This window comes from Ischnura elegans, chromosome 1 (assembly GCF_921293095.1).
Source record: "Ischnura elegans chromosome 1, ioIscEleg1.1, whole genome shotgun sequence".
Lineage (NCBI taxonomy): Eukaryota > Metazoa > Arthropoda > Insecta > Odonata > Coenagrionidae > Ischnura > Ischnura elegans.
Window position 1 is genome coordinate 23,652,269 of NC_060246.1, and position 72,089 is coordinate 23,724,357.

Here is a 72,089-nt window from a genome sequence, read left to right on the forward strand (position 1 = left end):
GAGAATTGTATCTCCTATAAGTAGTAGTGAGTAAGGATTTGTAATTATTTATGCGGAGTATAAGACTGTGTGGCACACAGGTCATCAGGAAATTGCGAAATATATCCTAACATATTTTATAGAGAGCTATTTTGTTTGGCACATGGAACTTAAAATGCCAGATTCAATGCGGATGAGAAGAGCCTCACAACCAGTGCCTCTATTTTCCCCGGGGCCACCGAGCTCGAGATACTACTGTGCGTTGTCATATTCATGAGCTGATTTCCAGAAGGTCAAGCTACTGCTCACCTTCAAATCTCAAGCTTAGTTACACAAGGAGAGTAATTGAGTTTTAACATTTTTTTTGCGGTCTGGAATAACGAAAATAAATAATATCAAATCAAAAACTCGAATAAACAACGACAGAGGTTCTTTATGTTTAGTCATTAATCACTCACTTTTAATGTAGCTACTATCGACTCTTATGCATGTATCTCAAAGGAAGTATCAGGCGCATAGTATTATTTCTTTTACTCAGGAATTGTCAAATGCTATTTATTAGACTGAAAAACACACACGCCCTCATTAAAAATTACAAGATTGATGTATTTAAGAGGTAACCGGGTCGTACTATTTAAAATAAAGTGTGGAATAGAACAGAGTAATTTTATTTTACTCTATGATGAAGAAGTTCCAAAAAGTAACGCCGGAGACCGTGTCTTATATTAAGAGGCATTAAATTATAAGGCAAAATATTTTCTACAGTTAAAATGGACCTGCTTATATTATCGTAAATATTGCACGATAAAGGAGAGGAAATACAGGGTATTAGGATTTTAGCCAAGCGACCACTAAATTTTATCTTAGACATATAGAATTTCATGAGATAGTTGGGGAATGCTTTCGGAAATTTTTATTTCGCTCTCTCGAAATGTGAATTTCATTTTTTTTAATTAAGTAAAATATAGGAAAGGAATGACCCAAAAGTTTCCAAAACAAACGCCGGGTAAGTAGAAAAGCTATAGCGAATAATAGTCAAATAATTCCATCGCATTCGTGAAAAGCAAAACATTGGCCGATATGGAAAGAGAATAACACCTTCTCTGGATCGAGTTAAAGTGAGCAAATGTTTTCTCACGCATTTCATCTCTCTTTCCATTCTCGTATCCCAGAACACTGCTTGCGCCTCTTGTTGTCATAAGGGCCGCGAGAACAACCGGAACTTATATTTATAAATTCCAGCTTTACACGACCTCCATTTAGTTTCACCGCATCATTTCCATGTTGATGACAAGTCTCTCGTTAAAATAATATCAAAAAGCGGACTTTCTCCCATCCGTGGGAGATCCTCCCCAATGTCACCTCCTCCCCCTCCCCAACCACGAGGTTTCTTCCCAGCGGATCAAAACTCTCACGTAATACCGAACTCATGCCCTCCAGAATAAAGATTAAACCACTATTATCATATGCTTTACCAGTATGGTCGATGGCTGCAAAGTCACACCAGCTGCAAAATTCAACCCACAGACAGTTGGTAGATTCGAAATGAGGATTTACGCAAAGAAAACCACACCATTTCCATGCTAACAGAAATGAAAGCTAGTTTGCCCATTTTTTAAATATCTCTTCTGGCGACTGATAACCCCTAAATGATACTTTACGGGAGCATGAACCGACTGCAAACGAAACCTACCGATCCCCACAATCCGCCCTTTTACCCATTCATCTCCCCTCCCCTTAATTGCCCATATGCCTCACTGTGACTCAATGTGATCAATTAACCTGAAATGGCATTTATTGAAATGAACCGGAGACAGCCTTTGGCTGGGACCGGTGAAAGAGAAAAAGAAGTAATATTGCGGCGTGCCGCGGCACGAGGGGCGGGTCTCGGTCTCAATCCCACGCGATAGCTGCACCCCCCCCCCCTTACTCCCCAAACGGGGCACGACCACCGAGAGAGAAAAAATTCTTGATTATTAAATGATAAACAAATTCTAAATTACATAGACGATGATAGATAGATTTAGATAGATAGATTCTGTCTCTCGGTGGTCGTGAATGGGGCCGTGTGCTTCGCCAAATGGAGGGTGGGTCGTCCACTTGATGCTGTCTCGATGGGCGCCCCCGCGCGCAGTCACCATCGAAAAGAGCTCCAAAGGGTTGAGCAGAGATCTGGATCAGTCCAAGACATTGAGATTGTGGGCGTACCCAGCGGGGGGCAGGAGGGGGCAGCTGCCCCAGATTCGCAGATTGCAAAAGTCTTTAAGAAAAATCAGAACTGGATTGAAACGAAAGGTTTCAACAAATTTTCTTTTAACCCAAGAAAAAAAAATAATATTAGACATGTAAATGAAATATTTTTTCCAAGCAAATGATTTTATAAATTTAGCGCAGTCATAATTTTCTTAAAATGTTGGTGAAACTCACCTTATCCATGCAAAAATGTTAAGACTTCAACAACCATGGCTTGCCCCCCCCCCCCTCCTCTAGTTTTGATCCTGGGTACGCCCTTGATTGAGGTCACGTGGCAAGTGGAACCAGCGCACCTGAAGAGAAAACCGAAAACACCAGAATTTATTTATCCTCCAGCGGTTTGAAAATTGACTGATGCCCCCTTTACATGACTATTGTTCGCACGATTGTACAAATCATGCATTCATTCGCACTGAGATGATACTAACTGTGCTTCCGTAGTGTGCCCAACGCAAATGTTGAACCCAAGGGTACCACAGTGGAAACGAGCTGGATAGCAGCACGTTTCATAACTGCGTTGGTAGTCCCGTCATTTAGTAAATGTATTTTTAATATGTGATTCGCGGCAAAAAAAAATGATTCCGTAGTGGCCCTTTGTCTCAAGCTTCTGCCACTTTTCGCATTTCACTAGTCACTACCATTTCCGGCGTCGCAGTTCCCATCACCGTCAAGTGTTATGAACCACGTCTTGCAACAGTACAGACATGCATGCACACTAGGATTTCCGCTCGAGATCGTACGGGTGATCATGAGCACGAAAGTAATGTGAACGATGAATGTGGGCATTACTATTTCCATTCATTCCATTCATCAAACAATCTTCCTAAAAGTATCCAATTACTGGCCAGATAAAGCCTAAAATATTTCTGCCTCAGCCGGAATTTGAACGTGAGTCTTCCTCGCCAAAAACTCAGCTCGTATATCCCTTAATCTCACTGGCGACAGCAATATTTCTTATCAGAAGACAGGCAGTTAATTTTGGATCAATGCGCCGAAACTGCAAAAAGCTCCTCTCATTGTTAAACTGTGTGGATGCCAGGTGGAATGCATGCGGCTGTGAGGCCCTTGGCGAGTATCGATTGATGAGGTGGCGCCGAGGGGGGAGGGGAGGGGGGGAATGAAGGGGTGGGGGGGAAGGGCGAGGTGGCAGAGCGTGAGGAGACGCTCAGTGAATATAGGGCACGCGAGCCGACCCTTCACTATCTACACGATAGACAAACACCACGACGAACAATACATACTAGTACTAGGGAGGGAGACATCATACTAGGGTATGGTATGATATTTGAATCAAGGGACAGACAGCTGAAGGTCACTTGCACCACAGGGAAGGGTAAACGTGGAGATAAATCCGGCGTCGCGTCGGTATTAAGGCCGATTTATAGAAAAAGTTGCAATGGATGTAATATACGATTGACGGAGAAATTAGTGTCACAGCTTCGGGGCGCTCATAGAAAAAAATACTGCGGACCGCAGGCCATTTATCACTCTTCTGCGGAAGTATAACAGCAAGCTGCCACTCGTAAAGCGTTAAAATTGAGTTAGTTGTTTTTAAAATTGTTTCTTAACCGCATCGATTTCTTTTCTTGAGTTTACTTCTCAATTCCATATCATATCAACGTTATTTTTCATTCCGAATTGTCGTCACGGCTAGAATTAACAAAACACAGATGCAAAGCGTATGCTAAAATGAATGCAACACTGCGCAATCCATAGCTTGACGCTGATTTTCTCGCTAATTTCACTAGTTTCTGCGCTGTTTTTATCTGTGAAAGCCGCCATTGACGTATGGGTACTCGATTCACATGTTCCGTGTTTGTTATAAATAATTTAATGCAATTTTTTCCGCAAATCGGTCTTTAGATTATTCTTAACGAAATGCGCCGAGGGGAATACGGCTTAACGTCCCATCTGACGGCCGGTGTGGTGCACTTGAAGTGTTCTTCACATAATACCCAAGTAGGGAACGGGCAGCCTATAAAAATTCTCCGTAAACGCCGAAATTGGAACCCGGGACCACAGGGTATGAAGCCGAAACTCCAGCCACCGCACCAACCCAATCCCCGGGGGACAGCATCATTTAAATAAATAAATATCGTCATCATAATGTGTTCTCAGGATCAGAGTCTCACTGTGGGAAGGTAGTGACTTACTACGAGTCAGTGAAGTGCTGTTTAAGTTTAAGTGTCTAGGGTTGAAATACGAGCAAAGCATTTGAAAAATCTTCGCAGTTAAAGCATCTATCCAAGCTAGCCTTGGGGTTTCGATACCGAGGGTTTCGATCAGAAGTCCATGAGCCGCGGTTCACAACCACATGAGGCTCTTTGGTTCCTTGAGAGAGACCCCTCCACAAAACACCAATTGCGGGCGCGCGCGATGTATTTTTTAGAGACGACCACGCAGCGAACGTCTTTAAATCATATTGATGACGTTTCTAGCATATATCGAGGCGAGGGAAAATCGTAATCAAATAAATGGCAATGAGCCCTTATGCATATTTGGCTCTCAAAAGAAGAATCAATCGTTTTACTGTTGTATGCTGTTCTTTGACTCATGACTATGGCAACTGCTGCCCTACAAAAAAATGGAGATACATGAATTTCATGTGCTGTGCTCGTTTAATAAGCAAATCCTTTGCAATCAAAGGAAATGGCTATTATGGGCAATTAATTTCCACGATTTTCAATTATTATTCATCATTTCATTAGCATTTCTTTTATCCGGATTTCTATGAAAAAGGCTATCCGGTTTTTGGTGCTCTGAGGACAGCAGCTCAAATGTAACGCAAATTTTCAAGACTTTCCCCATGTAAGCAAATACATATTCATTCTTCCTTTAAGTCTTTAAGTGACGAAAACAGCAAATTTTTTCTTTACGACAATTTTTGGTGTGTATATAATTATTAAAGAATCTATCCATCAGGATATGCATTTTTATTAGCACCTAGGGTCCTCTACTGCATGGAATCTCACAACCAAACGAAGAGAAGTCCATGAAATATTAGCGTAAAAATGGTGCTACTGCATTACGAATGACAGAAACATGCCCATTTTCATTGAATGATATAAAATGAAAATTCTCTGATAATTTGCTGAAGATTTTAAGCAAGTGTTGTAATTAAAAAAAATATATTTCTAGTCTATTACATCGCAACATAGCTATCATGTTATCAAAGCACAACACTTCAAATTCTGCTGTCTCCATTTTTTGCGTGGGCAGTACATCTACATCTACATGATACCGAGCAGCACTAGGGTGTTTGGCAGAGGGTGACCTAGCACGCAGCAAGCATGAGGATCTCGACATGCACACCACACGGTCATAAAGATATTACGCTTTATAGCAAAAAATACATCCACAATCATTCAATCATACTAGCCGTTGGCAAAACTTGCCAACGGCTAGTAATTCTTACAGAAAGTAATAATAATAATGTTTATTGTTCCAAACAAATATAAATTTTAAGAAATACATGGCTACAGGAACATAGATCCCTTCGAGTAAATACTCTGTTTTGGGGTTACCGACACGTTCTTCAGCTGGAGTGCTTTTTTACATATTACACCCAAAAAAAAGTTGCCATGCTGGATCATTCGTATTGAGAAATAATAAGCTTCGTAGCATATGAAACATATAGAATATGTAAACATATATATAAATAAACATATAGAATATGAAATCACTAACTAACATAAAACAATCATTGCATCTCATTCCATTCATCACAATACCTCATTCATCTAAGCAAATGTGAACATCATTATGAGCAAACAATCACATCTTTACCCTTTTGGAATATCTGTATACATTCTTTTCGTCAGTTATGTATTTTGGTAACTCACAGTAAATTTACGGTCCCAAGAATAGGTAACTTTGTTTAAATAATTCTGTTCTTGGTCTGGGTATGTGAAAAGTATTACAATGTCGGAGATTATGTGATATTGGTAAGTTCTTTTAACCACCTCTAATATTAAAAAATCTAAGGACCTCATAAACAAATAAATACCTCAAAGGTAAGTTTTGAATAGGGGAAGGGAATGAGTTAAGTTTGATGCCCTCAGCATACCCTTATTACCTTTTTCTGAGATACCAGGAGTGGTTGCAAATTAGTCAAGTGTGCTCCACAAGGTTAGAACGCGACGATCCAAAATCCACGCAAGGTTAGAACAACACAAAAATGAAATCATAAAATGAGTAGTCCTGGTCATATATTCTGTCGTCAAGTGACGCCATTTATTTATTAATCAGGGCACCGTTGCGTGCGCCCTGGCAGTGCGATGAAAGAACGGCATTTTTAATCTATCTTTCTTTTGCAGTCTATTTCTTTTACAGTCGTCTCGTGATCCCGAATACCATAGTGCGACGATAAACGAAGCATAATTTTCGCGTGCGTGAAACGTCGTCAGTAGTTATTGTCGTAATCCGAGTTTGGGTGTGTCTTCATCTATCCCGATTGTATCATCCCGTATAGCATTCGTGATCACTTAGCCAGATATGGGAGTCGCAGTACGAGGTGATTTCGTCCGAGTCACGTCCCTCGCAGGTGTCACTTCTCTTTTCCCTCGAGCGACGGCCGTGCATTCTCACGCCTCATCGCGAGCACGGCAGTCCGCTCGCTCCTTGTTAGCACTCACGCCCTCTTCCCTAATCCTCACCACGTCTCTCCAGCTCCTTCAAGTGCGGCACTTTCAACCTCTCCATTCTCAACGACTCCCCTCCAAGATGCCAAACATTCGAGAATTTGCACATGAATCCACGGGCAAAGAGGAGAAAGGAGAGGTCTGAGTTCGACCATCGAAGTAACTCATAACTTCAAATATATTTTCTCTCTGGTACAATAATAAACTATTCTCAAAATCAGTCCCCAACAAATTCCTAGTAGATTTAGGATTAAAATACTAAACCCCAAAACTTTTCACTCGGTTATTCTATGAAAATCTGTCCATGAAAACCGCTTGGCTATGGAATTTCATGGAAATCATAATTCCTTCCGAGTTCATAAATTTGGAAACGCTCATGATCCGCATGATAGACAAAATTGATTACACTGGAGCTCTTGCGGGCATTTTCTAATCAAAAGATTTTAATTTTTATAGTTATTGTACAGAAAATAATGAAAAAAATTGAAGGGATATAAATATGTGCTCTCAGGTGTTTGAATTTTAAATTGTCTACAATCCATAATGATTATCTTGCAAGAAGTAGACGGTAAGTTAAATGATGTGAAAACTGAGAATAAAAACGAATTCGAAAAAATGAGAGAAACTATAATCTACAAAATAAGCGACAAATAAAGAGTTTCCTGCTGTAAACATAAATGCACGAAATACTTTTTCGCTCCATTGCCAGTCTATTCTTGCGATGGATATGGCTTCTAGTAACTAGAAGTTTACCGCACAATCGAACCCAAAATGACCCAGAATAATTCATTTTTTCAGCCACGACCTGAGGTCCCCCTACATTTTTTTTGCGCCATCCACCACCACGAAAGCCATTATAGTCCTCCTCTAAAGGCTTCTTTCATCCCTTGTCAACTTATTCCAGCAGCTAATCCAGACACGAAAGCTCCACGCAAAGCCCCGAACGAGTGAATGAGGATTGTGACTCCATAGAGTATCCTTACGCATCTCCCTCGTCGTCTTTCAGTCGGAGGATCACATGGACCAGTTCAGAATTCTCGAGCTCTGAATGCCCATTAATAACGCCCTCCCACAAACGCAGCTAGAATCCCCCGGGATGTCGCGAAAGTGAGATGTTTGGAGTCGCGGTGATTTTCCTGTCCGTCGGAGCATTCACACGACGTGGCACACAGGTTTCGAGGCACTGAAGGGGGAGGGGGCGTGAGTGTTGGGGGCGGATGGCAGCAACCCTCACTCCCCCGCCCTCCCTCGTCCCCGTCCAGCTTTCCTCCTGCAACATTCCTAGCCCCTCGAACGACTTCAGCGCTGCCACCGGGGAGAGCGCGAGCGAGCGAGAGGGTGGGAAGGGGTGGCCGAGGCAGACAGTGCGTCGCCGCACCTCAACGGCTTCACGTACTCTTGGCTCCATTTCGGCAGACTGCACTAGACTCCTCCCCGCTCTCCGCGGCGATTCTAGATACGATTCAAGATCCTTCGGTCCAAGTCGTTGCATCGGGTGGGAAGATGAGAGTATCAGCCAGGGTGCGATTATACACAGTAGGTAGTTCAGGAGAACGTGAGTAGAACCCCTGGAAAGGGAACTATTCTTTCTGAAAAAACTCCGTTGCTAATAATAACTGGTATGTGCAAGCAAAGTTGTTGAATTAGATAACCTTAGCAGGCTCGTTAGAGGGAGGTAAAATGTCTCTTGACCTTTTGAGAACGGGGAACTTAACTCATTCAAACTGCAAATCGTCAAAATGTCGTTAAATAGTGAGTGAGCTGATGGATTCACCACTTTTAGGCACATCTTCTTGCACCAGAAATTTTCCGAAGAAATGGACTTATCTAGGACTTTGCCCCACAAAACTCATAACGTAAAGCAACGTTTCTCCATTGAGACCACTTATGCCCCACTGGATGTTTCTGATGAATAGTTTTTCAACTGGTTCATCGGAGAGATAAGGTATTCCATAAGAATTTACTCACGCATATACAAATAAAGTTGCTTAGGGATAACATAAATAAATAATTCCAGAATAACCAATACATTTATCTCATTTATATAAGACTCGTTTCTCAAACACATTAAGGCGGCAGGCTCCGCATCCCTTACACTCTTGAATAAATGAATACTATTTAAAAGATAGACTAATCAGTTAATTGTTCATCAAAGAAGTTACGATCATGCATTAAAACTGAAAATAAATAATTTAACAACATCCGATTAGAGGGGAAAAGCAGTCAAAACTTCAAAGCAAAATGATTTTAAGGGGCCAAAGAGAAAAAAATAGAATTTGTGTTTTTTATGATATAGGGCATCACCCTTGGAGTATAATAAAATATACAATAATTGGCTAACCAAAAAGCTCATTAGGTAAATGAAATATAAAACAGAAATTGCTGTTGATGTAATACAAATATACATATATAGCAGCAAATAAAAAGATATAGCAGGATGATACAAAAATAATAGCAGGATAACAAAGAAACAGGGATTTACATTTTACAACATTCATAATATGTAGGCTTTGATTTATTAGGCACAGTAAGTTTAATTTTTCTCTGCGTTGAGTAGAGCCATGTTTGAATGCACGAATGGAGCCCTTGTGTTGTAAGTCTTCAGAGAGAGATTTCCAAATTTAGATGCTGCAATGGGACATGATATTTTGTAGGCAGTTGTACTCGGAATGGGATGACGCAAAGAGCAGTCCTTTGTCCGAGATGTCATCTTAATGGTTTCTGGCCTATTCTTAAATATTTCCCTGAGGTAATTTGAAATCCTCTCCGGGAAAATCTAAAAGAGAGGAGCTCCAAATAAATATTTCCTTCGATCACAACGATTTAGCTAGCTCAACTTGATTCAGTACTGTGGCACATGAACATCTCTTCTTGAATTATATGCTTATCTTATTATATGGATGTCATGAGTTTAGCTTCCTTTGTAACTTTTTATCCTGATCTTTAGGGCATGTCATTGTAAACAAGAGTGCGATGGAGGCCAAGGACGAGGAGGTGGCCTCGAGAATAAGGTGGGCCCAATGAGAGGAGCAAAATGTGATCTACAATTTCGAGTGATTTCAGTGGTGGTATTCGATATTCACGAGGAAATCACGCTTTGGAGCCACGCGAGCGTTTTAAAAAATCCATCCGCTATTGTGTCTGGCATACTTAACAATTTTCTTGTAAATGTGCCCGTATTCCTGGTTAATTTAGCCGTACAATTGTTGGCCAATGCATTTTAAGGATTTCACCATTTCATATTTTACCCTTGTCTAATTCCCTTTTGTCACTCGGTTTCAGAAATAGGGTATGTTGGTGAATTGTTTTACTTCAGAAATCGATGCCCCCCTTTTTTTAATCATCTTTTTCAAATTCTAAATGCTAAAACAAGGGAAGCGTTCCCAGACGTCTACGTGCAGCGAAGGAAGTAAAATACACCCCTTACTAACACAAAGTTATCTGTCGAAGGAAGGTAGAGAAACAGATCTGTCCCAGTGGATTCTTCAGTCCCTGCCATGTGCGCCCGGGTGCGAAACCTAGGCTAAAAATTGTTTTCCATTAACAGGCCTTATGCGAAAACAAATGCAAAAATCCATTATTCGCGATCAGATACCAAGATAATTTAACTAAAAAAATGAAATGCATAGCAAATAAATCGAGGGTATTCCCATTACGGAATAAATTATAGGTCAAACGTGATCATCCTTACTAAACTAATGAGCCAACATTAATAAACCTCGTGACTTTTACCAGACGTCATGGCGACGCAACGCGTAAACAATTACTCCGTTCGAGACAATTAGTTCCTATAAGGTAATACGCGGGTAATACATGCGTCTGGTACTGGTTCACGAAGTAAATGGAAGCTTTTTGCTAAAGAAGGAATACTCAAAATAAGAATTCGAATTTGTTAGTTAACCCAATCGATTGTTTATTTAGAGCTCCTGTATTTTTATCCATATTTGAGGAAAGTAGGAATCAACCGAATCTGAATTGCTAGCTTCGTATCGAGTATATTATCTCAATTTCCGTTTGCATGGAATCCAATAACGACACATTCACGGGGTATATTAAGAAAATTATTATCACTGTTTCCAAATATCTCGGAAATTGGTTTCCTAAGGAGCTTGCATTTTAAAGCACAGCTCTCGTAATCAAGCAGGGCCATGAATTTTCAAGTGAGATAATATAAGTATCTTCAATATCTCAAACGAAATTCTTGTAAATAACCGAATATCTTCAGGAAGATGGGAGCTAAATTTGCATACCACGTGGGTTAGGTATGAGCCATGAAATAGAACACAGCTCATAACGAGAAACGATCGTGAGAACTGCGCTTCCTTGAAAAAAAGTAGCATGTCAGTGGAACTTCATGCTTCAATTTTTTCATGCACTTCCACAAGCAGCTCATATTCACTCTCCCAAAAAAATATTTTTCGCTATTATCAACCAACAGCTTTCTCACAAAACACCTTCCCCTTCCTTCATATTATACAATTCGCTCGTTCATTCATCGTCTGCTCATCTATAAAGCTTATTTTACATGAGCACGAGCGGCATCATACGTTTCCTTACATACTAACATAGTATTGAAATCCTAAGAACGGTACAGTACATCCCTCCATTTCTCCCTATACCAAGCTAGTCCTTTTATCTCCCTGAGAATTCTCTTCCCGGAATCTTTCTTGATCTATACTAGGAGCTTGTCCCTTGGTATTGAGCTCCATAAATGTGATTATTTGATTGGAAATTACAATGACTCAAGGTAAACGAATAGCGAATATAGGTCCTCATATCAGAAGGGCGGGTCCACTCACTCATATTCGCCCCTGTAGGTGTAACCATTAGCAACTGTAAACAATGCTTTGATCCCAATTCAGTGCGTAACCTTGGTGATGAGATGCGATTTCATCTGTAAAGACACTTCAGGTAAATTTTTCGAATTCGAGACGCATGAAAATATTGAAAGGGGCATTTCTTATAAGCCCTGAAAATTTCTCGGTTGTAGGTTTAGTTATAAACGAGTGATACGTGACGAAAAAGACCGTTTGAGCAAGATTACTGCATCCCCTTTTGGAGCGAACCTTATTGTATTTAGTAAGCGAGTGTAATGGCCTTGCTAAGGAATGGGAAAAATTTAACGGTTTCCCTCAAAGCGATCCGGAATGTGGCTGCTTCAGTTCGGCGCAAGCTGCCCACGCAGCGGAAAATCCCGAACAAAGAAGAGAGATTACGGTGGCTCCCTCATCTTTGCTCCCTTGCGGATGTAAATCCCAAACGCTTCACGGTCAATTGGTCACTTTATCGTCGATAACCAGGAGGTGAAGCGAAAACAAAGGGAAAACAGCAAAGGAAACATCCGACAAATAACAGGCAGGCCGTTGCAAAATTTACTTTGACGCCGAAATCCTCGGCTCTTTCTCTCTCTCTCTCTCTCGAGGGAAATGCAAGCGGAGGGCGGGAGAGTATTTGACCGTTCATTGCATCCCAGGGCAAACATGCGAGGAATCGTATTTCAACGCACACACTGCCACGTTTGGTCTCCGTGACATTCGCATTAGCAACCACAAGCTCGGAAGCCCGCTGACAAGAGCCGAGAGAGTCGAGTGTTTACCCTGGAATGATGGGGGGCCGGGCGGGGAAGGGAGGGGGCGGTAGTCATGGTGTGAAGGCGACCTCAAAAGGCACACACACGCATTTCCATGGTGAGGGGCACAAAAGGCCATGCGTGGGACGAGGGGCAGAGCGCTGTTCACCACCCGCCGCCACACCCCCGTGTGTCACTATTTGACAAGAGGTGACGCTGTCATCGCGGAGGACGACGGACAAGTGTCGGGAGGGATTCCGGGTCCGCACGCCGCTGCTGCCCTCTTGAGCATGAACGCCGTGGGGTCGAGTGAAGCAGCGCGCCCAGCTGAATCCCATTCAACGCCAACGACGACAATGATCCCTTCGACGTCTCCGGGGTGACCGGCGGGTGGCAACAAGTGCTCATTGTTGCGGATTGAAATTCCTCCCGTCTCCCTCTCGTCAGCCCCCAACAATGAACATCTCGCGGAGGACCGACTTGGTCTCCCACTCCGCTCTCCCCGTGGCAACTTGGAGCGAACGACTCTCCGATGACTCGCGATATTACACAATGTCCCTCGAGAACAAGCGACGATCGCACTCACGCCCACGATTAGTATGCCATAGTTCTCACTGACGAGTGAGTCTTTACGCTGACAGGGAGATCGGATGTGACAAAGTGAGATCCAATTATTTTCATTCATATATAAATGCGATCCTAAGGTTGGTAGACTGCGGGCGTCCATCCCTCCCGTTCCCAATCCAGCGCCTTTAGTCTCCTGATGTTCTTTTTCCTCGTGTCCTCATTCATCTGCTCCAAGCACTTATCCCATGGCCTTCTTCGACGGGAATTTTCCTTCAATTTCATTTTTTGCGTAATTAGAGTGCTTTCAAAACGGCCTCTCTACCGGGTCCGCCCTTCTCTCCACAGTTCCCTTCCCTCCCCTTATTTCTCTTTCTCTTTGTGCATTTTACTTTCACAAAACGCCTTTCGCACCAGATCTCATTCCTTTTATGAGTAAAACCCGGTTCACAATTACTTAACTTGATTTAATATGGCGGGAGCCATCGATAGCATACTCCTCTAATCCTTGTTACTGGTAAATTTCAATAGAACTTTGAGTTCTTCTCAATTACTGGCTATGTTAAATCGAGATTAAGTTGTTGTGAACAACCAGAGGCTCTTTCAGATGTTTTGACTATCTACATATTTATGCCCAATTATAGTTATAGTAAGTTCTTGTGAACAAACCTATATACTTCTTTATAACTTTTGCCATCAAAACGTGTTCCTGCCGCATTCCTCGAAATAAAGACGACATCGAGATGTGAGTGAGGACGAGAACGGAGGGTGTAAAGCGGACGGATAGGAGAGGAAGGACGAAGCACTAGGCATGGTGGGCGAGGAGAGCCAACTTCCAGATGAGACACGGAGGAGATGAAGGGATTTGATGAAGGGAATTCTGAGCGGGGAGTAGATGTTGAAAACAGGGTTAGAGGGGAGAATGTGGAGTAAGCGGAGGAGGGAAAGGAATAGGATACGGTATATTAAGGGAGTGAAATGGAGTAGTCCGTATTGTGTATTGAAGAGGGAAGTCCGTAAAGGGGGATGAGACTGCCAGGTGACTGAAATGAGGAGAGAACCGCCCAGGGGTCACAAATCGCCACCGAAGCTAAGGAATCGTCTTGTTCGCGTGAGGGACAATCTCGGACTCAAAACTCTGGGAGAAGGTCGTATTCTGTGAGGATGCTGGGAGACTTACATAGGAGAGACTGACCGAACTATCAAAACAAGAGTGAAGGAATATAGGCCGTGCATTACGCTAGGCTATCCCGATATCCCGAAGTGCTATATATAGTGCTATCCCGAATAATCAGCCATCGTCGTGAACAGCCTAACGCGAGACCACCGTATCTGTTTTGACAATGCGGAATTGATCCACAGAGTGGAGGCCTATTGGAATAGATTGACAAGAGGAGCGATTGAGATCCAAATGGAGGAGAAGAGATTCAATAGATATTATGGGTAATCACTCAGCTAACCCACGAGGCCCATCTTACGGAAAATTATGGAAGCAAGGATGGAGAGGTACACCAGCCAATGAGGAGCAACCTCACTTGGAATTGTCAATCCGGAATCATATATGAATGCGAGAAAATCCAACCCGGCATCAATGCCGTAAGGACGATGGTGGAGTTAGCCAATGGGACGTCGCGTCGTCGGCAGCAGAAGACCTGACACGGTTGGAAGCCCGAGAAGTCTTTCATTAGTTCACCGGGAAAAAATTAAATCTCATACCAGCTGAAGAGAGAATTTGGGTTGGCTCCGCTAACTCCAAAAGCACTTCATGTAAACAAACACGTTGCGTACGGATGCATCCGTCGAAATGACGAGAATTCTCGCCATCCGGATGACGAGAATTCTCGTCATTTAGGCGCGTCAACCTAAACAATTTTAAAGCGTACAGTACGTATTCGTTAGTACGTTTTCAGATGTTGTTCGTTATTCATAATGAATTGATGCATCATAACGTTTGATTGGATAAAGTTATATTCTAAAAATTAGCTTTTTAACCATGTTTAAACCAAAGGCATTACGCCCTAATAGGCACATATTTCCAATCTCGGCGTTCCTAGGAATGTAAATACCCCGGTTGGCAACGTGTTAGCCGGTGGAAAACTTTAACAATAAAAGTACGTTCATCTTAAGCAGCAATTTCAATAGCAACAAATTCAATAGAGACGTTCATAATTTGTATCCTTCCAAAAATACAACGTATGTAAAATATCTTCTCCTAATTGGCATCACAAAAATTTATCATAAGCAAAATTCGGTAGAGCAACGAAACCATGGGTCATTGAACCGTATCACACACCTTCATAAACCCATGTCCATTTCTATGTTAAACTAGTTCCACTCAACGTCAACTTAACTCCTTGGCAACGGATGACCTAGCAACGCCCCATCCCTCTGCCCTCCCATCTCGCCGTTCACAATCTTGATGCATCCATATTTCCTTCCTCCATTTGTCGCTGTGGCTTTATGGCTTCCCCGTCTCCATCTCCTTGATCGCATTCCCTTTTTTAACGTTTGTTCCTCTTGGTATTTCCTTCGGCTCACTCCTCGTGTCAGTTACTGATGAGCATGGGTTTCCTTTGATGACACAAATGGAAGCCAATTTTATCCTTAGCAACATGACACCAAGTCCACCGCTCTTGCTCAACTTCTACGAACTAATATATGCAATCCACGGTTTATTTTTTAAATTCCAGGAAACGGAATAAAAATTCAGCGGCGTGGAAATATCCTCGCATGCAAAACCGAAGGTCGCGGGATCGAGTCCCACCTGGGTGGGACGCCCTACGCAGCCTATTGATGATTTTGATCGCACTTGGCTAATTGCTAGATTATTGATGTAAAAGATATCGAAAAAGTCGATTTCAGGCGTACTGGAAAGGTTTCTTTTAGTCAGACCTGAAATTACTATTCATCAAAATAATTGGGATATTTGAATGGAGAGTTGAGTAAAAAATTTTCCTCACTCGAAATCAGCAGTTTTCACGAAAGTTTCCAATGAGGTCGTTCATTCAGACCCGAAATGGCAATTTCATTTTTTTTTAAATTCGGTGGAATAATTTGCAAGATAATTTATAACGAAAAAAGTCTTCCTCGTTCAACCATTTTCTCATAACTTGAAAACGAAACAAATGCGATAGCTGCCGCCCACTTTTCATAAGACGTCATTAAAGATCAGGTTCATAAACTCGTTCAGAGATCCGATCCTCGACTTAAAAAATTGCTCATCAGAGTGTTTATGCCCACAAACCAGTGGCGTAGCCAGGGGAGGGTTCCGAGGGGTTCGGACCCCCCCCCCCCGAAATATAAAATCAAAAGTTTTTTCGATTATGATAAGTTTTAAAATTAGTTTAAAACGCATTGCTTAGTACCCTATTTTTCAAAAATTTTCCCCCCTATGTTTCTATGTTTGGTTGGACCCCCCCCCCGAACGAAATTCCTGGCTACACCACTGCCACAAACCACGAGAGGCCGATGTGTGTATGGCCGAGAAGCAGCGTAGAAGCGGTGAGCCGCGGGCAAAAATTTTATGAAATAAATCCTTAAGTAAATGATAAAAAACAAACTGGTACTTACCTAAAATTTACTAGAAAAGAAGCAATATTTTTGGAGAGACTTATAAAAGGGTGGTATAATTGAAGTACAGGAACATAAGTTGAGTAATTACCGCTGCAGTAGACCCCAGCCACTTACAATTAGTATTGATTGGATGAGGTATACCTACCCATCCAATGGCCAACCAGCAGTCGAAACTAGCATATTTATTATGCTTTTCATTTCCTAAGAATATCAGAGGTGCAGAAGTATTTTTGAACCAATGTGTTTCACTAAAAGTTAAATTTAAGCGTTTTATTGAATCGTTAAGTCGCTCAGGAATAATTTAATAACACATATTTAAATAATAATAATTATATTATTATTTTCTTATATTAGATGGACGGGGATAACCATGAGTTTTGTAAAGTGTAATGGTTGGGGGCCTCTAATAGCAATCGTGTCCAAAATTCCTGGACCCCATCTCCGCACTGGTGATACGTAAAATTTTGTAGGAGGGGACGGAATTCTTGGGGTCTCGTGAGTGGTGGGAGCAAAGAGTTCCCTCCATTAAGAGAGGTAGAGGTGCATGAGAATTCGTCATGAATATTTTGGGAAAAAATTACGTAAAAATGGGCCAAAACTGGCTATAAAATGAAAGTATACCTTTTGATTTTTAACACCTTATCATCGTAAATATATTCGCAGTTCTCAAAGCCTTCCCTCACTGGCTTAATTAGGGGAACTGTTAATTATTCAGTTGACAACTTGAGCGCGGCGATGCAATATTTTCTTTTTCTGGGAGAGGGGCAATTTTCCCCTCCCACTTTAATCTGCCCATTTTGGCAACCGATGAACAAGAATGAGGCACAGTTTCGGAAATATTTCCGCAGCCACTCACAACGTTGTGTGTGTGGGAGGTGCTCATCTGCTCCGCACGTCTCCCCGCTCATCTGTCCCAACCCCCTCGGAAAAAGCCTCTCCACGGGGGAGGGAAGAGTGGGGGAAGGGGTGAGTGAAAACCCCCAAAAACGCCACACCCTTGGAAACACTCCCGCGCCGCTAATGCCCTCGCCCCCCCCCTGGCTGCGCTCATCTTGACACCTCCTCTGCTCCGCGCATTTCCGGTACCGAGCGGAGACCGAGGGTTTAGGGGGGGGGCGAGGCCACCTTTCGTCCCCCCCTCAAACACCATGCTTTCCCCCTTCCCGTGCACGCGGGAAACACAAGCCCGGGAATTCTCCGAGATGAATGTATTTCCCAATGAAAGTGACCACATGGCGAGAATTGTTGTATCCTCAATGAGCCAACCATTGCTCAAAGCTAGGGATGATTCGGTCGAGAGTCACCGACACGCGCGATCGAGATCTTTTGTATGATCGATTGATGAACGGTATCGCTCCGACGGACGACAATCTTTTCACTCGTTCACGACCTAAGTCGTTCGTCGATCTAAGATCCCACGTAATCAGGCGCTTTAAATGAAATCAGTCGCGATTGACATTGGCAGTGTCTGACATTGGTCGTTATTGATATCAGTCGTGAATAACATAGGCTCACCGGCGATCGATCGTATTCGATTGACTCACTCGAAAGAATGATGAACAGTGAGTGATATCATTAAAACCATCGGTTAGGCCCATCACTGCTTACCCACAACGATGACTCGATGTAAATGAACCAGTCCCGTGGAAATGAGCACTCTACTCGCGTGAGCCATCAGTCGCGCTTTATTAGCGGTCACTCATTGAACATCCAAACAATACCCGCATTGGCTAGATATGTGACGTCAGCCGACTTTGATCCCATATCCTGAGATACAGAATATCTCCCCAGTTCGGTGGTCGTCCTACCGCGCTGTGGCGGTCTGAGCCTCGAAGGCCGTTCTACACGGGGCACGGAATTGCGCAGGCTAGAGCTGCATTAATATCTAAAATGGCGTGGAATTGCGCGAATGCATGAACGAAATTAGAACAGAGGCTATTTTGTCGTCTCGCATCCACGCATTCTCGCATATGTTCTAGCAATTCACCGCTTTACACGACGCAATTTTGAATGCGCCTTCGCACGTACGTCAGATTGCGCAATTCCGTGTACCTTGTAAAACGGCCTTAATATCGTCAAATGTAGCATGCTACCACAAAACGTTACACGCTATCGAGGGCTCCTCTTTGGCCATACATAATTGACGTCATCCTCACCAAACTGCGCGGTCACTCACAGAAACTTTATTTCCATTTGCTAAACTTGCAATCCTTTTAAAATCTATAGCAGTCATTTTCCGTATTCAAAACTGATCGAATGCATTAACTATTAATTCGCCTCCAAAATTCAAATAGTTATGGATAAAGATGTTCTTACTATAATCCTACAAAATTAATTATTGTCCGAATAAATTTTAAGGAAATGCGAAGTTCAGATCAAATTCATTCATGAAGAGAACGTCTTCCCAATTATCTGAGTCTATCTCTTTCTTCAGTTCTTCCCATCCAAACAATATGGTATTAACTCCTCCATCCCCTTCTCCGCTCATCCAATATGCTTCCCTCCATCACGGATTTCCAAATCCCATCATACCATATGAAAAGGTGCGCGCTATATCATGGCCATAGCGAGGGGGAAACCGGGGGTTCAAACCCCTCCGAAATGCTTGGGAGCCACAGTCCGGATGCCTATCCTCCCTAATTCAACCCCCGCCAAATAATTTTACACATAAATGTACTTCAAGTGAAGTCCGATTTTTTTCTGGCTACGTACTCACCCCTGTCCTCCAGGAATCTGATTCTTCTGATCCCTAAACTCACTTGGAGAACTACTTTAAAGTACTGCCCGTCAAACTTATTTATTTATTATTATCACGATGCTCCACAGGTTTCCTTAGATCGTGTTTTTATTTGATTATTGAACAATTTTCAACGTTTACATCGAAAAAGCCGTTGGTAAATACAAAGAAAAGGCGTCATGATTGATTATTCACGGAGACGAAATCAGCATTTTGCTATTTGTCGAAGACATCGCGTTCATAGCATAATCTGCGAAGGGTTTGAAGAAGAATCTGGTATATATGAGTCGAATGATGAGTTGAGATAGGCTGAAAGTAAGCACAAAGAGAAGTTAAATATTAGTCCGTAGTACATGAGAGGAAGTCAAGAGTAACGTTAAAATAGGGAAACTGAAGGAGGTATGGAAGAAGGTGGATGAATTCTGTTATTTAGGAAGAAGGATAAGTAGCGATGGGAGAAGCAACAAAGAAAGTGTCAGCAGTATAGTCGCGGCGAAGAGAACAGTCCACTAAAAAAAAGATCTACTCGAAGCAAGGAATTAAAGCATAGAAGAAAGGAAACATATCATCAGAACTTACATTTGGGGTATATTTCTCTTGGGAAGTGACTAATAATGATAATAATAATAATAAACGTCTTTATTGGGCGAGATTGGGACTAGAAAGTCCCATCTTCCATGTAACTCCTCGTCAAACATGAAATATATGCAGTCAAATACATTGTCAAGTTGCTCATGAAAAATAACAGCAGCCGTGAAATCGAGGGTGGAGGCATTCGAAATGCGGTGCAACAGAGGAACGATGAGGATAAAATAGATCGCCCGAGTATGTAAAGAGGAAGTCCTAAGGAGAGTAGGAGAGAAGAGAAGCCTCATGAAAATGTTGGTAAGAAAACGGAACAACCTTATCGGCCACATCTTGAGACTTGGTACACTGACGATTACAATCGTCGAGGGACAAGTACAAGGGCGTACCCAGGATCAAAACTAAGGGGGGGGGGGGGCAAGCCATGGTTGTTCAAGCCGTAGGTAAGATTTAAGCATGGAAAATGTGAATAAAATCAACATTTTATGGAAACTGTAACAGCTCTTTTTTAGTTTTTCAAATTATTTGCTTTGAAAAGTATTATTTTCCTTAAAGGAATTTGCGATATTTGCTTCTGGGGGGGGGCAGTTGCCCCCTCCTGCCCTTCGCTGGGTAAGCCCAAGGACAAGTACATGGCAAGAACGGAGAGAAAGGACTACGAAAAAAATACATGGAAGAGGTAAAGAATGATGTGAAAGAAAAGAAATACGAAGGTGTGAAAAGATTGTATGTAGGGCAATTCCACAAATTGGTAAACCTCAACACTATTATTTTTTAAATTTCAAACCCCTATGTATTATACATTTTTGGAAAGCTAAAAGTACCAGCTATAAAGTTCTAGTATTTGTTTTAGGAAAATTTTCCACAATAAAAAGATATGGTACTTTGTTTTTCAATCTTATTTAGTGTTTTTCTAGTTGGTTCTTGCAATAACGTCATATTACTATAAATGGAATAAAAATGAAAAATCATATCAAACCAAAGTTAATGTTTTTGGTTGATTAAGGAACCAAATAAAACATTCTTGTCATTTACAACTTTTTAACTCTCTTAGTTACCATGATAGAGTAGTTTAACTTTGAGTTATAATTCGTTCTACGTCCGACACCAAAAAAGGAGTTTTAGTTTTATAGCAGTCACACAAAATTTTTTTAAACCATGAAAGTTAAGATTTAAAGTGAGTTTATTTATAGCTAAAGGATCCTGGAGTTGAAAAATATTATGTCCCACAGTTTTGTTTTTATATTGGTGTCGGACGTAGAAAAAGAAGTCTACGTCCGCCTCTACGTCCGACACCAGCCTTTAAATGCTGCAAACTTCATTTATATTGGCTGTATTAAGTTTCAATTATTAGACTATTATTGTCCTTGGTAGGAATTGTGTTTATTTAAACTAAAGTTAAGCATAATCCATAAAGGATAACCTAAAAGTGAAATCTGGTATTAATAATTTATTATACTCTAAGAAAAAATACTTCACTATAACAGCAATGTTGTAAACCACATTAGGCTCACATTGTTAAGCCAAGCATGTTGGTATTTCAGTTATAAATAAACCTTCAACCTGCAAAGTTGTAGATAATAATGAAGTTTATTATAAAGAAGTTGTAGAAGCTTACAACAGTGATGTTGTGACCTGGCAGGTTCCGGGTTGGAAGGACCGTGTTATTTACAGAAAAAATATGAGCAAAAAATAAAATACACGATCACACTCGATACCTAGTTGTGAGTTTAAAACAAGCTTGGAAAATTTTCAAAGATAAAAACCCAAATGTTACAATAGGGCAATCAAAATTTTACAGCCTTCGTCCTAAACATGTTAAATGTTTCTCAAACATTCCACATAACGTTTGTGTTTGCTCTTATCACGAGAATGTTTGCTTGTTGCTAACAGCCTTAGAGCCACATACAGGGCTCTCAACAAAATACAGTACATTTTTGTGCCATGTTATTTGTAACTAAGAATCTAAAACCTGTATGCAAGAAAATGCAATGATTGCGTAAATCAGATAGATATATCTGTTCAAGCGTATGGGTGACAACGAACCCTTGAAGTACATTCAATGGCAAAAGTTTGATGGACAGATACAGAAAGTTGAAATAGTTAGTTCAGTTAATGAAGCATTTGAGGAGTTAAAACCCCAGACGAAATATATTCTTATACATAAATCAAAAGAAGACAAGCTGATGTATTTCAAAAACTTAAAGCAAAAGTAAATGGAAGTAAAAGACTGATACAGATGGATTTTTCGGAAAATGTCGCCCTTATTCATCAGAACAAAATTCATTCGGCCCATTGGACTCACAATCAGGCTACAGTTTTCATAACACACGCTTGGATCTCTGAAGGAATCAGCCAGAGCTCTGTTATTATATCCAATGACCTTGGTCACACAAAAAATCAAATTTATTGTTATGTGAGCTTTCTTCTGGCACATCTGAAATCTGTTTATGCGGATATTTCGACGGTACACAATTTTTCTGATGGAACATCAGCCCAGTTCAAGAATCGTTTCATTTTTTCTGTTCTTCCTTTACTTCAGAGTAAGTTTGACATTAATTTACACTGGTACTACTTCGCAACCTCCCATGGGAAAGGGGTAGTAGATTGGATAGGAGGAACAATGAAGAGAGGTGTTTGGAATAATGCCAAAGCAAATAATACAGAAATCGTTTTCAGCTCTGCAGATAACTTTGCTGATGCAACCTTAAGAAACCCCAACATTGTGATAATTTATTTGTCTAGTAATGATGTGCAAGAAAAGGCACATGAAGTGCAACATGTCTGGGAGTCAGCCATTCCGATGTTGAATACACACAAAGTGCACTCTGCGACACCAGCTGGTTCAAACTAATTAGTGCTAGTTGGCGAAACAAGTGACGACACTATGAAGCGCAAAGAAAGACTAGTACCAAGTCTTGATTCTGACAGTAAAATGTCATAACCTGAAGTTTGTGAAGATTTCGCAACACTCATCACAATCATAAGTCTTAAGGACCTAGCAACAATGCAGGACTGGGTTGTTGGTATGATGATACCTACTATCCGGGCGAAGTTCAATCTGTTTTGGAAAATGAACCCGTGGTGAAAGTAATGCACTGTTCCAAGTCAGGTGCAAACTACTTCTGGGCTGCCGATGAAGACTGCATTAGTCTTTATAAACAGACATTATAAAGAAAATTGTGTCTCCTGAACCATACGGAAGAAGAAGACAACAATATAAATTTAAAAGTATTATAGAACCAGATTCATTTAGTTCAGGCTAACTATAAGTACGTTATAATTATATTTTAGGGTTTAAATATTGATATACCAATTACTTCTGTGTAATAATCTGTTTTAATAAGTACTATATTGTAAAAATAAAAATATAATAAGGGTTTACAATTTTTTTCCTCAAAAATCCATTTAATATGCGTACATTCTACGTCCGACACCAAAAATCCTACGTCCGACACCTTAGAAAAATATTTCTTGAAGTAAAACTACTCAATCAATAAATATGAAATTGGTCCCATTTTGAAGCTTATAGTCCATTTAATAATCATAATTTTTGTCATTTGCAAAGGCATTCACAAATCGTAGAGTTTTGAATAAAAGTTGGAAAAAGAATAAAGTGAAACTTGTACACATTACGTCCGACACTAAAGAAATTATTTATTCCACTAATAATTAAACATATTTTTGTAATGGAATATATGTCATAATGTTCCTAGAAAACTGGTCTTTCAAGTGATATAACTGACAACTTATTTTAATACTTTTAAGTAAATGAAACATTACAAAACAATGAGAATATTTTTACAAATTCTACGTCCGACACCATGGAACTGCCCTGTAGTAGAATTGAGTTGAGACCCGCGTAAAGCAATTTTAGGATTATTTACCAGTGAAAATGATAGGACAATGTTAAATCACCCAATAAGGCTTAACATCATCACACCATAATTACTAATTTAAAGATTTTTAAAGGTGGTATAGCTCAATTTTTTTTTTGAAAATAGTCAGGAAAAACGTTGGAAAGGAGCGAGTAGCATTAAAAAAATTAATATGCGAGAAAAAAGTAGTAAGAAATGGGCACGTGCAATCCGTATGGCAATATTACTTGGAAATAATGACAAGCATTCATTGCCACTCATCACGTCATAAAATTTAAATAATGAAAATATTTCCAGCTGCGCGCAATACAAGCGAATGACGTAAAAATTTTCATGAAAATTTAGTCTCATGAAGTTTATTCACAGCATTTCCCTCAAAGATATATGTCCCAGCTTGAATCCTTTCGCTCAAATTCCACGCGAGCAAAATTTAATCGCAATGGACGGGAACATGAAGGTTGAGTCAATATTTTGAAATGGAAGCCAGCCCTATTATCTTTCCAGCGGTGAGGATCTTTTTTTTAAATGACTTCGACAGAAATCAGAAAAAATAACACGATGCTCAGAGTTGGCCCTTACCTTGTTTACAAAATCTTTCCCGAGGTAATGATTTTCTTTTTCACGGCAGATCAGTACAAAGAGATATTGCAGTATAAAGGTAGAGCTGGAAAAATGGATGAATTAGTCAAAGCTTTGACTCCGTAATCCTCAACGCAAATATTATTTCAAATATATGCGATAGCTTTAAGGGTCTATGCTTTTTTATTTGCCAGCATTGATCAATTTCCCACACTCTTCAACTCATATTAACATCTTTTATATATTATGTGGTTGATCGACGGACTTTAACGTCTTGCCATTCGCATTACATAAAGTAAAATATTGTAATGCAGATGAAAATACTTAGACTCTTGCATAAGCAATAAAAGAGGTATTTCAGGGGCGTTATTTATAAAGTAAGTGCATTCATTTACCTGATGAGCTTTTCAAATAAAAAATTATACAGCATCAATTAAGGTTTGATTTATATAATGTATACCACAAATGTTAACCAGGTTGGGAAAGAAGAAGTGAAAAAGAAGACTTGATCCAATTTAATTTACCACGTTCCTCAGACTTAGGAGCAGGAGTTATTTTCGTTCTAGGCGACACAATGTTATGTGAAAATTGTCAATTCTGACAAAGACTTTATATTCCAAATCAATTTCCATTCTTCCCCTGTAAATCCCTTAACAATACCTGAAGTCTTACAGGAGAGTAATTTTCCCCTTATATTCTTTATATACACTTTAAATTTAGGAAAGTGATGAAACCACATTAATTCCTTAATTAAAAAAATAATTCAATATCTACCTCTGGACCCTACAAATTTTATGCAAGAATTTTCCCTACTTTCGTTACCCAACTGGTAAACTATCCCGCAATGAGTTTCCAACACCTAAATCCACGACAGTCTAAGATTAAACATGTTTTCTCTTAGGTTATGGAAATAAAATTTCCATTTTTTTCTCAGTGACTCTCTGTGTAGCCCGAGAACTTGGTTGCTAAACGATCCTGGATTGCGTGGATTTCTTTCAACTCGATTTAGTTCACGCGTAGTCATCCTGATACACAGGGGCCATGTGTGTAGTCATTTAAATTTCCCAGTAATCATTCGACAACTTAAGGAATAATGAATTATTACGTTTGGCACACCCTAACCTGCCATCTTCACGTGGCAGAATAATCGCAAGCGTTGGACAAGATGGAGCAATGATTACTTAATATCGTGATGGTAGGGATACGCTAAACGAGTCAAAAGTTAGCAGACACATGATTCACTGCGAAAAACTAGCTGAATACCCCATGAAATACTGAAAGCACAATCTATCACAATGGACACGGACGTCGACAACGGTATCGTTTTCAGCTGGCAGGTCAGACCTCATCAATCACCCTCGTCCATAAACTGCAACGCTGAAGAAAATTTGAGAATTATAGTAAGGAAAAGGCGTAAAGGAAAATTGATTTTCACGACAATGATGGACGCAGGAAAGAAGGAATTGCGCATAAATATATAAAGGTTTTGCAGAAAGAATTGAAGGGACATTTTGAGCAATAAGAGCAATGATTATTTTATTTTTATACAGTTGGCTATTTTCTAGGAGTTAGATTATAGGCATGAATTAAATGAGAAATGGGAAAGAGGTTAATTTCGGATATGAATGTGCCCGAAAACAGTCATGTAAGACGAGGCCAAAAGGGCCACGTAGGACGACTTCTTGGTATACTGTATTAACAAAGAAAAAACTCACTCGTGAGAGACAGGATTGCGGATACTAAAGATATAAACCTGGGTTACGAATCAGATATAGCCATGACAAAAATTAATTAAAATTCTGGGGAAGCCGCAAAATTACTATTACCAAGCACTAAGAGCACCTATGCACAAGCAGGTACAAATGATAAGCTTCTCTCCGCAAATGAAAGCATAAAATAGGAAAGATCTCTCTAAGACAAAGTGAACTTACAAAAACGCACATAACATTTTCTGGGCACCCGCTCACTCGAGCCATTATCTTGCTCATAACTTTCAAAGTTTGATTCCAAAGGCTGTCGGCGGGAAGGGAGTCCAAGAACTGAGAAGTACAGGAACGTCATTTATGTTGGTAAGGATAAAATGCTAGAAGGTGGAAGATATTATTTCAGAGGATGAGGAGGCGGTGTCTGAGGATTAGGGGAAGAGCGTGAAAAGGAGTTAACGGCGGCAGCGAGAGCAGAAGCATGTTTCGTAATGGGATCCACGAAGAAATAATGGGTCATGCACTTAATTACCATGAATTACCATGATGAGAAAAGAAAGCTGGCAAATTAGATAACCGAAAGCAGCCAGGAGGAGGGTGTGGCGCAACGTTTATCAAGTGGAGGCTCCTTACCTTCACCCCGTCGAAAGCAAGAACTGTTTCCACCTGTAGGCGACACAAACGAGGGAAAACTCCACAAAAAAAAAACAAACATGACCAAATAGAAAAATCAACTAATTTATTTTATGTAATTGTTGATGGCAATATATCACCAAAAGGCCAAGTGCGTTTCCAGGATCAAATTTAGGGGGGGAGGGGGCAAGTCATGGTTGTTCAATTTGTATGTAAGATTTAAGCATGGAAAAGGTGAATGAAATCAACATTTTAAGGAAACTGTAAAAAAAACTCCCTTTTATTTTAATATATTTATAATGTCCATCTTTATCTTTCAGTCTGAGTCATACATTTAGTCTTTGCGCAATAAATGTTGAAAAACTTTAGTTGAACTTGTGAGCTTGTGAAGGAAAATGTCATACACAATTATGTTATACAACCCGCTGGTTTACAATTTGTACACTTTTGGTAATTATCGCTGTAAATGGACAGTGATAGTTACCAGAATCATTCCAAAGGGTATCAATAGTAAAATAACAGAAGAAACTTAAACTTCTTATTAGAATTAATTATTCATATCACCCGTTTCCATTTGTTATATTTTTACAATGTTATAATGAATTGTTAGTAAATGGGTTGTGGTTAGATATTAATGGTTTAAGTGAAATTTGATATCCGAAATTTAAATTTCTGAAGTACTTTTTTACTCTGAAAATTTTTTTAAATTTCCACACGGACCAATTTTCATTATAGTATGCCAATTATAAAATGCTTTATGTCATGTAAAAGTTTTTTATACAAATTATTTAGGTTTATGGGATCACGGGATACATAGTTTTCAATTCACTGCCCCTTGTTAAATCACCTTCAGAGAAATCAGTCCCGTTTCTTCCATAGTTTTATGGTTGTCCCATGATTTTCTCAGCAGATTTTTAAGTACTCCATCCAAACTTTCCTTCGGATCCGCTTCATTTTCCATCACTTATTATTGGAGATTTCAAACCTGCTCGCCTTGTATACAGATTCAAATGAAAAAAATAACCGACTCTTTCTCTTAATTTCTCTTAATTGCCAATCTTTGTACGCCCATATTGACGAATTCAGACTTTACTTTTCCCAATGTTCTTTTGATATCATATGCCTCACTGAAACTTGGCTTAAACCCGACATCCCTGATGTCCTAGTGTCTTTGCCCAACTTCATTCTTCTGAGGCATGATCGTCTCGGTAAAGGGGGAGGTGGTGTTGGACTATTTATTCGCCAGGATCTTCAGGTCTCAGTCGTTGCCTCTTCTCCCTCAACTTGCTGTTCCCGACAGGAGTATCTTTTTGTCGACATCATCAGCCCAAATACTTTAAAGCTATTATTATGTGTTGTTTATCGTCCTCCCAAAATTGGGTTCATGAGTGTTTTCGAAAACGACCTTCTTCGTTTTCTTCCCACCTACAACAACGTTGTGATAACTGGAGATTTTAACTCTGATCTTCTCCAAGTCAAATCTGATAGTCAGTATATTAGGAATTTTACCTTGTGTAACAATCTTCATTTAGTTCCGTCTACTGCAACTCATCATACAGCAACCAGTCATACTTTACTCGATCTGTTTATTGTTGATGCCCCTGATAAGGTGATCTCATACTCTCAAATGCCTGTCCCCTTTTTGTCAGCTCATGATCTCATTCACATTTCCTATCGATTTAAACTCTATACTACACCCCCAAAGCCTTTTAAATTCCGTAAACTTAAAAACTTTGACGAATGCATTTTCCAGAATGAACTTGCGGCTTTGGATTGGAGCGATATCTTTAAGTCCGACTGTATTGACCTTAAGGTCGATTGCTTTAATTCTCATTTACTGAAATGTATCAATGCTCTGGCACCTCTAGTGACGTGCTATCCTAAGCGCGTTCACGCACCGTGGTTTAATGAAGAAATCCGTAATCTAATAAGCGAACGTAATCATCTTCGTAGAATATATATTCGCACCAGAAAGCCTGCAGACTTCCAATCATTTAAGGATTATCGCAATATGGTCAAAGCCCGCATAACGGAAGTCAAACACCATTACTATACATCAAAACTCTCGAAACTCGGTGACCAAAAGTCCATATGGCGTGAATTGAGGAACCTCGGATTAGTACGTCAGCGTTCCAATGCCCTGCCAGGTCATATTGACATTGATCAAATAAATCAATTTTTTACCTCTCTGTCGAGTAGTACCAGCGACACTGCAACAGATGCACCGACCATTGACGACCTTCATGTTCCGTTTGATGCCAATAATTTCTTTTTTCAACACATCACTCCGGATGTTGCCCTAAAGTACCTTAAGAAGACGAAATCTAATTCCCCAGGTTACGATAATATTTCTATTATGTTTGTTCATAAAGCCACTCAGTTCCTACTTCCATTTATCCTTGAAATCTTTAATTATTCCTTATCCTACGCACGATTTCCAGCTGCCTGGAAAAAAGGTCTTATCACGCCCGTCAGAAAGGTCAACAAGCCCGAAAACCCATCTGATTTCAGGCCCATCTCTATTCTTTGTGCCCTCTCTAAAACACTGGAGAGGATTGTGCACTCTCAAGTCATGGAATTTCTAACATCATCTGGTAAACTAGACCCTTTCCAATCTGGCTTCCGCAAGGGTTTTAGCTCACAGACTGCCCTGCTTAAAGTCACTAACGATATTCGTCTCGCCACCGACAAGAAATTGGTAACCATTATGGTTCTATTCGATTTTAGTAAGGCCTTTGATCGAGTCAATCACGTAGTTCTCTTACGCAAATTAGAGTCCCTCGATTTTTCCAGCTCTGCCCTAAACTGGTTTAACTCCTACTTGACGGGCAGAAGTCAAGCTGTCAAGGGCTCAGGTCACGAGTTATCCCCATGGCTCCCGATTTCATGCGGCGTACCTCAAGGATCCGTCCTTGAACCTCTCCTCTTTACTTTGTACACCCTGGACCTGGCTAAGTCCATTAGTCACGCCAACTATATGCTCTATGCAGATGATCTGCAAATCTATATTCACTGCTCTCGTGACGAACTTCCGTTTTTTATCGAAACTATTAACAGTGATATTAGCTCCATCATCTCTTGGGCCAATACCAACTGCCTACAATTAAACCCCTTAAAAACTCAAGCAATCATTTTCGGAAATTCAAGACTTTTAAATAGCATCCATCATGATAGTCTTCCACCTATTCGTGTTCACACGAGCATTGTTAAATTCAAAAAAACTGTTCGATACCTTGGCATCACTCTTTCCACTACTTTAAATTGGGATCAGCATGTATTGGAAATGTGCAATAAGGGAAATAAAATTCTCTATGTATTGAAACTTCAAAAGAAAAATTTACCTGTCCACACGAGAATACATAGCACTTGTAACCTCTTTGATTTTTCCAATTATGGATAATTGTATACTAGTGTATTGTGATTTAACAAATGTTCTTGAAATACGTGTCCAGCGACTAATTAACAGCTGCATTAGATTTATATTCGACCTTCGTAGAGACGATCATGTTTCTGAGCACTTTGTTGCCTTGAAATGGCTACCTATTGGCTCCCGAAGGAAGTACTTCCTGGGGTCTCCTCTGTTCTCCCTATTTCGTACTCAAACGCCTGAATACCTGTATAACTTATTCACTTACAGGACTAGTGTTTCCCTCCGAAGAACCCGGTCAGACCTTAACCTTCTCCATATACCCCAAGCCCGTACCAACCTATACCTAAATTCCTTCCAGATCACTGCTTCTAAGTTTTGGAATTCATTACCCCCTTTATAAAACGCTCCTCCACCCCGGAATCTTTCAAGAGTAAACTGTATGAATATTTAAAACCGTAAATGTATTGTTTTGAGTTGTACAAATCATTGAGTTGATTAATTTTGCTTATGTTGTGCTATTTCATAATTATTGTATTTTTGAGCAGAATGTTTAATTGTATTTAGGTTTTTTGCTCTTATGGGTTTCCCAGAGCATCAAATAAAGCATTCATTCATTCATTCAAATTTCAGCCTCTCTCGTAGGCACCAATTTTGAATGGCTTTCAGAAGTATTTTTATTTCCCTGGAATTGTGGAAACTCGCCGCACACCACGCCATCATATCTGCCCCCTCCGTACATCAGGAACCCTCGAAGCGAAAAATAGCGGGCGCATATTTCTGTCAGTCTTAGTACTATCTATTCGGCAATCTTAAAAATAAAATCCTCTGCAGAAGGAAAGCCCCTCATTTGAGGAAAAAAAATGTTGTGCTTTGGCGGAGGAGCGGCGGACTGAAGGTCCTAGAAAAAGCTCATTGAGGAAGGAAGGCGGCGCACCATCGTAAAACGAATGGATCTGGGGGAGCGCGGTGCGGTGCGGCGGTCCAGGGGCGCCGGGGGCGTATTAGCGGTATTAGCAGAGTCTCTGAACGGGTTGCGGCGATGTATCAACACTCCAAACGGCGAGGAAGTGGGGCAATGGTAGCGCACATTCGCCTGTCTCATGTCTTGGGTGGCAATTAAGCATAGATCTTATAAAAGATCTATGCTTAATTGCCACCCAATATTGCCGCCCATCTTTTATAAGATCTATGCAATTAAGTGTCTCCCCATGCATAAAAATGCATCCATGTGCTTGAAATTCTATGCCAGTGCTGGAAGTCCTTGAATATCTATGCACCCACATTCATGCTGTAAGCGAAGATGAGTTGCTCACGCACTCAGTGATTCGGTTACTTTTTACGAGCGTTTCACATAAAAAAAAACTTTACAAAACTTTCATTAATTGGCCATCAAAGTTTTTCGATAAGAAATTTGTGTTTTTAAAAGGGCGAGAGTTGGTAGTACACGGAAATTACGAGAGGCAAATATAAAATAAAGGTAAAAATTCCATTGGGCGAAACTTACATCAAAACACAAAAGCGATGAGTTACAGGTATAAAATTACTCTATACAATAATTTCCAGGTCCGATAGAAGCGATATATTAAGAGAGATGGTTTGCCGAACGGATAGATATGCGAATTCCTTTTTCCCCCGAACCATAAAGGACTTTAATAAGTGCCAGTCGTAATTTCGTTAGAGCATTTCCTTTTTATGTCCAAGTGGCTGATGTCCTAACACCCCCTGCCACACGCCTTTTAGGGGACTTGTGGGGTAGTGTGTAGATGTATACTAGAGCCGTTTGAGAATTCATATTCCTTGTGAAAATATGATGGTAAAAGACTATACATATGTTCAACAACGTGAGGTTTCACTTCATGGAAATTATTTATATTCATAAGTATATTTGTACTTTTCCAATTAACTTAAAAACCACTCATTCTCAAACTCACTCAGTGATACAACCCGAAGTATTGATAAGATGGGTTAAGATCGGTAAGGATAGAGTTTCTTTCGTTGGGCCACTTCACACTTCGAGCATTCTGTTTGGGGTTGCCAAAGGCTTCACCCGGGATTAGAGCCGGGACCCTTGGATCAGCAGCGAAATGCTATCACTCTATATGCTATCACACTCTCCCCGATTAGTTCCCATCTCACCTAAATTCAAATATTTCAACATAAATGGGTGGATGATACTTTTCTCTTACCGGACGAAAATGAAATCCGTGGAAAATTGATAGCATTCTATCGAATACTTTGGATATATTTTTAATTGAATACAATCGATAATTAATCCTAGAGTGCATTGGATAAAATTATCGGTCCTTTGGTATGATGCCTCCCACGAAATCATTAGATGGCGATAAATATCCGAGCATATCTGCCGCCGAGTTATGGGGCAAAACAAGGATTATTTTTTTCGACAATAAAGTAGTACTCAAGCACTGAACAATTTGTAGATAACGATGTCAAGATACGATACCAGATCAATCGATTTGAGAATAAGTTTTGTCTCATGCGAGTCTTCAGTAAAGTTATTTAGATTGCTTTTGCTCCACCCAAAACTTAAGTCAAAATTGGATAATTACTTAGCAATGAAGTGTAATAAAAGTGGTTAAAAGCGATTGAGATTTTTCCATACAATAATAATAATTTGATCAGTTGCGTTTTTTCAGGCGCATTTGGAGGCATTTTCTGATCATTGTATAATAATAATAACGACAGTAACTTATTTATTCCTTATTTGTTTAATGCACAACTATTCTGAGACATTTTCATTTTGAGGCATTAAGTTTGATGATGAAGATCTTCTTGAATACCCAGGTCGCAGAATTAGAGGAATCAGAAGGTCGTGCATTAAAATTATTCGGTATAACACAGTCATCGTCACTACTTTTTCATAATAATTAGATTAAGATACTTCAAAGATGACTCGAAGAAGCGAAAAATCGCGGAATTGAACGTCCTTATCCAAGGTCTCGGACCGTCCATTGTGCCTTACGTCCTGCCCTTAGAGGCAGCTTTGGAAGCCTGCGTCGAGGTGCTCCTCAGATCGTAGCGTAGCCCTCAAGACCCAAGTCCCATTTGTGGTCCTTCCGCCCGCCCCGAAGGAGATACAGAAAACCATGAAAGTCCCCATTGAAAGGGGCAACAAAAAGTCAACCCTTTTGTTTCGCCCCTTGGCGAGCGGGCAGCAGCCTCAAAAGTCTGGCGGAGAAACGCCAAAAAGAGCATCCAGCTGCAAGTGAAGTGAAGTGCGTGCACGTAAGAGCAAAAAGTGGAGAGAGAGAGAGAGAGAGGGGGCGGTCCATCCGCTTCCGCCGTCTTCAAGATTTCCTTCCGCCCCTTCACTCCTTCGGGTCCAAACTCACCGCGGCGGTGGCGGAGGCTATTACAACACAGTCGCAGCTGTGACGCCGAACCCTCTTGCCTTTTTGACCACGCCGCACCGACCCACACTCGCGAGCGGGCACGTCACCGAAAATTCTCTTCAGGGGATGTTCAAGTGGTATGAGGGATGCCTTTATTGGTAATATTATAAACTGTATAAGTATTGTCTATTTTGAGCTGAAATTTGTAGTCGTCGTTGGGTATTACAGAAACGGCTGCATTTATTGAGTCTTGGCACCAGTGGCGTTGCCAGGGGGGCGGTCCGGGGGGTCCGGACCCAAAATATGGCAGAGATGCCCCCCCGCCGAAATATCAAAGCACAATTATTTTCCTTCATAAAAGAAAACAAATTATTGAAAAATCATGATTTACAAAGTATTTTTTAACAATTTAAGTTTTTTCGATTGTGAAAAGTGTTAAAATTAGTTTAAAACCTATTACTTAGTACCCTATTTTTCAAAGATTTCCCCCCCTGGTTTTGGACCCCCCACGAACGGAATTCCTGGCTACGCCACTGCTTGGCACCCGTAAGCGTTTGTAACCGAAATCCGCCTAAATTTTCGATAAATTTAAATCATAGAGCACTGGCGATAGCAGTGGCGTAACTATGGGAGGGATGAGGGAGATAGATACCCCCCCCCCCCAAAGCCTTAGAGAAACAAAAACATATTTAAAGATATTGTCTAGTTTTGACTTATAATAACTGCATCTGCTTTAAGTTAAATTTTAAGTGACAAAATAATGTAAAATGTATTTCGGGCACGTCATTTTTCAAAAATTTTCCCGGTCTGTTGCCTGGTGGGCCGTCCCCCGTTGCCTGGTGGGGGGGGGGCCCTCATGCCATCCCATCCCCCCCCAAAAGCATATCCTTAGTTACGCCACTGGGCGATAGCAGCTTTTATTTTCCCATTTCGAGAAAATTACGGATATGAAACCCTAATCTCAATTCACAACTTTTAATAGTTGAGAGAAAGTCTAGAGGAAAGTTAACCAGGGATAGTTGTCTCCTAAGAGGAAGTATCGCGGGTAGTGGCAAACAAAGGTAAAAATTGGAGGGGGGGGGGATTAAGCCACCAAAGCGAAGCACCTCTGCCAAAATGCCTTATCGTGAGGAAAAAGAAAGAAACCACGGCAGTTCAGCGGGACTGAAATAACATGAAGTTGATTTGAGACTAAAAGAGAAAACCATAGGGTCCATATGTATTTGCGTTCTATCAAGATGAAATATTTTCTCCAACAGCCATTCGGGTCCCATTGGAGGAATGAAAGATCATTCAAGTATGAATCTGGGGAGTGGAAGCGTAGTCAGCAATGTTTTAGCATTTTCCGCACATTCAGCATTTTCCTGCGTTGGTGGGGCATAGGATCTGGGAGCAACTTAAGATTATGGTTTGTCGAATCGGCAAAATTGCAGTAATTTTTGGATGAAATTTCATTTGAATAAACCGCTCGTTTATTTACTTTACCTTTATTTGCACTGTCCAAATTTGCGAGATAGGAGTTGAATTCCAACAAATGAATAAGCGCGTCTGAATTCATTATCCATGCAATATCCTCTGGATCTAGAGGTAAGGTTTGCGAAGTTTTAAGGTAAAAAAAATGACCAATCCGTGTGTGCAGCATCAAATCATCCGTCACTGAGACCTGATTCGTGCAACCTCTGATTCGTTGCATGATCCACTAAACCACCGGACCGATTGTACCCTAAGGCAATCTCAATGCCCAATATGTCGGCTGTGCTCCAGATGTCCTGAAGAGAGTAAACTCCATTCTAGGTTAGTCGTGGGCAAATCATACTTCGGAGAACATAATTCGTAGCTGGTTCCTTTGCGCGTTTTCATAATGCGACGGATATGATTATTTCGCCGGTATAAGAGGCATATAGCTCTTAAAATTCCCGGTTGTGTGAAAGATAGAGAGCATTGCGAGAGTAAAATTTTGGAAGACGTCTGTAATTAATTCATGAAGTGACCGCTTTCAGACGCCAATGAGCTTTTCGTTATTTTTTCCGCACTGTACAACAAGAATTAACATGAATAAAATTAAAATTATATAAGCTGAATAAATTAAAAAACGAGTACAAGAGATGGTACATCACAAAACAGTAGTAAAATTAAGCGTGAAAAGAAAAAGGGGAATGTTACAAAACCTTTAGCAGAGGTTTGATATGCCTACAAAGTATGAGAAATTAGACAAAACTCTCGACAATAGGAGAGGCTATAGTGGAGGAATGGACATGGAACAAGAAGCGCGGATAAGCTACTTTAGTAGAAGGCGAACGTTTTGAACGATTTCATGAGGGCTGATGGGGAAATGAGTCAGTCAAAATCTATAAATATTAATAACAATCATGGAAAGAATAAAATAAAAGGCGGAAAACATTAGTTTATTTACATATACGTTGATTAATTATTAAATACTATGTATCTCCTGAGATGCTATGCCCATGTTGGCTTAAAAAAATGAATTTATAATTGGCAAATAAGAAAAAATCTATAATAAACATAAGATAGAATCGTATGTGCTTCTTCATGCATATAAACAATATTTTACGTAAAGAAACCTTACCTATGATTCACGAGATAGTGATCTGCTCGATGCACTATTAAAATTCAGTAAGCACCAATGTAGTTCGGGAAAACTCCAAGAGATAGCGGTAGTTTCCTATGTGATTGTATCACGTGTACATTCCGATAGACATCGCGCAAAGTCCAAAGAAGTTGCTCGGAGATCTCTTATGCTGGCCAAGTTGAATAGTGTATCGCACGATATATGTACATTGGCCAACAAAGGGTTGAGCCTTCCATTTGTGACCACAGCGCAGAGTATATTTGTTCGCCTGATAGGAAAATATTTTAATCGCACATTTCAATTAAATAAATACTTTTCCACCCCATGGAATATTTCCTTGGCACTCTGGAGTGTTGCGCTAAACGTTTCGGAAGCATGTACACTTAGGAGGGAGGACGAGAGAAGACTGGAGGGGGTCGAGATATGGGTCTGGAGAAGAATGGAGAAGAGATGAGCGGGAATGGGATGTTGGAAAGTGTTCGAAGGCAGAATGTTGGGTAAAGGAGTGAGAGGAAAGAAGAAAATAGAGGATAGAATGAAAGATGCAGAACATATTGTGAGTTGAAGAGGGAATTCCATGAAGGGAAGGGATAATTCTAGAATACTTCGCAAATATAATCCATACTAACCTACCTTAATCGGTGGAATACTTTCGTAATAAAAAAATAAGTGACGCTTAGGGACTCTCCGCATATTTTCAATACTGAAGTGCGAATAACAATGAAAAACCAATCCTCTATTCATGATGTAGAAACGGCGGATATATCATCGGGAAAAAAATATTGTCCTTTCACCAATGCAGGCCCCACAACAGTCTCTTCCGCATCAATATCACATATGGACGAAAAAACATCCCGTCGTCACAGAGAAATTGACACAGAGATTGTCACCGGAGCGTGAACCAGATGCACGTGGACGGAAACAGCGATCCTCCGCCAGAGGATGAATATTCATAATGTTAATCGCACCGAGAGCGCAATAACTCTCCAGCACGCGATGCAGCACTGAAGCGCCCCACCCCTCCCAATAGTGACCCAACACGTCCTTCACTCATTTCCATCTCACTGACAAATTCATCGCCCCATCAAAGGGACTACAGAGAGGAGGCCCCATTCCATCATATGCATGGTTGATTTCTGTTACCACTTCGATTTTTTTAAATCATAATTTGCGCCTGAATATTATGATAATTCATTGAAATCCAGGTCTGTAAAAAATAAGTGGTATAAGTAATTGTTTGATATCCAGGAAAACTTATATTGGAATACCACAAAGTTAATCAAGAGTTTGTGAATTTTGCTCTTTAATCTGTTTTCAAAAATGTCCGCATAGCGGCTAGGAGTGCAGACCCATATTTCCAATATTTTGCGGTGTAGTATTCGTACTTGCTACCAGGCCCGTGCTGGGCCGCCGCACAGTGGGCTGAAATCGAAAAAAGCTGGACAAAACCTCGAAAATGGTTTTTTTGAGTATGGAAGTTGAAACTTTGCACAGTTGTTGCCATCACATTAGTGCATTTTTTGACGCAAAATGTTTTTTATAGGTTAATTTATTATATAAAATACATAGCCTCAAAGTTGAACAAATTTGGCGCAAATTGCCCGCTTTGAATTTTTTTCGAAATTCAGCATGTTTAAACTAATGTCACACCTTTAGTAGTAATTCAATAGCAACAAAAATTTATAAAATTGTTAAACGGTTTGTTAGCATTGATTGCCTACAACTTTCACGACTTAGTTGTTGTATTTGTGACCAATACGATACAAAATGGCGGACCCTGTTTTTCGTCGAATTTTTGTGTTTATGTAGGATTTTAGAAAAAGTATCACCGAGTTACCTCGAGATATTTACACCACATATACAAAAAAGTGTATAGATTACGATAATCGGAAGTGCAGCTGCGACCACCTGCGACGCCGAAATTAAGATCGATTTTTCGAACGTGCGGCACCGCCCGGAGCTTGCTGCTGGCCACGGGCATTGCCGTACTCGACGGATGTTGGATAGTGAATCATTTTAAGCAAATTTATTGTATAAAAGCTATGATATATTATTACTACATTTATTTTCCTTTTGTTGTAACCTGATTTCTTTACTCTCTTGTAATATTTATCGTCGATGCAGTACAAAATGGCGGACGCTAATTTCAGTAACATTTTTACCCGTGTGTGGCTATATAAAAGGAAGGACACCGAGTTGCTCTCAGATATTTACATCGTAATTGCATCAAGCCTTTTAGAGTCTCTATCCATAGAAATAATCTGCGACCGTTCGCAACAAACTAAATAAAATCGATGTTTTTACCGTGCCGCGCAGTCCGCGGCTGCTCCCTGGGCGCATGGAAAGTCGTGACGCAGCGCACATCATAAAGCGCTATGAATGCATAGTCTTTGCTGAGGATGTATTTAATGTTATTATTAACTGTATAGGCGTTTAGGCTTTTTTCTCAGTCCTTTCATTTTGATAAAAGGTTATCAATGAATATCTAAATAAATGTTGAACTTTCCCCATGTACGTGCAATAGTATCACTCCGAGTCGGTTGAAGAACTGTCGGTTTCATTTCCAGGCTGCAGGATTTCTGGGTCATCGTCTCTTAGTCTCCTCACTTCTATCGGCGCACGGGACAATCCCGGTGCGCCCTCCAGCTTGCAAATCTTTCTCACTGTTCCGAAACTGACAAATTTACAGCCGGATTACCAACACTGAGAAGTTAACTTGATTTCAATGATGTCCCATTTATCAACATAATTAAAAACTTTTTGAGCAAACAAAATAATTATTCAAATTAACATATTTCAATCTGGTAAGGTTCAATTCAATCTCAAGAGGGTAGGGATAATAATTTCAAAATTTCTTTATCATATTCCACACCCCCAGACCTCCCGGTTGTCCTACCCCTGATTAGTGCTGGCGCCCTCCGGGTATGGCCGTTAGGGCGGATCGCAAAAATCGATTTTTTTCAAATCCATCTGGCCCAATGAAAAAAAGTTATGGGACCGATCAAAAATAAGGCCTGAAAAATTTGAGACCTGTACGTGAACCCCTGACCCTCGCTCAATTGCAATTTATGGGGGGAGGGTCAAAATTCGAAAAATATAATATTTTATGGCCATTCCCTATAGATTTTGCCGAGTTACTGCCCTTTAAGAGCAAAAATTTCGTGCATTTTGACGTATCTGCCACCGTTTAGCCACAAAATGCCTACTTTGAGTCCGCGTCCGCGAAGAAAATATTCCAACGCCCACGCAGCGTCGCGGATACAAGAGCCGCAGGCCGATCCCCTCCCCTCCCCGATCGCTTCTACCCCTCCCACGCCTCCAATACAGCAAAATTCATCCCGCGCATGTTGTTAGGAGGTCGTTTATCTTTGATAATATAAATCAGAAGATGGTAGAAGGTAAAAAACGATGCGTAGTGAGATGACTTGTCCCGTATTTGGCGCCTCGTCGGCGTTAAACAAATCTATATTACCAACTTTCAGAGAAGTAATGAAATATTTTTAGATCTGCGCACGCAGAAAAGGGTTGCCGAGTTACTTCCCTAGAAGGGCAGTAACTCGGCAAAATCTATAGGGAATGACCATAAAATATTATATTTTTCGAATTTTGACCCTCCCCCCCTAAATTGCATTTGAGCGAGGGTCAGGGGTTCACGTACAGGTCTCAAATTTTTCAGGCCTTATTTTTGATCGGTCCCACAACTTTTTTTCACTGGGCCAGATGGATTTGAAAAAAATCGATTTTTGCGATCCGCCCTAATGGCCGTCCACCATCCTTAGAAGGGGTCAAGCAACGGCCTGCTTGCGAGTAAGTGCATTTTAAAGTTATGAATTTGATGGATTACGTCATAAGGACACAAATTATTGTTTACAGCCCTGATTATAGCTTTTATTCTCCGTGGAATTCGGATCGCTCTGCCCGCCAGCAACGCGAGTGCCGACTTTTGTAAATAGGTTTGCATACGTGGTGGTTGGCAACACATCTAGAGGCTGAATTGAGGCTCCACTGGAATATTCATGGCCTTCATCAATTAACAAAAACAAAGGAGAATTATAATGGTATCAGATGCTCAGTCTAAATCCCTGTCTCTTCCAATTCTCTTTCTACCCCGAACCTTATTGGCCACAAGTGTTAGGGGGTGTCATTATACTATATTCCCCTTATTGCTACATCTTTGTGTCTTTAAAATGCAACATAATTAATATGAATGCTTGCATTAAATATTTCTAATGGAATAACACGATCACTCCAAAACTATATCACGCAATATTAAGGATCATGCGAAAAATCCACAGAGGAAAAATTATTGGAAATTTGTGGGCTTGGGTGGACTAGGTGCTGAGCATATTATGCGAATTTCCTCTGTGGATTTTTCGCACAATTTCTGCATTGCGGGTGACTCCGTAAAATTTATCACCGTGGCTAGTCCCGGTATACTTAAACAATCATGGATCATGAATGAACGAGAAAGGGTTTTACATACGTAGATAATGGAAACTACATAATCCATCGAGCTATCGCCCCCACCAGTGGGAACCGCTGGCGTCGTTTTTCTCACGCGCGATTTTTCGCCTCCGTGCAACGCTCGCCGCTCCTCGCCAAACATGAATAACAGTCTCACCCCGGCACGCCCCCACCACCACTCCCCTCCCTACTTCCCCCCTCATTCCCTCCCCCTCCCCTCCCGCAGCCGTTTCCTTTTCAAAATAACCCCGTGGCTCTCTTCTTTCAGCCGATTCTTCCGTCCAACATAAACAAGTGAGCGATGGCAGCTCGCCTTATATTAGCCGCCCTAATCCTCCTCGCCCCCCCTCCTCCTTCCCCACTAAATACCCGTCCACCCCACCCCCCTCCTCTCCCACTCCCCGTGGGTGGAATCACTTTTGCGGCGATATCCCCCGATCCGCGAATCCCTTTATCACCAGCATCCCGGGGTCCCATCCCATCCCCCCTCCCCCAGACCAGAGCGGAGCCGCTCCCGCTGATATTTCAAATAGAGGTCCCGTCAAATGGGGCGAGAGGGCCGCAGTGTATTTTTACCGCCATCATCCCAGAGGATGCAGAATAGAGGAGTATCGATGGGAAACTAGCGATGCAAAGGGGTTCCTTCACTTGCACCGAGAGCAGCATTAAATCCGAAGTAAATGTGCCACTGGAGAAAAAGCTCTAAGCCGCCGCTCACAGCTCAAGGAAACGTCATTATGGAGCGATTCCTCCCCACTGAAACTCTGTTAAAATGCCATCAGCGAAGTATTTCTTTACACACCAATAATAAACTTCACACACGTAAATAAACAGTTTTTTTACAATTGCCATGAGAAACGTAGTGATGTACCTATGTGTAATACTGACTCAATAAAGAGACAAGAGATAGGAACTTTTAAAAATATTTACCGCTTATTTTAATTTTTCTAAGAATTGAATTTATACCATTTTCGAAGTCAGCAGAGCTATTCTGTTGTTCCAAGAGAAATTATCTTAGCAATAACGTGCTAATTTTTCCAAAAGAATAAATTATACCAACACACACGACTTCATGGAGGCTATTCCGTATTTCCAAATAAAAATGCTCTTGGTAAAAACAATGACACAATGGAAATGAACAGCTCCCGTGTTATTGAGCCCTTTTAGTAGGCCGTAACTGGCGCGCCGTTGGCGGTCACTCGTTGAACTTCCACAAATTATTTGCATTTGGCTAAATCTGTGACATCATCGGAATTCGACCAAGCAATAGGGTGGTTTCCTATTATTTTTTTATTGCCTATATCGAAAGATTATTACTCCTGGAGTACGTATTTCACGCTTTTAGGTTTTTAAATCACGATATCTAATTTTCGCGATTAAATGAAAAGTGAAAATTTTCAAGCGCGCGAAATCGCGACGGCTAAGTATGAATGCTGGGTAAACCCCGTGTGACGTATTTCTAGTTCCCGCTGTCACCGTGTGAGGTGACCTTGGGGCGAGGCTCTGAGTGCTGATACGACACAGGCTGCTAGCAGGTAGCAGAGTGCCCTGCTACCAGGTAGTGGTTGGCTTAAATAAGGATTATTATTACCCTAGCAAACGAAGGAAACTTTCCGAACTTAGGTAATTTTAATGGGTGATTATTAAGAGATGTTTCCATGAGCTCTGTGCCTCATGCGTGCATTGGTAGTCTCAGACAATGTAGAACTCCTATCTACTGGTATAGAAACTAGGTCCCTGTGACGTCACGTGGAGTGGAATCGCATGGGCGATAATCTGGCCTTTTTCAAATGAGGTTAAAATTGACCAATGCCATTCGTCTAAACTGGGATTTCTAAAACCAAATAATTTGTACATTGTGAATACACCAATGGTGGGTAACGAATCGCAATCAATGCATTTCGTTTTCTTTGATGAAGGAAACAACCCTATTGGGAATATGGATAAACCCCAGAGACTGCTTGGGATCAACAAAATGCAGAAAGCATGATATTGGCTGATTGTGACAGATGCTACCTTTGGGAACGCTAATGCTGGATAAAAATGGTAAAATACAGCAATATTTCAAATAACTATTCGGTTATTTTGCCCTCAGGATAATATTTATTTTCAATTCAATATTTTCGCCAAATCCGTCCTTGTTAGATTTAATCCCGCATTTTCAGTCGTTGCTTTATTATATGCGGTCATATTGAAAGAAAACACTTTCCAGGAACAGATTTTAAAGAGCTAAGATTCTTAATTTATTCCTTACTTTGAAACGCTTTTATAAAACTTTCCATATGCATTTATTGTGCGATGATTTAAAAAAAAACTCCCAAACGTCTTATAGGCGCCACTTCGTGAAAATTATGTACTACGGTTCATTACCTTATAATTCAGAAAATTCAGTGCTACCCTTGCCATAAAATTGCTGTAAAAGACAACTGACTTGACCGGGATACGAAACCAGACACTCTCCTACCGATCAGGTGCCCCACTATTTACATAACCCATCATCAGCAAACGGAACGATTACTCGTGGATATTTACACTTGCGCGTGTGAGAGAATCTTTTGTTTGTGCAGTGCTCTCTAATTCACCAGTCACAGGCAGAGGACGGCGATCGGTTCGTTCAAAGTTTCATTGCAAGTTTCCCATGCCCTCTCGTGGCGTGTTACTCAGCGTTATAAATGCTGCATGAAAACATATTTGATTGTTTGTTTTATCCTCCAAACCCCCCCTCGCTGCGCCATTGGTCCCTTGGTCTTCCTCTAGAAACCTTTCCATGATTTTTTATTCTATTATGTTTCCAAATCGCTGTTTCTAATTATGTGGCAATCCACCGAGTAATTCTTTGGCGAACAGTTATCCATAGTGTCCTCCCTTGTTCTTTTGCTCACCCTCTCCGTCCATTTCGTCTTCAGCATCATGTGGGGATGTTTGGAGTAAAATGGCTCACTTGAACCAAAATAGGTATTCAAGGTTCCTATTCCTTTTAGTTTTGCCAAAGAAGAGTCGAGGTTCTCACTGATCGAAGGTAACATAAATGTTCTAAATACCATCCTCGACCAGTGGCGTTGAATCCATGGGGACTGAGGGGGCCCGAGCCCCCTCAAAAATTCGTTATGGGTATGAGGAAAAAATGTTTCAGGTTTGTCAATTTCCCCCGGAGTGTCCAGATATCGAGATTCGAGTTATCAGGGTTCTCATGTTGATCATATGGTTCTTCTTAAATGCTTAAAAATCTTAAAACTCACTACTTATAAAATTTCCCGGGGCAAGATCCCCGGTTTAGGTCCCCCAATATTTTTTGTATGTCTGCATCCCTATCCTCGACATTAAATCTATTTCTATTACAACATTTTTACGCGAATAGCATAGTGTGCACGTGTAGACTTGTCTAGAATGTGAGAGATCATAATCGAAGGACAGTTGGCTAATGCACCAATTTCATTTTTTTATTGTGATAGAGTTTGGCAAAAAAAAAGAGACCCGTATTTTCTCGTTCTTCAATCCGTAGCCGACTTATCGAGCTATCCACGACGATAACTCAATTTCCTTAATCTTTTCACGTATAAGTTTTTGACGATACGAGCTCGAGTGGAGAGGTCACGGCTTTTCATCTTCTCCCAATTGGCATACCTTCACATCATCCTCGCGTGTTTCGTAGTCGTTTACTCCCTACTTAGCAATTAGTATCAGGGGCGTAGCTAAGGGGGGGGGGGGAGGGGACAGATCCCCCCCAAAGCCTAAGAGAATTTTGTAGTTTACTCATGTTTTACCTGTTGTGATGATTTACCGCAGAATTACAATTTAAACCCAAAATTTAAGTGCCAAAATGATGTAAATTGTATTTCGTGATATGTCATTTTTCAGAATTTTTCCCGTTGCTTGCGGGGGTGGGTCTACCCCAACTCTCCAACCCCCTCTAATTCCGCCACTGATTAGTTTCATCAATTCAACATTCTCCCTTAACGAATGAATGAACAAGAGCTATGGTGTCACCGACTCAAAAACGTGGACAGCGACTTTCGATCTCTCTTCTTTTAAACTTACGAGGGAGTGGCTGAATGGGATGAATTTTAACCATCGTAACTTCTATTTCCCTTCATCTACCGAATTCTCTTACGAATTACGATTTCTAGTTTGAGTGAACGACACCAAGTTATTCATCATTCATTCATCCATTCACACAAATGATTTGGATAATAGTATTAAAAATTACCTGCAAGTATGTTTCTTTTCTAATTAAATACTCTAACAACGCCACAGCTGTTGTTGTAGTATTTAATACTCTAACAACGTCACAGTAAACAGAACTTGCACCATGATAAAGATGACACACGAAGACACCCTAATAATGAGATGTAACTATATCAGCAATAGAGGATAAGTAAATAATATTAATGATAAAAAATAATAAATGACAAATAATATTTATTAATGATATCGAATAATTTGAGTAACTGCTTTTACCAACTGAAAGAAGGATAATTTCATGATCTGCCCCATAGTTGTCATATTAAGGCTATACTAGTGCTCCACGCATTCCATGGCGAGGGTCAGCGGAAACTTCCAACCCCGGAGAGGAGTTTATCCTTTTCGCGGTTGTAAAAATCGCCTCGTGAGTCACGGAGAAGGAAGAAGGGCGTTTGCGATCGGAAGGAAAGAGGGGGGGGCGTGTGGTTCGGCCACATACCACCACCACCGGCAGCGGCGCCACCTCCCACTCTTAGCCATCTCCCCGCGGGCGGCGCCTCAAAGGAATCGGGGGACCCCATCGCTCATCAGGATGCCTCCGCCCTGTCCCACAGCTCTAAATTGAAATTTAGATTACACACGCCCATCCTCTTTCAAAGGTGGTTACACGAATTTAAGAACATCCATATTGACTGCTCCATTACCTGTTTATGGCCGATGAAGCCAATTGACAAAACTTCAATAGGCGTCCATCCCCCTTCCCCGAACTGCGGAAAACAAAGAAAAAACAAAATAACGTAGTTTGTATAACATCAGGGTTCGGAATTAAAGTTCTGCAGATAAAATCTTAATTAAAGTGTCCATTGTAGACTAAAAGTCGTGAGGGTCGAGTCATAAGTGAAAATTGGAGTGAGACCACTCTCAGAGGCAACCTGCGATAAAGTCTCGGAGACCTTAATTGTTGCTAGTAGACACTCATACTTCCCAACGCTCGAGACAATGTCTCAGAGTTCGAAACAATTACGTTCTTCTGAGACTGGTCTCAGGTCTAATAGCGGCGTAATTTTCCGTTAGTTTCCTTCAGGGGACGCATTGTTGAAATAAATGTCCGAGATTTGAGTCTTGGAGGCTGACACTAGTCTCCAAAGGACATAATTCTGAGGTATACCTCGATATCAAGTGTCGACCAGTGGACACATAGCTTTAGTGGCATGCTCGTTATGTAGACCGTTGCCACGGCCATTTAATCTTCATAACGTAAGGTCCGGAGAAATCAAAATCTCTACCACTGAAACCTTTTCAAATGCATTTTTTTTTCATTTTCTGAAATCCAACTAACACTATTCGTAACCATTTGTGCAGCTGACGGAAGAGTAAAATTTGGCAGCCTTGTTTGCGCCTCCCAACCGGGCTGCAGTGTCCTTAACTATTACCTGCATGTGCGTTGTATGTACCTATGAGACCTTGTGCTCTATTACCACCCCAACTAAATCCAAAATTACTCGAAGTTCGGCAGAGCAGATCGATAGCAGAACTTCAAGCCCCCTTAAAATCACGGCGGATTGGGACTTCTGTTTACAATGAAGGTATTGCAATTCATGAAACCTTTATCCCGCCGATATTATTTTCATTTTTTTAAATGTTGAATTTGCAACGAAACTCGATGCAGAAAGTCTCCGGAATAAATTAATACACTTATTGAGCCTGAACAGGTTCTTGAACGTTGTACCAGAGACAATGCATCATTTTGGTTTTCAACCAACTGCTATTGCAATAATTGTGCCCAAGTGATATTGCAAAAGTTATATTTTGAAAATATTCTGGTTTAATAAAATTATCATCAGTAATCATAGACTAACCTACAAACTCTACATTGAATGAAATTATTCAAAATGAAATGCTGCTTATTATACAGGTATCTACACTCAACAATTTAAGTATTTTTTAATCTAAATCACCCGGCATAAAATTGTTCTACTGATTAAGGCAGGTTTTCCTGGAATATTTACTAACTATTCTAGAAATGGGCTCCTCTCTTCATGGACCTCCCTTTTCGACTTACGTTCCAATTAATTCAAATTACGTTCAACTTACGGCCTAATCCCTTACATTCCATCTTAAACTCCGATTCCCTTCCTTCCTCTCCCTCGTTTACCAAGCATTCTACCCTGTAACACTGTTTTCAACATACCCTCCCCGCTCAGCACTCACTCCAACCATACCATCTGCCTCCTCCGAATCTCATCTACAAGCTGCTTCTCCTCACCCACCATCCTTGTCCAGAACTTCGTCGTCCCTCCTCACCTCCATTCACTTCACATTTCCATTCTTTTCTAGACACACATCTCAAACGTCTCCAGTCTTTACTCGTCCTCCTCCCTAAGTGCCCACGTTTCCGCACCGTATCGCGGCACACTCAAGATCAGACTCATCAATAGCCTTTTCTTTAAAGTCTTAAATATCGATCCTCTCATTATGTCTTTCCTATTCACGAATTACTGCTTTACTAAGGCAAGTATCTTCCTGAAGTCCTTGCTGTTGAATACCTTTTCTTCAATTGTGCTGCCCAAATAGTCTATCGTTAGAGAAGTTGTGTAATTACATACCCCTCAAAAAACGGTCATGAGGTTAGGTTAACTCAATTTTTTAAGGACATCACGGAGTATTTTATATTTAAATGTTTAAGAAAATTAATATAAATTACGCAGTATCACTTCGCGTCACGACCGAGGCCACGCGCATGAATCATTCAACTAATTCTGACTACTTCCTTTGATCCATGACTTTGATGGATCACATCATCAGGAATATAAATTATGATCAACAGGCCTTATTATGGCTTATTTCTCCGTGAAATCCTAATAACTTTGCCAGAAAGCTACGCGAGTGGCTCCTTTCGTAGACACATTTAAATGCGCGGCGGGTGACAACACATCTAGGGCTCAAATTGATAATCCTTTATTGTAGTATTCGTGGTTAGGTTCCGCCTTTCACAGTGCTGGCCGTCTTCCGCTCAACTTTGATTGGCTAGTACTCTCTTATAAACATAATGATTTCCGAAATCTGAAAATTTTGAAAAAAAACACCCTGATTTCACTTCTCTGACGATGCATATTGTATTTTTGATGAGTTTGATTTGAAAGTTTAATTTTCCATCGATCAATTTCAGCATGATACCGAAAACTTATTGCGGAATTGAATACATTACAGAGAATAAACAAAATATCATAAAGATTCACATAATGCTATTGAGGGCACATGAGAATGCGTTCACCACGGACGATTGGCGAACAAGGATTTGAATATTACCAACAATAAGTACCCTACAAGGGGTTGAATGTATCCATGAACATCTACCCCAAAAAAATCTGGTTATTACAGGAATTTAACTCTTTCACACGCACAATTGTAATTCAAATTAACCGACTACTCGATGTTACTGAACATCAGCAACGAAACGATGTCAAAGCAATTTAACGTAAAGTTACTGTTGCCAAATATATGAAATCCATTGCGAAGTCAAATCATCTCCTCTACATTATCAGGATTCGTGAATCCTTTCTGAATCGAGAACTTTTCCGCATAAAATATTCACCTACCTCTTCTGGTAAAAATCATGCAGCACTAATTACAGTAATGATATTCGCCAGCCGTTCTTATGATCCCGGAAATTAGCCCAGATACACTGTGATTCTCGCTTGTTAGAAAGAAATCAGATTCGGACGGAAGCGTGGGCAAACAATAATCAACGCTCCACTTGTAATGAAAGATAAAACTAATCATAAAAAATATGGAGATTACTTATAAAAACATCAGGCTAAGAGTTGGGGGCTATTTTTTCGCGTTTTTACAGCCAAATCTGGAAGTAGCAACTAAAGACTGCATTATTCTTACAGCCATGAATAGCGATCAATTCCTCCCTACTAATGAGTCATTCAAAAGTGTCAACTCATTTAAGCCCTATAAAATACTTGTAAGGTCGCGACTGAACAAAATATTACGCTTCCGAACCGCTGAATTAACTCTTCAATTTAAATCAAGAAGTTCTCAAAATATAACGGCATAAATTATAGTTGAAACGCGGGCCAATGGGGCGCAAGTCTCGTTTCCGCTGAGCCTGAGCCACAGAGGCAGATGAGCACCGTTCGTTTAGCTGAATAAACAATGGAGAAGGCCATAAGTTACCCCGCACCCCTAGATAGACGTAAAATTATTAGGATACTATTAAAATGTCGCGCATAAATCGTTCGAGTTGGCAATTATGGACTACTTCCCGAGAAAGAGAGAAGAGATGAGATGGGGGAGGGGAAAGTTTGAGAGGTGGATGGGGTTGGGGGTGTTGGAGATGAAGGGCGAAGAGAATGCGGCGAAAAGAGAAGGCCCCTTTGCGGTGTCCCCCCACACTCCCCCTCCTGACGTCACAGGCGCCAACTGAATAATCCTCCACATCTCAGAATACACCGCTGAACGCGAAAGGCAGAGGCGGGAAAGGGCCGACTGCGAGTGATATACTTTAAGGAAAACAAATTAAGGGAATACCTCGACTCCTCTATTCCCCCTAACCCCGCCCCCCCATCGCCCCCTGCCTCACCCCCAAAATTATCGCCGGCCGATGAAGGCAGTTCCCTCGTTCGCGTCTGCGCCCCAAATCGCCAAGGCGTCACGCGAATAGGGGTCTGAACTGCGAACCGCAATTTTATGACCGTTTCTCCGTTCCCTGCGAAGGACAGACCGAATGATAGCTCGAATGGCCTCTGAAAATGACATTTTGAGGTGAAATACCATGGGAAGACAGGGGAGCCAAATTGCTTTCTCCATCCCTGAGTTCTTCCCTTTCTCAGCTCCGAATGGCGTTATTTTACCAATGAAAAGTCAAAGGCTGAAAAAATCGACTGAAACACCAAGTTCATCACTCGATAGAAAGAGCGTTGTTTTGTACACAATGAAGAGTAGTGAAAATAATGGATAGTGGTCGCCAAAATTGACGAGTGATGTCTAGAAAATTATTGCTCGAACTAAAAGTTTCGCAGTCCCCAAAAAGTTGCACTGAATTATTCCTCGCGGTGCTTTAAAATCAAAATTATGATCTCAGGTAAGTCCCTCAATCAACAGTGAGTATAAAATTCAAATGAGTTGCGTTATTCATCCTTCCTATGGACGGCGATATTTAGCCTGGCATGCGTGTATCCACCAATCGAATTAACCACGAATTCTACCGTAGAGAATTCTCAAGTTGGCCCCTAGATGCATTGTAACCCACCACGCATTTGAATGAGTTCACCAAAGTCACCACCCGCGATGCTGAGATTTCATGGAGAAATAAGCTGTAATCAGGGCCGTTGACCATAATTAATATTCCTGACAGTATGAATAATCAAATTCATAACTTTACGATGCTATTCCGTACAATTGTAAATGCTAAACTGCAAAACATTGGAAAAATAAAAACATATTTTAAAAACTCACTTTATCCAATATCAGAATTAAATGCAATAAAAAGCTTAAAAAATAACTTCTTCGTCCCTCAGGGAATATATCCTGGATGTTGATTAGATTTATTATAAATTTGTGTAGCAGAGCCTGATATGTGAGTATTGGCACGCGATATTAATATCTAGTAGATTGTGAAGTATAAAAAAGTTAAATTTTGAAATCGAAATTTCGGAATGTACTAGGCTTGAACTCCTCCGACAACTCTCAGTGGCACAATCTCTAGATGAAATGCTATTCCGCGCGCGGTGTCATCTTTCGAGAAAATTTAATTTAGTTTATAAATAAGAGAATTATGAAAAAAATTAATATTTGTGGTTATTGAATATTCTATTGCCATCAGAAGTAAGCAAGCGTGCGAAATTTCAAGGCGATCCGACAATGGGAAATGTGGTTTAGAATCAAATGCAAGATTTTACCGATGAAACAGAAAACCAGAAGGAGCAAGTTAAGGAAAAGCGAGTAAAAAGTTAATAGTTCTGCACTAATCGCTGCGCTTCGAACATTTTTGAAAACCGATTGAAAAACGACCGATGTAGCAACAGAAATCAAACTCTTATCGGATTGGCTTAATCAATTCAGTCTCCTCGGCATTGACCGTCTACCTGCAATAGTGCTTCCCCGCTGTATGTGTAAACGGGTTCGAGAGCCGGCTACAATTTCCACACTTACTCACGTGGAAGAGTGGCAAATTAGAAGGAGCCAAAACTTGTACGACAGTGCACTTTTGAAGAATATTTCGGACAGAGACGATCGCCTCTCATGACCGCGCACGAAGGCTAAAATATTGAAAAGAATAAAATTTGCGTCACCTAACTTGCTCTAGGCTGTATCAGACAAGTTTGAGTGTAATTATGGCAATCTCGTTCGACCCATTGAAACTAGCATAGAAAAAATTCTCTCAGACAGGGAAGAAAAACATTTAATTAATTAAATTAAAAAATTAATTAAAAAGCGACCAATAAATTCATTAAGTCGGTTTCATATTAGAACATCGACCAACATTAGTACAGAGTAAGATGAGAATCAAAGTTTTAAAATACATAAACGCCAGTAAAAGAGTGTTATAAGATAAGTAAAAACCAATTATAAACTGACCGGTTTTGGAAAGATAATTATAAACTGGCTGGTTTTGGAAAGATAACCGTCGCATTTTAATGTATTTTTAATGTACATATTTTACTTCCATACAGCTAAATTTCAGTCTCGCATTTCAGTACCGATATCGCTAAAATATGATTCTCAAGTGACAATTTTGAAAATATTTAATGCCCAAAAGAAAATAGGCAATTATTACGTCATCAATACCATGGAGATCCCAATCCAATGGCATCGATGCTCGGTAGTTTTTGGAGAAAAATACCCCCTGAACCCTGAGACCACTCCTCCATCATGTTCAAAATTCCTTATCCAAGTCGAACGACAGTATTTGTTTACTGAAATATTTTATTTTGTTGTTTTCCACGCGTAATGCCATGTAAGCTTACGATTAAACCCACAATGGTTATCACGGGTCTTTTACACGTGAATTGTATGAAAAAAGTAGAGGGTGATTATGTGGATATTTCGTTGCCATGGATCAAGTAAGGCACTCTTAACGAGCATGTTGCGGGCGAGTTACGCCGACCTCAGAAGTTAAATTGTCATCGACCGTAATGAGTATGACAAGATCGATCACAGAATAATGCACATACAGCTTCGAAGGCGGTTTCCTATTATTTTTTAATGCCTAAATCGAAAGATTATTATTCCTGGAGTGCGTATTTCACGCTCTTAAATTTTCGAATGACAGCATCTATTTTTCGCGATTAAACGAAAAGTGAAAAATTTCAAGCGCGCGAAAACGCGACGGAAATGAATGAATGAATGAATGAATGTAGGAATGATGGGAAAAGTCCGTGTGACGTATTTCTGGTTACAGCTGTTGGCGTGTGAGGTGACCTTGGGGCCAGGCTTGAGCGCTGATACTACGCAGGTTGCTAGCAGGGTACTCAGCTACCTGCTAGCAGGTAGCGCTTGGCTTAAATAAGGATTATTATTACCCTAGCAAACGAAGGAAACTTTCCGAACTTAAGTAATTTTAATGGGTGATTATTAAGAGATGTTTCCATGAGCTCTGTGCCTCATGCGTGCATTGGTAGTCTCAGACGATGTAAAACTCCTATCTACTCGTATAGAAACTAGGTCCCTGTGACGTCACGTGGAGTGGCATCGCATGGGCGCCAATCTGGCCTTTTTCAAATGAGGTTAAAAGTGACCGTTGCTATTCGTCTAAACTGTGATTTCTAAAATCAAATAATTTGTGTATTATGAATACACTAATGGTAGGTAACGGATCGCAATCAATGCCTTTCGTTTTCTTTGATGAAGGAAACTACCCTATTGCTCTATGGCTCGACGATTGATAGTGCGGTAATAGATTACTGAAGGAATAACTTTGAGCGAAAGAGGTGCGTGGAGGAGCTGAACAGACATAAAAGTCTTCACGCGTTTTGAAGTTACGTTCAGAGAAAATTAATCAGAGAGAGTGATTAGGTCTTCAAAAAAGAACAAACTTTTGGATAACAAATTCTTTCGTTTTCTCGGGAAGACAATAAAATGCTTTCAAAAAATTCAATAACTACGAACAATTTTTACATGAAGCTTACATTAAAGTTAAATGAGTTAAAGATAACCAGAGGGCATTTAGTTCATTCAGCTGTCATTATCCTGTCGACATTACCCCGTCTAATCTTCACGGCATAAGATGTAAAACTCATTAAACGTAACTCTCTATGTTACGCTGAAATACGGAGAGATAACAAAGTTTTGGGAAACCCAAATAAGCCTCCTTCCACTCGTGCACTTGGTGCTCTTATTTATTGGGCATATGAGACCACTGCTGTCACCCGAGGCAAACTCCTCCTTCCACCCGCTCTCTTCCACATTCCTTTTTCCCGCCTTCTCCCAACACAAGTCGTCCATCCGTCTCCTCCCCTTTAGGGCCACTCCAAGGAGGAGGAACACAAAGAATGAGACCCCAATATCTCTCCTTTCCCACGACAGTTCCAATATTTACCCTCCACCGCCTTAAGCATCTCTCGCTTTCACTTCGTCACCTCTTCAGAGTGCGCCTTTTGACCACCCCCTTTTTCTTCTTTCGCTCAATTCACCCGCACGGGAGGTTGAATGGGGTAGACACGCTTACGTGTACACTCGCGAACCCGCCTCCCGGACACACGCAATACAGTGACGCAGCGAGGGGGGGTTTTGGGGGATAAACCCCCCCCCCCCAGAGCTCAGAGAAATTTTTAAGTTCTACTCATATTAATTAATTTGATTCATTTTACAAATATAATATTGTAAGGATTAATAAAATATCCCTCAGAAAGGCGTTAACCTCACCATTTTGATCTTTTATCTATAAAATTCCGCAATATATTAGTCTCGTACCTACCGCTTATCCTGGTGGGTATACCTTACCCTACACACCCCGTCGTTAGTTGTCCCTAAACCCCCCCAGACATAATTCCTAGCTGCGCCCCTGACGCAATGGACCGGTAAAGTCAGACGTCACGACCTCCGCTCCGGTTGATATAAACTGGTGGATAGGACACCCATGAGCATGGCATTTACGCGTTATAAATATTGCCGTTTCGCGCACATTTTATTCGATATTCAACGTCGGCCGCATGGCAGAGCTGATAGGTAACCGTATCCAGCGTCCTCTGGATGGTAGTTCTCTACACTAATCCCTCATAGGATCTTAGTGTGTATTATTGACAATCCAGAGGACTCTGACCGTATCTCGTTCAGTGGACTTTCGCTATCAACCGAAGTGGAAGTGGTCCCGCGATCTCCGTCTTAAATCAGTTATTTGCAGGGATTTTTCAAACGAGAGTCGTATATTAAGATTTTTCGGCTTTCATACTGGTATATAACAATCGCTGCTGTGTACTTATTGCAGAGGAGGCTTCAAAAGTCAAAAGAAGCGTAATTAGGACTTAAGCATAAGCAATGCCTGAAAGTCACTAATAATTGGCTCCCAATTTTATGAATAAAGTTCTAAATTCCTTTACTTTTCTATTCATTTAGATTCTATAAAGATATAATTATATATCTCATGCTTCATATAATTTTGCTGGTGTGGATAGAAAAGTTTTTCGGTGACAAAAGTCGCAACAAAATAAATTGAAGATTATTACGTTAGAAGCTGTATATATTAAACTCGCTAAATAGAGCAATCATAATATTAATACGTTTCTCCATTTTTTGTGCTGATAATTTTTTTCCTAAAAAGCAACCCCACGCTGGTAGCAAAAAAAACGATATTATACAAATCATTCATTCAGTCTATATTACTGTACGCAGCACCGGCGTTGTGGGGTTTACTAACCAAAGAGAAAATCGATAAAATCGATAGAATTGAGAGACGACACTTGCGATCAATATTTAAAATAAGGCAATGTTTGGGCAACCAAGCAGTGTACACGATAAGTAAAGTGGCAGCAGCCAAAGAGGTGGTGAGAAAAACAGCGAAGAAATATTTTGACGATCTGGAGGACAAAGAGAACGAAGCAATTAAAGAAATAATATCCTATAAAGACACCTATAGATATAGGTTTCGAACCCCAGAGGATATCTTAAATATATAAACAATAATTAAAAAAAATGACGAACGCAAGGGCGTTATACAAAGAAGACAAGGATGAAAAGAAGTCAGAAGACTTCACTATCCATATCAATCAAGTCCACACGCCGTTCTTATTAATTTTATTTCGGCGGTGGACGAATTTTAGTTGTAGTTAGCATGCATAAGAACCGAAAATCGCTCAACTAATCATGATGCTTTTTTTACCAAGACCAATGAAATATTTTGTGATGGAGATAGATTTATTGGCTACCATCTTAAGTTAGTTTTCTTATCTATCATTGAAAGTTCAAATTCTATCGTTCTATAAGGTCTGGATCTTGTAGCTTACCTTTGTGTTACTTTCTCGTTTGAATGCATACCACGTACGCATTCCATGGGATTCGTTGTCAGTTGTAACTGCGTATCGAAATATAATCTCATACATTATAATTCCTTAAATATAGTGGCTTATACTTTTGTATTTAATGAATTAGTACCCCAACGTTGTTTAAAGTTGAACCTTTGATTTCATTACCTTCACCATCGATTCACTAGCAGCCGATCGGTCTGAGTTTGAATAATAAAAAGGGTTTCCGTTAGGAAAAAAGGTTTTAAAAAATTATTATTATGATACGAAGAAAGAATGCAGGAAAATAAGAAGAGAAAGAAAAAATTCAATGGAAAAACAAGACAAAATTTCAATAATCATAGCAAATGCCACGGTTATTATTTATTTTCGCAAGATATTGTTTTCCCTTTAGTAGTCATAAATTCAAGATTTTTATAAAGATCTTTTGCTAGTCGCAAAGCTTATCTTTCGTGCCTTACTTACAATAATATTCTACACAGAAATTAGCAAACGGACATACTGAGAATCCAATTACAGTAAATTTCATTTTTCCAATTTAGTATTCATTATTTTTACCTACGAAAGGAGGGAAGCGTCGCTGCATACCTTCTTTCAGAATTTCTCATCTCGCAGACAAGGCTATGGTACACTTAAAATTTTAGGCACGCCAAATATTACCTAATGAAGGAGCCTCTATCTGTAGCGTAAGACGGACACCTTGCATTTTTGGGTAATGAATTTAAGAAAAATAATAATTCAGAAAAAATTGGCATAATATAACGTGTGGTACTAAAAGGAAAAATCCACTGCACTCGAAAATTTGGAATGATATTTGGAGGAGGTGACCGACAGCTAAGGTCTTTCATCCCACGAGGGACGGGCAGTAAGGGAAGGGTGGAGAACCCAGCTTCGGGATTAGCAACAACAGGCGCCAAGGAGGTCCATAGCTTTACGTCCCACCCAACGGGCGGAGGTTTGTACTTGAAATGCCCTCCACAAAGTATCTCAAGAAGAGATCGGGCAGTATCTGACGAATCTTTGACCCTGCCCTGGGATGTGGACCGAAACTCGCGGGGTAGGAAGCGAACACAACCCAACGATCTGAATTCAAGCAATAATGGAGCAGTATCTTATTCTTTCCCAAGAAACAACGAAATTGCTTCATTACTATCGGTGCCCATCGACCGCAACAATTTGCTTACTCACTTCGTGTACACGATGCAAACGGCAAAGACTGAAACTGTGGCATGTGGGCCCTGTTTAGGATCCCGCAACCAACTGGCAGGGAAATGACATCATCGAGTTACAAAGTAATTCTCAGCAGGAGCTTTTTCATTGCAATGGTGTCACACGTCCTTCATACGCGTATCATTAAAATATCTTTATGGGTGTACTGGATGTGTTTGACACGGTCCCCAATTTCAACGCCACCTATTAAAAGGCAAATAAATACGAAAATACTACATGATAAAATACATTGTACGCCAGTGTCTTCTATGGCCACCTCAATGTTCAACATTAGATGGATAGCCTAGGATGGATAGCCTAGGATAGGATGGATAGGATAGGATGGATAGGTGGAGAAAGTGGATCACCGTGATCACGACTCTTAAGCATCGAATGGGCATTCAGTCACTCCCACAGAGAAGTTCAGCGTATTTTTGCATTGGAACCACGTGACTTTCTGGGCGTTTATTCCAAATTTCCGAATATTATATCAGATTAGGATGACCACAAAGGTTTAGCCAGACACCGACGTTGTTTTGAATTTCACTTAGAGACCTCTTGCAACAGACGAATAACGACTCTCTTAAGGGCTCATTTCCTCCAAAACGGTTTATTTACGTCGTTTTAATGTTGCTGTCACAAGGAATGTATTCCTCATTGAACAGTTCCTTCGTAGATTCATGATATGGTAATTTTCATTTGGAAATACAGAATATTCCCCCCAGAGCCAAAATATTGCATTCTTCATAAGATGCTCGTGGAGACTCAAATCACCGAGTTTATCAAAATGGTGGACAGGAGGGGTTTTTCCTGTGCGCATTGGCGCGCAATACCTCTATCAAATGTTTGAGCACGAATACATACCGTAATTTATCTTCAAATGATATCGGCCAGTCTCACATAAAAATGGTGAAACGCTTATTCGTTTGTGTTTTTAAACATTTGGAACATTGTTGCAGGGCAGATAATAGGCAGTTTCCTTTCAATTGTAGAGCTAACTATTAGTTGGTCTCCCTTCCCCATAAATATTCTCTGGGTGGAGAGAATGGGCTCATGTCCTAGAAATGCTGGGCACAATTCCTTACCATATCTTAGTATGGCTTAGATTTTGTGTAGCCTCGCGTATTTCCACATCTACATCTACATCTACATAATACCCCGCAAGCCGCCTAAAAGGCGTGTGGCAGGGGGTGTTAGGACACCAGCCGTTTACAGCTATTAAAAAAAAAAAAAAAAAAAGTGCTCTAACGAGGTTGGGACAAGCGTTTATTAAAGTTCTTTATTGTTCGGGGGAAAAACGAATTCTTATATCTATCCGTTCGGCTAAAAATCTCTCTTAATTTATCGCTTCTGTCGGACCTGGAAATATAGTGTGGCTCTAAGATTATGTTCTCTGTGTCGCTCTTAAATATATCCATTCTCAATTGCTCAAGCAATCTAAGCCTAGCGCGCAGCCTCCGAGTCTCCAACGGCTCCCAGCCTAATTCGCTTAACATCTGGGTAACACTGTCTGTACGCCCGTAGCGGTTTTTGACGAAACGCGCAGCCTTCCTTTGTATCTTATTAAGCTCGCGGATTAAGTCTTTCTGCACTGGATCCCATACACTCGCTGCATATTCAAGGTGCGGTCGGACGAGAGCGAAATAGCACCTTTCTTTTACTTTCTCATCCGAAAATCTTCCCACAATACGCTTGACGAATCCTAATTTCTTCAGGGCTATGCCGCAAATATTCTTTATATGAGTTCCCCACGTGAGGTTCGAGGTTATCGTAACTCCCAGGTACTTCACTTCGTCTGTTGCCTTTATGTTAATGCCATCCACTGCATAAACATTGTTAGTGTTGGACGAATTCCGCAAAAAATGTACCGCCATGCATTTGCTCAGATTAAGTTCGAGTCCCCACTCTTGACTCCACAAATGAACGTTGTTTAAGTCCGATGATAGATTTCCATAGTCAGAGTGATCACTAATTTCGCGATAGATGACAGCGTCGTCAGCAAATAAACGTATTTTACTGCTAATGCGGGAGCAGAGATCGTCAATGTATATAATGAACAACAGGGGGCCGATTACGCTTCCTTGTGGAACACCTGATGTAACTTTTACAACATCAGAGCTAATTCCGTCAAGAACTACTTTTTGTTTACGATCTCTGAGGAAGTCGCGTATCCAGTTTACAACTGTTTCGTTTAATCCGCATGACTGTAATTTGTATAAAAGTTTGTTGTGAGGTACAGTGTCGAAAGCTTTCTTAAAATCTAAGAATAGTGCGTCAACTTGTCTTTTCGATTCACCAGATTTTATAACGTCATGAAGAAAGAGCGCGAGCTGTGTTTCGCAGGATCTATTTTTTCGGAATCCGTGCTGACAGTCATGGAGGAAGTTACGTCTGTCCAAGAAAGTCATGATATTACTAACAACGATATGTTCAAGTATCTTGCCTATAATTGATGTTAGGGAAATTGGACGGTAGTTGCCTGGGTCATTTCTGTTTCCCTTTTTGAAAATGGGTGTAACACTTGCAATTTTCCAGTCGGGCGGTAACTTCCCTTCGGAGAGTGACTTCTTGAATATGATCTATAAGTAAGGCGCGATCTGTGGAGCTAACTCTTTGAGGACACGCGCGGGTATTCCCTCCGGACCCGGAGATTTACTATTCTTAATCGATTGTAGTTGTTTAGTTATCCCATCACGTTTTATAGATATTTCTTCCATCAAATCCTCAGTATATGGGATGACTAAATTGAATTGAGTATCGTCAGTAGTGTATACACTTTCGAAGTGGGCATTTAAAGTGTTAGCTTTGTCAATATTTTCGGTGACAAGTTTACCATCTTTATCAAATAACGAATCTACGGTTGAATGTTTTCCCTGAAGCTCTTTCGCGTACGACCAAAAGGATTTCGGATTTTCTTCGAGTAATTCACCAAGTACTTTTTTCTTAAATTTTCGCATTGCAGTTCGCATTGATTTCTTGGTTATTGAGCGTTGAGCAGCGTAACTTTCTTTAGCTTCAAGTTCCTTCGATTTATTACGAGACGTGATGGACTTTCTGTACAAGTTGTATAGCTTTCTCTGTTTCCTAAGTTCTCTTCTGACATCGTTGTTGTACCAGCGAGGTTCCTTATTATCACATTTCAGTTTTTGCGGAATATGTTCGTTGATTCCTTGGCGCAGAATTTCTAAGAAACGTGTCCATATTACATCTGTGCTTTGGTCCTTTGATGTAACAACGAATTTTTTGTAGGAGTCATTAAGCATCTCGCCAAATTTAGTGAAGTTACATTTATCGAATAGGTAAATATTGCGTTTTGGTTTTACGGCTGACACCACATCAACTTTTAACGTTGCAAAGATTACTCTGTGGTCGCTTATACCGTCAATAATATCGACTTGTTTTATCAACTTAGGATCGCTTACTGCTAAAAGGTCTAATAGCTTGTTTCCTCTCGTAGGTTTGTCAACTACTTGGGCGAGAGAGTGATTTGCAAGTATGTTGAGTAATACCTCGCTGATTTCTTTATTCCTTGAATTCGGTTTTACAGTGTAAGTATCCCAGTTTATGGATGGAAGATTAAAATCTCCCCCGATTACTATTACACCTTTACTGTCTCTCTGAGTAAATGCGGATATTTGATTTTCTAGAAGGTACATAATATCGACTTCGGAGTTCAGCGGTCTATAAAAAGAGCAAACATGAATACTCCTTTTGTTTCGTTGTTTAATTGTACACCATACGCTTTCAATTTCGTTGTCAATTATTTCGTGGGCGGCGCTTTGTAAATGGGATTTAACTGCAATAAAAACTCCGCCACCTGTTCTATTGCGTCGATCGCATCTGTAAATTTTATATTCTGGAGGAAAAACTTCGCTGTCGCTTATATCTTCCGTAAGCCAGCTCTCTGTCCCCATGACCACGTCTGCGTCCTGAAAAATATGCTCGATTTCGGCGCGCTTGTTTTTTACGCTACGGCAATTAACTATAACAAGGTTAATGTCATATTTTGTAGTTAGAGTTTCGGTTGGTTCTTTTCTAGGCTTTTGTATACTCAGCGGGAGAATTTTATTGGCAGTACTAATAATATTTGATATGTTTTCTTTCCCTGGAGCACGCGTTTTGGGAATAATGACGCTATTGTCCGGCGTTAACGCTTCTAAGCTTACTTTCTTGTTTATTTCGCATTGCGGATTTCCTCGGAGGCTACGTTCAATTAAATCTTTGATAACCCCGCTAGATGACCTACCCTCTAGTCTAAAAAATACCTACAGTGCTCAAAAATCCTAGATGCACTTGTGCAATGTGACTTGCACCCAGATTTTGACGACACCAATAAAAAAGGAAAAGAAATACGTTTCCTCAACCGGTCCGAAAGAGAAAAAGAACAAAAGTGCTTAACATAATAGTACAGTTTAGTTGAATTATTCGTTCTTTTCTAGGAACGGAAGGATTCGCAGCAGTGACCAGAACCAGCCACTTGACTGGATATTTTAAAGAATATCTACTACCATTCACACAACATAACATGCACTCATTCACACTAAAAAGATCTGTCATTTACACTAAAAATATTCTGTCATTCATTGTTAATAATAACCCCACATTATAATAAATTACATAAATAATTTCATTCACTAAATAAATGCTTTCATTCACACTAAATTACATACCGCAATTCATACTTAAGTAAATACTCTCATTCACACGAAATAACATACTAATATTCAAAACAAATATCACCTACCAATTCATAGTAACTATATGTTCTCATTCATACTAAAATAATTCTGTAATTCACATCAAAAACACACTCACGTCACAATAAAATGCATATCCTCTTTCACACATGTAAATGTTTTACCTGTTCTCACTCATTCACAATAAATCACTCTGTCTCTCACACACATATTCGCACTAAATAACATTTTTCACCTTAAATTAAATAAAAGTCATGCATCATCAATTTGAAAAAAATAGTTGACCCATTTTTTTATATGATAAAAATCCATAATATCTCGCAGTAAAATAGAAAATAAGCTGACAATGAAATTGAAATAAGTTGATAATATAAAGAAAACAGAAATTTTAATAACTTCCTCCTCAAGGAAAAGATATTAAAAATAGATTGTTTTTAAATCTCCCAGGACATACAATACGATATTTAAAATTAAATATGGACGGATCAATGAACTTCATTGATAATAACAAGCAAAACTTTTATTTTGATAAGTAGACGATATAATGGTTTTGTCAGGCGAAGATAGTATAAATAGGAAATATTAAGGCATTTATTTCTCATATAGAAATGTGAATGAAGTACATAAGTAATTCAGTTTAATATGATTGAATGGTTACTTTTTATTGAAAATAAATAGCATAAATAGAAATAATAAAATATAAAAATGAATGCACAATGTTTATGTAAGGCGCAATTTATATAAATGATAATTTTACATCTTAATTTCACACGGTGGCACATGAACTAGCATAATCCCTAATTTAAAACTTTTTACATTGTTCTCTTTCATTCAAAATGTTGAAAATAATTAATTCCGGATGCGCTAAACATATAATTTACCACGAATAGATTTCACAACGAGAGCTAAATATGTCATGATTATAAATACAATGTCTTGAGATTTAAAAAAAATCAGGCACTAGAAGTTTTGACAAATAGAAATAAATCCGTACACACTCCGATACATACACGATACCAACTGCATTAGCCAGCGGAAAGTCATGCGTGAAAACCAATTCACCAGTTTTACATTTTGCAAATATCTACTTGATCTGCATTTCTTGCAAATACTGCTCGAATGGTGTGAAAAATAAGCGAAAAACGCCCAACAAAATATGGGAGTTTGGATATATCTCCATCACAACGTTGTGAAACATGACTGTGCGCTGTTACACCCATAGGCGGATCCAGGGGGGGGCACGTGCCCCCCCCAGACCCTCAAAAATATGCAAGATTTTTAATACGGTCCCATTATCATTGCGTTCGTTTTGTATTACGAGGTATCCTTGTGCCCCACCCAGAACAAAATCCTGGATACGGCCTTGCTTGTGCCCCTCCCAGAAAAAAATCCTGGACCCGCCCCTGGTTACACCCCCTCTCCACGTTGAGGACGCAGTTGGATTTGCACTACACTACTTAAAACACTACACAACCCAAAATCACCACGATAAAATCAAGCTCTACTTCTACAATTCACAAATGCACGCCAAATAACATTCTCTCATTCACGCTTAATCACAATGCTAATCACTCCATGCACATTTTCTCATTTATTCAAACCGAACTCTTTATGTTTCACCACCATGAAAAATTTAATTGGCACGAAATCTCATTCACAAACACCAAACCAGCATAAAAATTAAAAATAAATCGCATACTCTCATTTGCATTTAATGAAATATTCTCATTCACACAAAATTACACACCCTACATTTACACTAAATAATTCACAATTGCACTAAAACTTATTTATTCTTAGCACTAATTTTATAACCTCATTCACGCTAAGGAATAGACTCTTATTCACACCAAATTGCCCTTATACGCCTAAAAACACTCATTTACGCAAAATCACTAATGAATATTCATACAACATACCAGAGAGGAGAACATACCTATGCTTATTCACACAAAATGACACGCAAACTCATTCGCTCTGAATAACACATTCATTCATCATATAACACACCTATTATTATTAACATTAACCCAAAATCCACATTCAAGCTAAGGAAAAACGCTCATTCACACCGAATTATATGCCCTCATTTGCATTCATAAGCACAATCGTTTATACTAAATTAATAAAATAATATCCACATTCATAGGCGGATCCAGGGGGGGGGCACGGGGGCACGTGCCCCCCCCCCCCCCCAAAACCTCAAAAATATGCAATATTTTTAATACGGTCCCATTATCATTGCGTTCGTTTTGTATTACGAGGTATCCTTGTGCCCCACCCAGAACAAAATCCTGGATACGGCCTTGCTCGTGCCCCTCCCAGAAAAAAATCCTGGATCCGCCCCTGTCCACATTTCATCCAATATTCTCATTTACACTAAAATCATACTCTCGTTCGAAAGGAAATTGCGTACGAATATCCATTCCAAAATAATATACCTTCATTCACACAAAATGACATTACAAATGCCATTCTCGCAAAATTAGTATCATCATTCACACAAAATAGCATTCTCACATTCAAACCATACATCATACCAAAATACGTCTCATTCATACTCAAGAATACCTTCATTCACACTAATTTGCGTACGATCAGCATCACTAAATTGCTCCATCCAATCACACCATTTCCTACGTACATTCACGCTAAATCACATTAACACATTTACACTACATTTATACCCTCATTCGCACGAAATTTCATACCCTCATTCATACTAAATAATATACCCTCCTTCACACGAGAATACCATAATATCATCCACACTAATATCAGAACTTTTCTCATTCACACTAAATAATACCTCCATTCACACTAAAAATAGCAACCATTCTCATTCACTTTAAATAATAACTCATTCACACTAAATTTCATTCACTCGTCCACACTAAATAACATATCCTCATTCACACAAAAATAGCATACTGTCATTCACACTTACATTAAACCTATTCTTATATGCGCTAAATATTACCCACATTCACAATAAAAATCACTCAAATTCTCATTCACATTAAATAATACCCTTATTCACACGAAATGACGTACCTACTATCACTCACACTAAATTATTATATTGATGTACACCAAATAGCATACACACATTCACACCAAACATCGTACCTAATTACATATCATTCACACTAAATAATACCCCCATTCACCCCAAATAATACCCTCATTCACCCTAAATAATACCCTCATTCACACTAAAAATAATAACTATTCTCATTCACTTTAAATAATACGTCATTCACACTAAATTTCATACATTCATTCACAATAAATAAAATATCCTCATTTACACAAAAATATGCATACTATCATTCACACATATATCAAACCTATTCTTATTTGCACTAAATATTACCCACATTCACAATAAAATCACTCCTATTCTCATTCACACTAAATAATGCCCTCATTCACACTAAATAGCATACCCTCATTCACTCATTCACATTAAATAACATACCCACATTCACACTAAATTATATATTTTCAAACACACTGAATGGCAAGCATTCAATAATGTAAAATTAAAACCCTCCCAGTCACACCAAATCGCACATTCCTACATTCAGTCGAATCACATTCTCACATTAAAACCATACCACATTTTATCATACACAACAAATAACAGTCCCTACCAATAAAAATTAACATATATGAAATAGACAAAATATCAATCACAAAATAAAAAATAGTTCTTGAGTCTTGAAATAGAAAATTTTCCTCTTGTATCTTCAACTCTTGAGGCTTCAACTCTTCGGATTCCACTTATGTACGTATATTTTTTCAATTCTTCATTTTGCTGTGTTCATATGTCCCTTCAATGCAGAGGCAGTCTATACTTGCTTAATCCAAAAGCTTCTGTGTCTAGGTCCGTTCATGAAAGGTGCTATACCCTCCCTATAGTGAGAAAAACATCTAATGTACTGAACAATAGGAAAGGGGGAACTCTTTTGTAAACAGAAATACATACATAATATCTGATGCAATGAAACGGAAAGTAACTGGAAATAATAAAAAAAAGATTTTATTACAATTATTAGCTCTTAGTAATAATGGTATTTCAAACGTAAAAATTGAAGAAACATTATTTCGTTTCGCTGCTGAACATTAGGCCCACATTATATTTATTTTATAAAATGAAAATGTAAGCATTTTTTTCTGAGTAAAACAAAAAAAACGCGAGGTGTGAAAAAATTATTTGAAACATATAATTTTATCTTATGGGGCTTGCATGGTAAGAGTTAAATTTCTCAAAATCAAAATTCTCGGGAAAAAAAATTAACATGGTATCATGAGACTGAGTTTTTAACAGTTGCTCTTCTACAAAAATGCAGGGAGGATTATGAGATAACATTTATACCTCTGCCAAAATGTTTGCGTCTATTAAATAGTGGAGGGAGCAACTTTGACGTACACAATACAAAACAGCTTGAAGACATAGATCATTCGCATTTATTAGAGCATGAATCTATAAATCGTACACTTAAACGAGTATGCCAATGGAAAAACTAAATTGTAACTAAGGTTTTCCTGGATATACACAGTTACTTATAACACTTATTATTATAAGAGCGCGTCACAAACATAACGAAGATGAAAAAAGTAATTTTGCTAAGCACTTATGTAACTGCCATAGAAGTGATTTAAAAATGAATATTTTAAATTTTTGCAATGACCGCCGAGAACTGGATTCTAGGGAACAGTTGGAAATTTTAAAAATAATTGAAAATCAAGACACTACTCTTATAAATGAATACCTCTACCCACCCTTTTCCCCTATTCTGGCGTCCGTTTTAAAATTCATCAAGTAACTAGGAAACAATAAGATAAACAAATCATAATTAGCGCCTGTTGATGATGATGATTATTCATTGAAACCCGGGTCGCGCTTTATAAAAAAATAAGTGGTATTAAGTAACTGTGTACATCCAGGAAAAACTTATAGTGGAATACCACAAAGTAAACCAAGAGTTGGTGAATTTTAAATTGTAACTGATTCACGACGACATTATCAAATGTGTCATTCAGCGCCAGAAGTTTCCGTTTTCTGGGTAACATTTTTGACAGTAAACGGTGAGAGAGGCCTTTGCACATGTTAGCCAGAGTCATTGAAAGCGTGAAGTCAATCATGATGTAGAGAAGGGAGGTGGTCCGTGAAGGACGAAGGCTGAGACGGTGGTCACATACAACTTTAGCGATACAACATTTAACGAATAGCATTCAAAATAAGGTTTGGGATAAACCTTTGCTTGTAAGAACTACCTACTGAACTCGATCATCCAGGGAATTGCGAACTCAGAATAGATAATAGATACTTTTTGCGCACTATCTTTAATGAGGATAATAGAAACACAAAGTTACTTTATCAACAGAAAATAAATACATTCATGGTTAGCAGTACAATGATGAGGTATATCAGCGGGAAAAAAGAGCGATTTTTAGATTTTCTTTCGTTTTAAGCAAAAGACAGTTCGAAATATTTTTGACTTGCAATTTATGGGTTTCTATGTTTTTTGTATGATTTTTGATTTTGTTTCATGTTTTTGGAAATCTGTATAAAGGTGGTTGTTTGAGTTGGTTGGTTGAGTGTTTCATGATTTCTTCTTTTTTTTATGTTAACCTTCTCAGTCTGAGTGTTTATGATTATGTATTTATTTAGGCTCCAAAGGAAAGGATTCCTAGAGCCAATAAAGTTTATTTATATATTTATTTATTTAAATATAGTCGCAATCGTTTCAGAAGGTATGAATTCGGGCAATATGACAGTTAAATTGATCCAGATGAATACGTGCCTGAAATGTTTTCCAGATTCTTCGTTAAATGAGAAGTCGAGACGAATTAATTAATTGGAATTTATTGTTGAAATAAAAATGTCTGCGGAATGACAAGTCTGACGGGATGGAAGAAGTTACACAGGTTCTGCTTCTCGGGCGGCTAACTAGAGAATAATATCAACTGTGCCTCGGAGGTGAAAAGAAGGATAGCCAAGAATCAACCATTCACGAAGTGCCAATATACCTGGAAGATCACTTAATTAAGCATTCAAAAGACGCTAATATTTATAACGGATACTAAAGTGCATTAAAAATTTTAGAAGCCACTAAGAGGTCTAACGGTAAATTTTGAAATAGGTAAAACAAGGGAATATTTTTTTAATCCGATTCCACCATTTTCGGATCCTCATCAAAAAACCTAAACGCACAAAATATAATTCACCTTATTTAGCATTTTCCATGGTATTTAATTTTTTTAAGAATTCTATTCGCGGCGTAACAAGCCAAACAAAAATAGAATTGTTATTTCGTAGACAAAGTACTTATATAACCCCTTTATGATAAAAAATTGACTCTATTTCAAATAAATGTGTATTATGTATTAGCAATTAAATCGCTACCTTTTGGCATTAAACATAATGTAATGTTTTAAGATATTAAATAAAATATAATTGCTTACCATTCATTCCTCAGGATCTCTCTCCGATGTAGAAAATTCCAAGAAATATGACTCGTATAACTGATACACCACTTATTTCTTTCGCACAGCCTCGATTTACTGGAAACGTTTAGAATAAGACACATATTACTCAACATAATGCTTTAATCATGCGTGATTCGAAAATACAATAGGCATAAAAGCTGAATTATGAAATATCATTCCAGCAACATCCAGGTACTACGATGGTGGAAAAAGGTAATGAAATAATTTGTGGAAAATATTAGTAATTCCACGAATACTATTCAAACATCTTTCTTTATGATTGCTGCGGTCATGTAAGGCAACAGCCAGGAAGAGAAAATCACGGAAGAAAAACTCTAACGTCGTTCTCAGTTGAATTCTGACCAATTCCAGAATAATTTTGGTCAGTCGAAGCAATCACATCCATTTACCGACTATATTAAGGAGAGGCGTCTATTTCAACTCTCAGAACGAAACATTAAGAAATGAGTCGTGCAGGCCCAAACATAATACTGTGCAACTGATGAAAGCAAATTATGGCAATCTGCGGTCAAATGGCACAGCCTTATAAAAATTCAATTATCTTTGTGACAAGACCCCGAAAACTCGTCCCGAATTTTCTTACGGGAAAAGCTACGAAGACGTGAAAAGTTAATCGCAATCGCTTATAGCCAACGATGGAAGTCAAAGCATCATATTTAAGGTGTTCCCAAATTCCTAAATAAATCACTTGGGTATTACCATAGAGTAAGAATATACTTACTCTATGGTATTACGTATGAATGACCTTGGGGAAAGCATTTCCTCAGCGATTCACGAACACTCAATTCACATAAAATTATTTAGTATCCAACTTCTTAACAAATTTGATAAAAATATGACCAATGGATAGCTGCAAGGGACAATTTACCATCATCTGAAACGCAAGACATACAGGCAACATTACTGAAACTAGGTTACTAGATATCGCACTCAATAATGAATAAGTTAGACGTGTTTCGAATCACAATCGCAGTCAGGTCCGTGAAAATGAATAAGCAGTAACAAGAAGGGACGGATTGGAGAAATATCCTCACAATCCCAGTACCTTTGGCAGGAGAAATGAAAGAATATGAATCACTGGCGAAGATATCACAAAAACACTTCATTCCAACGCTGAGGTTCTTTGCAAAAGGTTAAACATGATCTTAGAAGGAATAAAGTCTAATTGACAGTGAACTAAGGAATAATTATCGTAATTAATTATTACAAATTTACTGACATATTAAACTCTAAAATGAAACTGCAATGGTAGAGATATGAAATGGGGAACCGATAACTTATACATGGCTTGGCTACTTACCTCTTAACTCGAGGGCGGCCGCGACGAAACTGAGAAGGAGCGAAGCTCCTGAGTGATTAGTCACAACGGCTGTGGCGTCACGAAAAAAATTAGTCTGATTTTTTGTAAGAACAATAAAAACAGAGTTTCATTGTTAAATTAATAAATAAAATTCCATAAAAATAATTTAACGTCATCACCTTTCCTCCCCCCACCCCAGCTTTGTTGATCATCAGCAGACTCGTTCTTATGCCTCATTTTAAACAACATCCATAATGATAGATAGCCTAACAGTGTCTATACCAACGGATCGCCTTCCCTTACTTCATCAACATCGGTGTGACGCCCAATGCATTCACGAGTGCAGTGACGTTAATATTTGGTGCACACAGGGCACACTACATTTATTTAACATGAGTGAAATAAACTTGTACATGTGAGGTTAGAGTTAGGAGATATCCTGACGCAAACAGCGGCTTGCTAGGGCGAAATTCACGTGATTGATAGTGATCAAGTTGGTGAGTAAAATATTATTGGTGTGAATTTTTATTGCCATCATAATTTGCATTCAATTGTTTAGTGTGACGGTTCAAAGTCTATTTCGGACTAAGTGCAATACTATGGTCGATTGTTATCACTTTATGATTTATTTCATTAGTAAGCAATGCTCTCAAACTTAATAGTGTCTGTCTCTTATATGCATTTTCAGCAAACTTCTTAATTACCGTTTTTCTAGGCAATGATACATTGGATCTGCTTTACTGCTTCGAATGAATACCTAGTGAATGTGAGTACGGAGTGAGGAGAAGATTTGGTACGGACGTGCGTTCAGAGCAGAAATCCACGGGAGTCATCGAGATAACGTGAGTTTTGAAGTACAATTCCAATGCATTTAGTGTAGATCAGAAATCTGGAGATTGTCTTGTCGCATCTCACCACTCCGCTCTCTTACCTGCTATCCTTTCCACTCTTACTTCTATCCAAACCAGCCTTTCGTTTGAGACACAGAGTGAGCGATGACATTAATTATAATTTACACTTTTAATAATATCCTGCATTTAATAATTTGCTGCACCGTGAAGGTAAAGAATTATAAATACACCCACTATGATTAATATAGCCAATATAATTGTTTTCTCACGAGCTTATAAAGGTAGAAATAACAATTTGTTTTAGGAGGTGAAAATTGTACTTACTTGGTTGTTTCCTTGGATTTGTCTCTTTCCACGAGAATGAAGCAAAATCCTAAGATCCGAGTAACGTTTGACATGTTATTCCTCTTCTGTACCTCTTATGATAACAGAACAAGCCACTCAATGTATCACAATCACCACAAGATGCTTCCACACATACACCATCGAACACTCTTTACCTTATACTTTGCGCTAACCCAGTGATTCCCAAATTCAGATTTTTTTATTACTCCACATAAACCAATGCACTTCTCCACAATGCCCAACGAACTATTTATATGTATTAGATGCCTAAATCACCTCTTTCATGTAATAGAAATATGGCAATAATTACTTCACCCGACGGAAAAGGCACACCACTCAGAAATAAAATTCCACACACTCATCACATGGTTAGGCAGCAACTGAACTCCTCGCATGTTCTGAGTAGCTTCGCACCGATACGAAATTTTCTCCATCCTCTGCGCATGTCATGCGTCATGCCGAAGACCTAAAGACAAGACTTCTTCCATCTTTTAGTACATGACCACGGTTCACAACGATTTTTGTCCCTAAACAATAATAAAGCAAATACAAACGGCTGAGCGAGAATGTTGGGTCGTTTTAACTGAGTGACTTCAAGATTGCCCGAAAAAGTCTGTTTGGAAAAATAAACAAGTGACCAGCGATCTGTGAAATTACGGCTTTACTAGTCCATACTGAATACGCTCGTCCACGGTGTCGCTATTTCGGTCGTCAATCACTCGCGACCGAGGACGGTCGTTATCGACACAGGTGGTGACCGCTGTCGCCTGCGACCGATAGTGAACAACGATCGACCATTCGTGATTGACTCATTCAAGTGAACGGATAATGGTGATCGACATCGCTGAAACGACCGACTTGACCCACCATTAAATAGATGTCCCTGGGCTAACGGTCTTCTCATCAGATGCATCGCGGGTAGTCGCCATAAAGGATAAAATTTCTGGGGGGGGGGCGTGAGACCCAGTAAGCCCCCCTCCCCTGTCTACGAGCCTGGTGCGATTGGAGTATGGAGCCAGCAGTATTGCAGCGATTACACCAACACTCATGTAATTATTAATCAGCCGCTCTCAAGCCTGTTCTTCATCGGAATATTATAATTAATTATAATTAATTATAATATTCCGATATTAATTATATATAATTATATACTATATTATTATTTAATTATAACCGATTATAATTATAATTAATTATAGTAGTAATTATAGTATTACAATTATAATACTAGGTGAGGGTCCTTTAAAAGGAAGTTATAGGTAATGAAACAAACTCGGAACGCACGAGAAAAACTCATCTTCGTTCCGCGAAGGCGCGTTCAAGAGCCATACGGGTAAACCAATGTTCCTCATGAACGGCAACTTCACAATTCAATACTTACCTATTTCGAGCAATTATTTATTTTGCGTTTGCAGTGCGTTTATTGCGTTAGCATAAACTTAAATTTGACATTGAAAATGCTACTTAAGACATTTTTCATTCATTCATTTTCTTTATTTTCATTTTATTTTCTTTATTTTTATTAATTCATTTTTTTTCGTTCCTGCTTAAAATGATAAAAACTCATCATCATTCCGCGAAGGCGCGTTCAAGAGCCATACGTGTAAACCAATGTTCACTGCAAAAAAGAAATAAATAATGGCGTAGGAAAAACTGTGTCATGTAAAAATTTTTATTCATTTCTCCAAAGTTTCCTCCAAAACCGACAAATCGACCGTTAATCGGTTCCGACATCCGACATGAACTGGTATTCTGCGTCCTAAATTCATTTTACACATGAATGGCTTATGCAACTTTCATGACGGAGAAGGTGCCTACCATGGTTTTAGGTTTACTTCACCTTAGGGTGACTGCTTGCTTCATGACCTTTTAAACGCATAGTTTTACATTATTTCCAAAAATTAAGAATATAATACAGCAATACTTTATCCGAGATTTAATATTACCCCTAGAGTATTGTAAGTTTCTCACTGACCCAACGATTTAAAGCGAAGGTTGATTTTGGTATGTGTGGTAAGAGCTCATCCCAGACTAATCTAAAGGTATGTAA